Source organism: Micropterus salmoides, unplaced genomic scaffold, assembly GCF_014851395.1.
Source record: "Micropterus salmoides isolate LMB-PRFRI ecotype aquatic unplaced genomic scaffold, ASM1485139v1 Ms_hic_scaffold_12, whole genome shotgun sequence".
In the NCBI taxonomy this organism is placed as follows: Eukaryota; Metazoa; Chordata; class Actinopteri; order Centrarchiformes; family Centrarchidae; genus Micropterus; species Micropterus salmoides.
The window spans coordinates 12,898,925-12,956,845 of record NW_024040263.1 but is presented as its reverse complement, the minus strand read 5'-3'; the positions used below and the strand labels follow the sequence as shown (position 1 = coordinate 12,956,845).

The 57,921-nt window shown below is 39.7% G+C and overlaps 1 protein-coding gene and 2 long non-coding RNA genes across 3 annotated transcripts in view; 2 read left to right on the top strand and 1 right to left on the bottom strand.

The window, feature by feature from the left end:
* Window positions 1–10,035: 10,035 nt before the first annotated feature.
* On the top strand, window positions 10,036–35,947 carry gpr83 (G protein-coupled receptor 83). The gene is made up of 4 exons (XM_038713424.1): window positions 10,036–10,609; window positions 19,576–19,701; window positions 31,180–31,313; window positions 32,171–35,947. Exons 1-4 carry the CDS (start codon window positions 10,154–10,156, stop codon window positions 32,886–32,888), a joined length of 1,434 nt encoding a protein of 477 aa, XP_038569352.1. The 5' UTR covers window positions 10,036–10,153; the 3' UTR covers window positions 32,889–35,947.
* On the top strand, window positions 11,380–12,504 carry LOC119899043. Its single transcript, XR_005443694.1, has 2 exons — window positions 11,380–11,600; window positions 12,211–12,504. It is a non-coding gene; the product is annotated as an uncharacterized LOC119899043 (long non-coding RNA).
* A 19,293-nt stretch (window positions 35,948–55,240) lies between the features above and the next one.
* LOC119899040 overlaps window positions 55,241–57,921 on the bottom strand; it is a 6,530-nt gene continuing 3,849 nt past the window's right edge. Inside the window, exon 2 of the long non-coding RNA XR_005443692.1 lies at window positions 55,241–56,031. This is a non-coding gene — a long non-coding RNA (uncharacterized LOC119899040). The remainder of the gene's footprint in view (window positions 56,032–57,921) is intronic.

The following is a 57,921-nucleotide window of genomic DNA, read 5'->3' as shown; positions in this document are numbered from 1 at the left end:
TTAAAAGGTGATGAAACATAGTAACTGGACCATGATCAATTAAATAAAACAAATTCTGGTACTCTAAGATAAAAGACCCTAAAGACCCCCTCTGTGTCTGAGATATTGTATGTGATGGATAGACTTGCAGACTGGTTCAACAGACTATACCAACATGTGAATGTCTACCTAAGCAGCAAGTCAAAAAGTACTTGTAAATGACCACAGATTTGATATTGCAAAATATAAAAAATACTGAATTATTGATACGATTAGTGAACAACTGGTCCCATGTCCTCACACTTTCCACGCTTCCTTTTATCATTACTCATCACTTAAGCGTGAATCAAGATAATGAATATTTGTGTAAATGAATCACACACTACACTATCTTCATTGCTTTTATATTATTTTGACCACACAAATTATTACTTGTTCAGTTGACATGGTTTAATGTTGTGACTTAAGATGGTGATAAGAAAGTTTTATGAGTGATGAATCTGGGGCTCTTAAACAATTCTAAAAAAAAAAAAAAAAATTAAATTATCCACATCATATTCAGAGCAAAAATTTTTTTTTCATGTCTACTTAAAGCAGAATCCTTAGGTCTTTGACTTAGATAATCACCCTGCTTAATCATCATTATCAACAGATATGTCACTAGCACTCTCCAGATGTTACTGCTACCCACCAGATTATTAGTAGACGATTATTACTTCTGTCAGTACAAAAAGGTCAAATAAGCACTTAACAAGATGAATTTGACAACCCAAGTGCTAAGCTCAAGAGTACGGTGGCTCCCAGGGCTCAGTGAGGAATATTTTTTGAGGACGACAATTTTTTTTTTAAGGACTACTTTGCGTTCCCTCGCAATTCTTTTCTTCTTCCAGTTCATTTGAGCCATATGTCTTTCATCTCAGTCAGCTACTTCCAGTGCCATACACCAGGACGGTATGGACCAGCTAACATTAATTGAATTTTACTTCGAACTGGGCATTACCTACACTGACATTGTTATACTACTCAGTAGGCATGGTTATGTAATTAGTAAAAGTACACTTAAACGGACTCTTAGATCAAGAGGCCTCTCCAGAAGAAAGCAGTACGGTAATCTGCAGGATACTGTCGGTTTCATTCGTCAACAGTTGCTGTACTCAGGACAATTGCACGGATACAGATGGATGCATTATAAATGTAGAGAGCATGGCCTAAGAGTGAGAAAAGAGGACGTCCGCTTGATTATTAAAGAGTTGGATTCCAGAGGGGTTTCACTAAGGAAAAGGAGACGTCTTCAGAGGCGGAATTACTTCTCTAAGGGTCCAAATTTCATTTGGCATATCGACTCATATGATAAACTCAAACCTTTTGGCATTTGTGTTAATGGCTGCATTGATGGCTTTTCTAGAAAAATCATCTGGCTCAACGCCTACACCACAAACAGTGATCCAAAGGTAATTGGAGGGTATTATGTTGAAGCAGTCGAGCGCCTTAAAGGATGTCCACAAGTTGTGAGAGGAGACCTTGGCACGGAAATTGGACATGTGCGGGACTTTCAGCGTCTTCTGCGTTCCAACCACCCTCAAATAATTGACAGTTATTTGGAGGGAGCAAGCACAGCTAACCAAAGAATAGAATCCTGGTGGGGATCTCTACGAAAGCAGTGTGCTGAGTTCTGGATAGCCCTACTGACAGACCTCAAAGATAACGGAATATTTGATGGAGGCTTTCTGGACAAAAGCCTTGTGCAGTTTTCCTGCATGGGGCTAATTCAGGTGAGATGATGTGATACGCTGATACATGTCTTATCTTTTTAAGCTACTGTATGTAACTACTTTTTTACTGACACCCCTTATCCAAAAATATATATTTACAAAATGTTGTCTTCCTGTTTACACTATTCTTTATTTCCATTGCCCCTCAATTGCCATAAAAGCATAGGAGATGGCTAAACGTGCAATTTAAATGTACGTTTTTATAAATGGATTGGTTATACATTAATTGCCAGTGTGAATGAAGTAGATCATTTACCTATAAGAAAGACAAAGGCTATTTAAAGTACAAGAACTACAAAACCCGTATTGCAGAATGACTGTTTTCAGAATGACAGCCTAACTATAGCCTAGACTACTAGATTATTACTGATGCATAGACCTGTATAAGCGTTTGAAAATAAATGGAGTATCCTACCATTGGGAGGTTTATTCTGTAACACTGTATCATATTCTTTAAGACAATCATAGGTATATAGCCTATGTAGTGGAGTAAAAAGTACAATATTTCACTATAAATGTAGTGTCAAGTAACCTATAGCATGGAAAATAGAAGCACTTGAGAACAATTACAATGAAATACTCACATGAGGATACATGTTAGTTCCTTAGCAAATGTTACATTGTTTTTAATTTACTTTGTAATTTTGAGGCATAACTTGCTAACTGAAAGAAGGCTAAAAATCTTTATGACTTGGATGAGACAGCAGAGGTGTGGTCTTCACACATGATCAGGCCATCAAAAAAACACCAATGTGCCAAGTGGCCCAAGCCCGGCATCATGTACGCACTGCCAGAGCTCTATGGAACCAGGGACTACCTCTCTATTGTGGATGATGGAGATCTGCAAATGTGCAGACCTGCATGCACTTTTCGTCAAAGTGTTCCATGCGATCAAGACGTGTATGACATATGCAACATCATCATGGCAGAATCACACCTGGTTTATCCAAGAGACCCATATGAGGCCATAGACTTATACATACATTTGAGAGATGTTATTCTTGCTTCTCTGTGATCAACTTGCCTTTCACTATAAAAGCCCAAACCTGCTATCATTAGATGATGGAACACACTACAACAGAGACCTGTATACCAGGATGTAATATTTACACCCTGCCCTCAGTTTTATGATCTATGTAATTTTTTATTATGTTATAGTTAACATAAAAGTCTTGTGAATTGTCATTAAATAAGTACTGCCCATTTAAATAAAACATAGCGAAAATATCATTTTGTTATAATATTACCATCTGTCCATCTTTTTATTTCATTGTTTTTCTCATACACAGTGTTGCATTAATGTGTAGGGGTCTTTTTTGGTTGTTTGCTGGAATGTCCTGGTTTAGAGGTGGACATTGGATGTTTATTTTGAGGCTTACCTTATTTTACAAAATTATGTTGTGATGTCTGTTGGCCTACTTATGCAGAAATCAATAGGATTATTGTCTTTGTGCAAGCTGTACCAAACAATGTTGGGTTTGTCTTTAGATACAAAGTCCTTCATCAGATTTAAGACACCCATATTTACTAATGTAGAATACATTATTTATTTATTAAGCATAAAAAATGGTGTTGCAAGTAATGCTATTGTATACTATATCATAATGGTTAAATGTTAATGGATTACGCACGTAAATGCCTCATGATCTACAAATCCTACTACAATAAATTTAGGTATTTGTCCCAAGAATACATTTTCTTGATTACAAACACGAGTGCCCACTGGGACGCAAAAATCTTTAAGACAGACTCTGTCTATGGGATATTTAACATTGCCATGCGTTAATACCTTAGCATACGCCAGCTGAACAGCCGGAGATACGGTGACTTTCTTTTCAAACAGGCTTGCTGACATAATGTTAACCCGAAAGTCGTCTACAGTGTTGCGCATTAAGCAAAATTAGTTTTTAGCTCTTATGAATTTTATCTTATGGTCGACGCCATTTATCATTAACTTGTCTTGAAAAAACAAGTCAGAATGTAAAGGGAATGTTAGCTCCACTACACGGCTGCCTTGTGTGTACTCCATTCTTTTAACTAGTCCCTCAGCCATTGCGTCGTCCATATGACCTGCTGTAATCATGCAAAATAGTCTGGATCCAAACTGTGTCTGCAGAGGGTCCTTTCCATAGTTTAAAAGGCACTCTATTATACCCCTGTAAGGATATAGAGCCTTTCCCGATCTTATTTGACTTTATTTTATCCCTTTTATTTTATTGTATTTTACTAATTTTATATTAATTTTTCATGCTCTTATCTTTTTTTTTTTTTGTATTATTCTTTACACTTGTTAAAGCACTTTGTAACTTGTTTTTGAAAAGTGCTCTACAAATAAGGATTATTATTATTATTATATGTGTTTGATGATTGCGTTATGAGTCGGTCCCCCAACGATATGTCGACCTGTGAAAATATTGTACATCCAGGGTTGTTGATAAAGCCCACTTCGTCTGCTTGATCCAGGTTTCCGCCATTAGCTTTGGTGATTTTTACGCGCGTGTACAGAAACATATTGTTTAGATCCAGGTAGTCCTCTGTACTAGCTGGAATGAAAAATTCTAGGGGTGCAGAGTCTGATATCGCTGCTAGAGGAGGGAATTCGACGTAGATGCATTTCTCAATACTTGTTTGTGTTAACGGCACCATAAACAGGGCTAGCTCCGACTTGACGCACTCTTGTGACAGGCTATGTACCAACGACATTCTCGTTAGAAAATCTGTCTTGTCTTCTGACATTTTGTCGACTTGCTTCTCCTTGCTTGTTTATTTTTTCTAGTCTTAGTATGGGTCTTCTTATTTGTTGTTCGTCTACGCCTCTTTGGCGGTGAACTCCCTCTTTTCCCAGGAGGTCGTTTTATTGGTCGGGGGGCCACGTCCACTCTACCCATGTAAATAACCCAGTATATGTTTAGCTCTACAGAAGAAATATTATTGTTGAACAGTCATTTCAGTAGGCTTTGTTAGGTATTTTACCTTGTTTAAGCCCTAGTGTCTTACTTCCTGTTCTGACTAGAGGTGCTTTTATTTTGAAAACCACCCGCGGGCACCGCAACTAGTTTTCCTGCTACTTGCGACAGAGAGAGTGTAATATGTAATATAATACTGGGCTTGTGAGTTAGTGCTAAACTATGCTAATGCTCTGAAACTATATGGTAAGGTAGCTAATGCGGTTGTTGTTTGTGTTGTTTATTTTTGTGACCAGCTCTTACGTTGGTTTTGGGATTTCCAATAAATCTAAAATCATCAGTTCAAGTGTCAGACCATCTTTCGGAGGGATGTGCTACAACCCGACTCCTCTTGACGTCTGTTCATGACGTTAGTAATGACATCCGTAGCTATATTTTAGCGGCTGTCTTTAAATGAGGGGCAACAAATGTAAATCCTTTCTTGAATAAGGGGAATGCTAATCTAAACAGACCCCTAAAGATACCCCCTAATTCTGCACCATACTGAGCACCGAGCCCACTGTATCCTGGTAAATCACCACCCGCTTGGGCTGTATAATATGCAACGTACTTATCCGCATTGTGAGCATATGGATGGTACATGTTTGCTCCTTGTCTAATACTGATATTTTACGGGTCTAAAGTGTAGCTTTATTATCACTTTGCCGTACGTAAAAGGGATATGTTGATTCTGATCTGTCTTGAGAGAAATCTCGATACTATCAATTTGTGTTTTGCAGAGCCTCAGATAGTGTGGTCTGTCATAAGTATTTGTGATCATATGATTGTTTGGCCCCGATATATGTACTATTCTTAAAAGAGGGACCGTTTGATGATCAACAACATCGGTATAAACAAATATGTGGCTGAGATCTAAATGTTGCAATTCCCTCGTGAGTTTTAAAAGCCGCTCCGGGGATAAATCCCAACATTTGTGCTAGTTTTTCTTGAAACTTTAATTCTACGTCTCTCGTTGGTTAAATGCTTACTCTGTTGGTAATGTTGTTGTAATCAAGCTCAATGTGACCCATGTCGTTTTCAGATAAACAATAGTTAAGCTATTATCTGTGACATTGTTGTATAGAACCCCTGTGTCGCTGATAGAACTACAGTCTTGTTGGATTTTTTATCAAACACAACAAATTTTGAGTCTTCTGATGAAAAAGATTTCCATGTTTCTGGATATTGTATTTCTATCTTAACCTGTAAACGGGTGGGTCCCTCAACACACATTCCTTTACAGTGAAATATTCATAAGTATAATTTTGCTCATAACCTTTTTAAAAGGGTCACGTAGTTTTGAAATTCTTACAGTATATGAGTTACACCTCATATTTAAAATGAATTACTCTTTTATCTTTTGTTTTACACAAGTTGTTAAATAAGATGTCTTCATTGTCTTTTGTTACATCAATCGGTTTAATTTTAATACTACGATGATAACTATGATTGTAGGAGGTGACTAAATCCTGCAATATATCTACGTATCGTTTAGAATTATTGGCTGTTAAATAACGCCACGTTTTAGATTTCAGAGTCCTGTTAAAGCGCGTAAAGTGTACGATACTATTAATTTTCATTAACTCATCGAAATCTTTGTTTAAGAACTCTTTTCCCTCGTCTGTTTGAATTTTATGTGGTATTCTACCTTCAGCTAAGATATCTTTAAAGGATTCTGTGACGCATTTACCACTCTTATTTTTTAAACAACGCACCCATGCGTATTTTGAAAACAAATCTATACACGTTAATAAATAGCGTACTCCATCATTTTCAGTAGAATAAGCGGACATGTCGATTAGATCTAGCTGGAATCGCCAGTCTATTGAATTCACTAAAACCTTGTTTCAGTATAGGCATCTTGCTTCATGAGCCAGTTTTTTACGTCTGAATCTGCGTACCGAACTCCAGTAGTGTCAAATATGGCCTTTTTAAGTTTTTGCTTGCCTCCGTAAGCCCCTGCATTTTCTGTCGCATAGTAGGGGAGAGCCGGGACAATTGAAACGTGGGACAAATGAAACACAGCGATTTTCTCGGAGCCCATTTAAGTCTGATATGCCAAACTACCTCAGCACATACAGTCCACAGTACTTAAGAGAACAAGGAACAATCAGGTGGATACGTCACACTTTCACGGAGTTATATGAAAGAAGCTGTTTTCAATCACGGAAAGTAAATTCACTTAAGCAATCTTTTTTTTTGAATGACGAGTTGTGTTTATTGTTCCATGTGCCATGGTCGTGATCACATAAAAGATTAGTTAGTACTTTAACACATCCTGAAGTTTTAAATGTCAACGTTTTACAGTTTAGAAGCTAGTGAAGTTTAAACGTCAAGAGTCACTGTCGGGACGATTGAAACAGGTGTTTCATTCGTCCCGACACGCAGCCATTCTACCTTATTTAGATACGGCGGGAGGGGGGCAGAGTCCACTAGGCTGCAGGCTGGACCACCAGGATGCTCACAGCCAAATAACAGGATCTTCACAGTAGACCAGGAAAACAGGCTGCAGATGTACATAAAAAGGGCAGCCGATATCTGATCCAAATGTGCATTAGCTGTTAGATTTACTAGTTAGCTACCTAAGTTGTATTTACACTATTTTTTGTTAAGAAAAAGGACATAATGAGTTTGCAATTACGTATTAAGAAGGGCAGTCTCAAGCTTTCTATATAAAAACAAGAATAACTTAAACTATTTAAATGTATGTCGTTGTGTTTCATTCATCCCATCCGTGTTTCACTACCCGTTTAAGCGAAGCAATGAGAAAAGGGTTCCTCAGCCAAATCTGTAGAGCAGCTGCTGCAATGTCTCGAATACTGCATTCACATGTTGGCACCAACCCAAGACCACGTAGGACGTACTTTTGAGCATCAGCGAAGTTTTTGTTAAAAAGCTTCTGCATAATTTCTCTCTTATGTCCTTTGATATAAAAGATGGGTAATGTGTCAGTGCATGTGTGAGGTTGTTTTCTGCTCCATTTGTCTGTATATGCACAATACACACGTTTGTATAGCTTTTTGCTGCAGTATATCGTATAAGTAATAAGCTACGGTTACCTGTATAATACTGCTAGTAGAAGTGTTAGGAGATGCGTTCTTGTCACAACAGTCTAGAGCGTCCAAACAGGCACCCTTAAATGGCTTGACCCTGCTCTTGTCCTCTTCTGCTTTTTCTTCAGGAACGAGAAATGTTAAATTTCTTTTCCCCTGTTTTTTGCCATAGTCATCCACCCATGAGTTATCATCATCCTGTAGTAATGGAAAATATTTAGGGCTGCTCGATAGATCCTCACCCGCTGCACATGTCCTCATACCTGCACAAAACATTTTAATTAGAACAATGTCACTGTCAGCCCCGTCGTGGAGGTCTTTGAGGTTGTCTGCGGTGTTGTTTGTTGTTCATCTTGCTTGTCCTCAGGACCAAAAAGTTTTCTTTTGATCCCTACATAGCTAACATAAGGTTTATACCATCTGAATAATTTATCAATGTGTGAGAAGATTTCAAGGGTTCTATCCCATTGGACCACAAAGCCGGTGCTGAACCACGTCTCCCCCTCTTTAGACTTGATGGGGTAGCCTTTTTGTTGCTCTGGGGTTCCCATCCTTGCCTTTTGACTGATAGAATCGTTCTTGCACGATCTAAAAAAGATGTAGGATTCTGGGTCGTAGACTTCAAGGTCTGTCTCTACACGGTAGAGCTCTCCAGGCACAGACCCGCACCATTGTGTGTCATTTACAGACTTTGTTTCTGAAGTAATTCCAGTGTTTGGCTGAAAAACTAATGTGCAGTGTGCTTTCACAAAGAAAAATTTCATCAAGCTCTCTTGTATAAAGGTGAACTGATCCGTGCTCAAACAAGAATCCCGACATTCTAAAATCTTCCACCGCCCATTCAAACTGAGGCGCCCATGCCTTTCGGTCCAGAAAATCAGCCAATGTTGTTGGGGGAGTCTTCCCAATTGATTACCTGTGACGTACATGATTGTGATGCTGCAAAGATGGCGCTGTTGTTCTGCACGAAGATAGCTCTGTCCGATACGGATTCAACCAAAAAATCGTTCAGTCACACTGTTCCACGCTCTCGGTCAGATGTAAGTCAAAAAACTAGCCCGCTATATATACAACCGATTGCTAAAGCCACTCTCAAACATCCGCTTTTAGAGGATAACACCGGACATCCCATATACACAAACCCCCCTTTTCACACCCATCTTCACCTTTTGGTGATCGACCCCCACCCCCGCTAATAGAGGATAAGGCCGGACGGATACACACACCCGTTTTCACACCCCCATGTCTTTGTTGTTCAACCTTGCTATGACCCCAATCTTTTTTTTAAAATTCATTTTTATATAATTTTTAATTAATTTTTGATTAATTAGCTTTAGATTAATACATTTTTTTATTAATCAAAAATGTATTCACGTGCACAGCTGTTACGCGCATCATGCTTGTGCACGTTCACATGAACGCGCTTTGCTGGCCTTTATTTACTACCCTGGACCCTGGTACAAAAATGAAGAGTGATCCCTACCCACCCAATTTCTGCATGAAATTATTATCTGGTTGACCAGAAATTGAATCTACTGTACACCATGTAGGCTACACACAACATAAAGTGAAATTATTATGGCCCCTAAAACTAGACTTTATCTCAGGGTCCTCTACAAGAAGAAGCCCTGAGTATGGACAATCCTTACATTAGCCTCTAAACTGGATGTATACTGCATTTACATAATAAAATGCCTGAGGGTTAATGAATCCTTGCCTTGGGCGGCTATGAATCAAGACAGAGACATGTACAACCAAGACTGGAGGGAAACGTGGAAAAAAATCTGTCTGTCTGAGCTCTCACAAGTAGGCTACATCCAAACACAAATGCCTGCGTGTTTTGTTCTGAACAAATAGGCTATGCCAGTCAAGGAAGTCATTTGGTTTGTTTGACTACAAAACCAGCCAGCGGCTCAATCTAACGCACTGTCGCAGATTCTCATGGGATGGAGGTGTATCTGACTTTTAAAACAGCCACTTCACAGGCAAACATCAAAGCCTGGCAGACAGAGCTGGATTAAGTTTTAGGAGCGCGAGTCAATAATGTGTGTGTGTGTGAGAGAGAGAGAGAGAGAGAGAGAGAGAGAGAGAGAGAGAGAGAGAGAGAGAGAGAGAGAGAGAGAGAGAGAGAGAGAGAGAGAGAGAGAATTTCTATTTGAGAATTTTATGGCTTCAATTAGTCATGGGGTTACTTACAACCGATCTTCAGGCTACTACCATAATTGGATCTCTCTCTCTTTCAGTCTATCACACGCACAGACACGCACGTCACGCAACTTGTTGCTCATGCTTCAGCATCTCAACATCACTTCAGTGACAGGAGGGACGGAGCAGGTGTCCATCTGAAAGTCGCGCAGATTCTCCAAAGAGAATTGGAAAAGGAAAAAAAGAAAACACTGCCACAATGAGAGCTGTGTGTGTTTGTTTATCTGTGGTGCTGTGGGTGTGCAGCCCTGACAGGGCAGCAGCAGCTGCAGCTTCAGCGGGACACCGAGTCAACGACTCTTCACTTCTGGAAGAGAGAATATTTTCTTACACGGAGCATTTACTTAACGTTTCGGGGCAGCTGGATAACCGGACTTCTGGCTTTTTCCTCCTGGACCTTGACGAGGGGATGCTGGAGGACTGGCGCTCTCTGGCCAGTAAGAAGCGCCAGGGTGGGGAGTCGCAGGACGGGAGCGTGAAGGCGCTGCTGGTGGCCGCATACTCTTTAATCATCGTGATCTCCCTGTTCGGGAACACCCTGGTGTGCCATGTGGTGGTGAAAAACAAGCGCACCCAGTCCGCCACCAGCTTGTTTATTATGAACCTCGCCGTGGCTGATATCTTCATCACAGTCCTCAATACGCCCTTCACCCTGGTAAGACCCCCTTTGGAACATTGGCAGATCTGCATGACCCTCTTTGTGTATGTGTGTGTGTGTGTGCGCGCGCCCCTACTCATAGGACTCCAAACCAGTCAGGCTCTTCTCTAAACACTTTTAAGAAACTAAGTGGGATAGGAAAGTGGATTTAGGTTGGCTGGTGAAATATTTAAATAGGCCCAATTGTGTCTTAAAACACCTTTCACAATAATTTGTGGGGGGGAAATCTTTTATTAATTTTTTTTTCCCCGCTAGGCCTACCGCTTCAGAAATCCCAACAAAACGCTGCATTTACGCCTCCACTCCTCAAAGAAACCTTAGGGTTTCAAGCTGGGACATGAACAACTACCAACTAGAATGTCGGGTGTCTGTCTGCTACTGCTCCTCTCTTTTCCACCATTGTTTGCAAACCAATAAATCACAATAGCACACATGTCTCGCCGCTGTCCGCCTGAGATCAATCATCGGTCATCAGTCAGGAAGTTTCTACAAGGAGACGAAGTCGGTCTCCTGCTCTCCAAAACAAGCGGACCAGCTGATTACTATGGAGGGATTATTTGGTCAGAACTAAAACTGAAAGTCAAAATCCAAAACTAAAAGTTGAAGTCGAAAATGAATTTGGTCATTTAGTCATTTAGGATTGGGGATTTGGTATTTAGGATTGGGGATTTAGTCATTTAGCTATATAGGATTGGGGATTGAGAATTGAGTCGTGTATGCAAATGAGGAGGCGTGGCCCAAAGGCTGCAGGGAGGGTTTGGAAGGGCTGAGGCGCAGAGGCACTTTATGGACTGCAGGGGGAGCTCTGACTGCCAGCACACTGCCATGAAAGCAAGCAGAGGAAGTGAGCAGGGCTGGAGAGAGGACTATGATTTATAATACCATAACTAAAAGTGTACAGCATTTCTGTCCATGTGGCCTCACACACAAAGTCAACAGTGAAAGGAATGCTATCCATCTGACAAGAAAGCAGCGGACAGTACAGCAGGTAAGATATAATAACATTACCAAGTTAGCTATATTAGGCTAACTGTTACTGACATGCATGAGTTACGTTACTGTTGGTACATGCATGTTTTAAATGTGGCTATTAACCCTGAGTGTTGTGTGTATAAACTGTAAAGATAAGGTGTAGAAGCTGTGTTTCTGGGTAATAGCACCATGCTGGGCAGGTGACAGGTGTGTGTTTACAGTGTTTGTGTGCTCTGAAAAACATAACAGCGCAGCTATAAAGTCTCAGCCGGCAGACCTAGTATGGTATTATTACTCCACACATATGGATGTAACGTTGAGGCCTGATTGACATCCGCTAATCAGAAACAGAGGACACTTCCTGCATCACTGCCAATGTCATTTGACCAGGGAGTAAATGGTGATTAATGCGATTGTCATCAGTGTTTTCCTATAGTGTCTCCTTTTGTTCTTTCATTTCACTGTGTTTCGAGTGTTCCCGTCTGTCCCTGTGTTTGTTATTGCCCCATGCTCAGTCTCCTGGCTCCCGCTCAGCTGCTTATTAAGGCCTAAAGTCTACACTAGAGGTGTTTGAGGTTAACGCAAGCTCCACTGTTTTTCCCCACTGACTTGTCCTCCCCCTGCAGACAAAGATGTTTCACCTGGACATGAAGGACCACTTGGTGTCACAGCTTTGGATAAGCCATCTGTAGCAGAGTCCCAGTCCACTGGCTTACACCACAAGTTGGAAATTACAGCTACAGCTGATTCAGTAACCTCTGGATCCACTCAGTACATTTTCTCTCACTTAGACATAATTTACTCTTCATTGAAAGGCTTGTATTTTATCTTGCAAAGTTTCTATGTGATCTATAATTACCGTGTTTTATTTTGCTCATTATATTATGCATTAAATAGCACAGAGGTGCAGTCTGACGGGAGAAGCTGCTTGTCTTTTATTTTCACCATATATAATTGCTGCTGTTGCACCTGAATTTCCTTTAGTGCTGTCTTATTTTAACTAGTATACATGACAAAATCAGTATTCTTCAATTATGTATAGAAGCTTCCTACACCAGGTAATGACAGAAAGAGACAGCGATGTCACCTCACAAGGCCTGACCTGCACATGTTTATTTGACATCATTTTTTCATCCTAAAAACAAGTCTTTTAAAAACTATTTGTAAGATATGAATATTTACCTTCTGAGCCATGACACTCTAATTTCCAAGTTTTGCAGTTTAAGAAGCTGTCATGGGTTGGTTGAGTGCAGATTGGGGTGAGGACCCAGATGCAGACAAGCATAACTATCATGCAAGGAGAGAGGATGCAGTTTATGGTGATTTATTAATTCAAAAAACTAAACTGAAACAGGCTTACATGGAGCTCAAGACAAAGTCTAAACAAAGGTAATTCAGAACAGGGAAAACAGAGCACAAGGCAGAACACTCAACAAGACACACAGACGTGACCAAGACTGGAGATACAAGCAGGCATACATATACACAGGGACTAATGAGCGGGGCGGGAGCAACACAGGTGAGATACATCAGGTAATCAAACAAAGCTAGACAAGGACACCAGGTACAGAGGGTTACCAAAATAAAACAGGAAGTAAAGTTCACAGGAACACACAAGGACAGATCTACCAAAGTAAGACACCAAAACATGGAAAGTCAGCAAAATCAGGGCACGGACAGAGACAGGACCCAACAGGAGACAAGACTACACTAAAACATGGAAATATAAGACTAAGGACTAGGATACAGACCATTATGATAAAACACAGAAGTACACAGATCAGGAAAACACTTAAACATGAACTAAAGCACAGGACTAAGAACTAACTAAACAAGACTACACAGAGGAACACAGATCCAAAAACGGACTTAAAATGGAAACATGAACACAAAACCACATTCCTAATAGAAGCAACATTTTGTATTTAACACAGCCCTGTTCTTCCCCCATTTACATTGATCTGAACTGGCACTGTTGACAAAACCTGGACTCATCACATGGAGACAAAACTCAGGAACTTTATTCCATAGGGCAGGAAAGTTTGTAGTCTCCTTATGCTACATACACAGAACATAAAAGATAGTTAGATATACATTTGAATATGGTAACATACAACATGGCCTATACAGTTATTACTTTACAAATATACATACACATATACACCGAGGAAGTAATTGTCCAGTGCATTTTTAAAATTTGTGTCAGGGAGAATGTAAACAGCAGTAAGGTCATAATAGTAATATGGTTTTCTCCAACAGGATCTCAGCCTTTTTTTTTTACTGCAAAAAGTTTTTGATCATCCAGTACTTGATGTCACTGATACAGTTGTCAAGGCCATTAATATGGCTGAGGATATCATGTTAAAGTGAAATACAAACTGAGCCTTGTGGGACCTCAAAGAAAATGTCATAATTGCCAGTTTAAAATTTGTCAAGACACACAGAGAATGTCCTGCCAGTTAGATAGGAAGAGAGCCCCTTTAAGACACGGCCACATTGCCCAAATTAATTTTCTAGTTTACTGATTAAAATGCTTTGGTTGACAGTATCTAAGGATACTAGGATAGAAGGTTTGTTTGCAGTATTGTTGATCTTTTGATCACTGACTACTTCAAAGCTGTTTCAGTGCTGCGGTTGGTCCTGAAGCCAGATTGATTCACATCATATAGATTGTGGAGGGACAGGTAATTATGCAGTTGTTTGTAGACATCCTTTTCAAATATTTTACTAGGAAAAAGGATATTGGAGACTGGTCTGTAGTTGCTTATCACAGGTGGGTCTAAGGGGTTCTTTGAAAAAAAATTGTGGAGGTGCAGGTGGAGGAGTTTTGCTGCTTTATCACCTCTTTTGGATCATAGAGGTAGTAGGTGAAAAATGATGCATTGTGCCCAATGTATTGTGATGGTGTAGGGGCATTAGATGAACGAAAGATGACTAGGGTTGGAGATCTGAAGGCATCTGAAGGAACTTTGTGAATAATGTCAGACGAGATGATGTGGGCAGTGGCGAATGGGGGCTGTCCCGCAGAAGGCAAACGTGAGGCAGAGGAGCAGGCGGTGATCCTGAGGTACAAGAAACAAAAGGTTAGTCACAAAGAAAACACTAGGAAGCAAAGGAGAGATGATGAGGCAGGAGCTCTGAGTTGATTGAGCCTGAGATGTGAAACTGAGTTTTCAGTTCTTAAACAGCTGATCAAAACTAGTTCAATCAACCCTGAGTGTGTTCACTGAGATAGTACGTGGGGAATGAAAAAAACAATTCACCACGGCAATGAGTAAATAAAAAGCAAAGTCTCCAGTGGCGCTAGAAATATGAATTCATACTAACACAGTACACTATTACATTTGATTCAGTGAAGCACATCCATTGTTTAATAAATTGCTGATATCCTTCTGTATGTTGCATTGGATTTATTTAGCTCCAATCCAATCCACTTTATTTATATAGCACAATTAAAATAAAAAACAAGGTTACCAAAGTGCTTTACAGAGATGAAATAAAATATGCTCATGATAATTAAAAACAAAACAAATAACACCAACACTGACAACGACAATGAAGACCACAGCAGTTCTCACGGTGAATTAAAAGCCAGGGAATAAAAATATGTTTTTAAACGAGATTTAAAGGTGTGGAGGTTGGGCGCCACTTTAATGTGAGGAGGTAAGTCATTCCACAGTTTGGGGGCAACTGGTGAAAAAGAGCGATCGCCCCCAGAATGGGGGTAATGTGTTCGTGTTTCTGGGTTACTGTGATAAAAAAGACATGCAGCTGCATTCTGGACTAACTGCAGCTGTGAGAGGGAGGTTTGGTTCACACCGATGTAAAGTGCATTACAGTAGTCCAAACGGGTCGAGATAAAAGCACGAATCACATGCTCAAGAAGATCAAAAGATAAAACAGGTTTAATTTTAGATAAAAGCCTCAAATGACAGAACCTGGATTTAACCACAGTGTTTATCTGCTTGTCAAGTTTAAAATCACTGTCAATTTTGATGCCTAAATTGGTGACTACTGGCTTTACGTATTGCTGCAGGGAACCAAGGTTTACGGGAGTGGAGTCACAAATCCGGCTGGGTCCAAATACAAACCTCCGTTTTGTCTTCGAAATTATTAATCAAACAGATAAGACAGTTTACTCAAATACCTGTGAATGTAAAGTCCCAGTCCAACCCATTGATAAAGATTGTGGTGATTTGCAGTTGAAAATTTGTCTAGGTTCAAATTTACTCTATTTTGCATGCATTTTGAAGACTATCTGTAGATGTTCAAAGACTTTGGAACTCCATTTAGTCCATACCCAACGTTAACCATGGTGCATCCAATTTTGGTTACTGTTTTTGTTAAAATCTAACTAGCCGTTACTAAGCCTCTAGTGTCGAGCAGAGATGGGGACTCGAGTTAGAGACTCGGACTCAAGTGTGACTTAAGTCGCACACACAGTGACTTCAGACTCGACTTGAGACTCGTCCTCAAAAGACTTCAGACTTGACTCGGACTAGAGGTGCGGGACTCGTGAACAATGTTTATTTTTTAGGAAACTTCTGATGAGCGTGCTGTTATTCCCTCACTCCGTTACCTATAACCTATAAGGCAGCAAACTTCATACAACAAGACCCAAACAAAGAAGTTCTGAACGCAAATAGGTTAACCTGTGGTGAGTAAACATGTTTAGCTCAGAATTGGCCATCTAATGTTAGCTTGCTTCTTGCTTCAGCTACGACCTACGGGAGGTGTACTCCGACTGTCGTTCGTTATGAAAAGATGAATGAGCGTTTGTTTACTTTCCAAACTTGTGGTAGTCGATTAACGTATTTACATCCCGCTGGCTGCCATCACCCATACAGACTATGCCACCACCTTAATTAATTATTGCCGTTGGCTGGAAAGAGGTTACAGTTTTATTGTTGATCATGTTGACCATTTGACTTAACAGTTTTATTTAGTTAGCTTTAGACTGGGTTTGAAAATCAACAGGGTTTGTTGACTTACAGTAGTTTATAAGTTGTCATTAATTGTAGACGCATTGTAGGCTGCATTGTTGTGCTTTGTTAAGTTAAAAATAGACAGGTTTATTGTTGATTATGCAACGTCACAGTTTTATTTAGTTAACGTTACACTGGGTTTAAAAGTCTGGGGAGTGTGTTGACTTACAGTATTTAATAAACAGTCCATAATTGCATTGTACATTACATGGTTGTGCTCTGTAAGTTAAAAACAGGTTACAGCTTTATTGTTGACCGTGTAACTTTACAGTTTTATTTAGTTAATGTTACACTGGGTATAAGAGTCTGGGGAGTGTTTTGACTTACAGTATTTAATAAACCATCAATAATTGCATTGTACATTACATGGTTGTGCTCTGTAAATGAAAAGCAGGTTACAGTTACAGAATTCCTTATAGCCATGCAGTTTCATTAGCAACCTGGATTGAACGCAGGAGGTGATACAACATTCGTAATAACCACGAGAGACTTGAGACTTGACTTGGACTCTAGCTCAAAGACATGTGAGCATCTCTGGTGTCGAGTTTATGCCCTAACTTAGGGGAGAAGTAATTGTTGCACATCTTAATAAAAACTCAGTGTGGCTTTGAATATGTTTACTAAAATCTGCAGCATACATAAACAGATCAAAACATTGTTATCAGCATGGTCAGTTCAGACTCATGTTAAGTTACAGAAATGCACGCTATGTTGAGGCTTCTCACATAACTCACTAACAGTATACCAATAAAGGAAAACATTTGGCTTGTGGCTTGTGTACATGACACTGGAGCACAATACATAATTAAACAATACCAAAAAGTAAAAGTATCACAAAACAATACATGAAGAAACACACTGACACTCTAAACAATATGTAAGGGGGTGCCTGTGTTATGAACCTATGAACCCATTAACCTCACATAATACAGAGCTAGTGCAACCCAGTGCAGGTGTGTAGATGTAGCTGAGCATGGTGCAAAAACAAACAGTAGGAAAAAACTGATGACAATCGCATTAATCACCATTCACTCCCTGGTCAAATGACATCGGCAGTGATGCAGGAAGTGTCCTCTGTTTCTGATTAGCGGATGTCTATCAGGCCTTAACGTTACATCCATATGTGTGGAGTAATAATACCATACTAGGTCTGCCGGCTGAGACTTTATAGCTGCGCTGTTATGTTTTTCAGAGCACACAAACACTGTAAACACACACCTGTCACCTGCCCAGCATGGTGCTATTACCCAGAAACACAGCTTCTACACCTTATCTTTACAGTTTATACACACAGCACTCTGCAGGGTTAATAGCCACATTTAAAATGTGCATGTACCAACAGTAACGTAACTCATGCATGTCAGCAACAGTTATCCTAATATAGCTTTCTCGTCAGATGGATAGCATTCTTTTCACTGTTGACTTTGTGTGTGAGGCCACATGGACAGAAATGCTGTACACTTTAAGTTATGGTATTATAAATGATAGTCCGCCCTCCGGCCCTGCTCACTTCCTCTGCTTGCTTTCATGGCAGTGTGCTGGCAGTCAAAGCCCCCCTGCAGTCCATAAAGTGCCTCTGCGCCTCAGCCCTTCCAAACCCTCCCTGTAGCCTTTGGGCCACGCCTCCTTATTTGCATACACAAATCAATCCCCAAATCCCCAATCCTAAATCCCCAAATTCCCAATCCTAAATCCCCAAACCTAAATGGCTAAATGACTAAATCCCCAATCCTAAATACCAAATGCCCAATCCTAAATACCAAATTCATTTTCGACTTCAACTTTTAGTTTTTGATTTCGACTTTTGGTTTCGGATTTAGACGGCGGACACAGAGATGTGCTGATCCAGCTGATCTGCAGCTCTTGTTGGCTGGAAATGTTGTAATAACCTTCCAAACTGTCGTGATTTTATTTTTGTGCTGCTTTCTCTGTGCTGGAGTTATTTTAAGAACTTTATGGTTTTATCCATTTTGTTATTAAATATGTAACGAACTTTATCGCGTGTCTCCTCATTATAGCTCCCACAAAAAAAAGCTGCTTTAATGGTCAAGCTAAGCCTATAGTTTTTCATTATATTCCAGTCAAATCTGATGTTCATTTATAAATGTTGCTCATGGATCGTGGTAACAAATAATGATGCCTGTGTATCGCTGTGTATAGCCAAGCCTACATCCTATGTCAGCTGGTTAATTTCTTCACAGGTGTTTAGACCACCATGGAAACGCACACAACAGTGGGGTGAAGGAACCTTTTAGTTCCTTGAAAAGAGATCTGGGGACTTAAAAGTCCCGGGTACTTTTGGTCGAAAAGTGCAGACAGCTAGATGTTATCCAACTGAAAAAATCCTACCCCATCTCAACAACCCTCCCCTCAAAGCTACGTTAGTTTTTACCCATTAGATTTTCGACAGATCTCATTTGAGCTTTGCGTCAAGCCTCCTCCTCTGCCTCTGACTGCATAACCCCAAGTTGTTGAAAATGGTGGGGGAAACAATAACGCTGGACAAGCAGGTAGAGCAGGCTGTGCTTTTTGCAGTCCTGCAACAGCCACAGATATAAGACTTCTTTCGCTGTGTCAGAACATTTGATTTATTGACTGCGATCAGAATGTAAAGAGAATTTCAACAAATAGGCCTATAACAAATTTGAAATTAAATAAACTGCCGACCCCAGCTGTAAGTAGGCCTATCCTATAATAACATAATGTAGTAATGACTGTTGACACCAAAGGACTGCTCCATTTGTACAAAGAGGGGGCAATCTCTCTCTCTCTCTCTCTCTCTCTCTCTCTTTCTTGGGCTTACTTTGAAACAAAAACCTTAAAAGCAAAGGTTAATAAGTTAGAGACACACATCTTCATGAGTGCTTGATCATTTGTTTTAATGCTCAGTCATCACATGCCTGAACAGGACATTGTCAGTTACTATCTTGTTTTGATGGATGGGTGAGGTTGGTAAAATGACAGGTGTACATAATGTACTGTGTGTGTTTGTCTGTGTTCCTTCAGGTCCGATTCGTGAACAGCACCTGGGTGTTTGGGAGGACAATGTGTCACATCAGTCGCTTTGTACAGTACTGCTCCCTGCACGTCTCGACACTCACACTCACTGCCATCGCACTGGACCGACAACAGGTTTGTCTACAGAAGACATGAAGCAGTGATGCTCTTCTGTGCTTGGAGAGTGCCATGTCTACATAGTTTGTTACCACTTAGCCTACTGTGTGAACAGTTTAATGTACTACAAGTCCCACTTAACAAAGTGGTTGAAACTAAGTACATTTACTAAAACACCGTACTTAAGTAAAAACTTGATCTACTTTTACTTTATTTCAGAGGAAAATATTTACTTTTTACACCACTACATTTACACATATACATATCCGACAGCTACACTCTTTATTAGGTACATCAATGCGGCATTCAGACCAAAAGCAAATTTAATCCACGCAACGCTTTACTTGCAGAAGTTTCATCGCTGGACAACTGCGTTGCAAGTGTTCCCACACAATGCGATAACGCGAATAAACACAACTCGCCATTACTACAGCTGTATGAACCCAAAGTAAACATTTTGCTGTGATTAAACAGCAATAAACAGATTAAACTGATGCAGAAGTAACTACAGTATGATGCAGATTTTTTAAACATATGAATTCATGCTTTGTCAGGTCTGTCAGCAAGACAGCAGGACAACAACTTCTAAAATGTACGCTTTCTGTATGGAGTTCGGATCGATCAGGGCTATGCTATGCTAACTTGGTCACAGTACAACACTGGAACTGGATGTGCATGGAAACTAGCTGCTGAGAAGCTTGAGTGAAGATAAATTTCAATCTCCCGCTCTGCCTGGCCCTCTCCACACAACTCTCTGAAGCCATCGAGGACGTACGGACAATCTCAACGTGAGCTGCGTAAGAGAGGTGGCAACTTTACTATGATCCCAGATAAAGTGGGTGTAAAAGTTGGCAAAACCTAAGAAACGTTGGAGTTGTTTGCACGTGCTGGGGACAGGCCACTCTGCGGCTGCTCTTATCTTAGCTGGGTCTTTCTTCATCAGCCCGCTTTCAAACACGAAACCCAGAAAATTTACAGACTCGGACAGAGTCTGGAACAAATAAACGATTAACAGGTCCATTACCTGGATCTGGTTGTGTCTCCGGGGGCTGTCTTGACGATGGACTTGATCTCCCAGGAGACGGCCACCACCACGCAGCTGGATGGAAGGATTGCTCCGGGGCTGGGGGTATCCTCCTGGGTGTGGCGCATGCGGGACAGAGCATCTGGTTTTGTGTTTTTGGAGCTGGGTCTGTAAGTAAGCACAAGTTAAAGCGTCCAAAAAACAGCGCCCAGCGGGCTTGACGGGAGTTAAGTCTCTTGGCTGCTTGAATGTAAGCCAAATTTTATGATCTGTCCACACAGTAAATGGCTGCTCGGATCCCTCCAGGCAATGACATTGGAGTTGGACGAGGGGAGTATTGAATGCTGTTTTCCACTCATCCCCTTCTTTTATCGAATCAGTTGATAAGCGTTGCGGAGGTCCAATTTAGTGAAGATTGTGGCATCCTTAAGGGGTTTTACCGCAGAATTAATCAGGGGAAGGTGGTAGCTGTTCTTCACAGTGATATGGTTGAGACCATGGAAATCCATACAGGGGCGTAATGTATTATCTTTCTTCTCTACAAAGAAAAACCCTGCCCCTACAGGAGAGGAGGGGGGGCGAATTAAGCCAGCTTTCAATGAGTCGGGACCCCTGCTGGAGGTCCAGCAGTCACCTAGCAGCATCCCCACAGTGATCAGAGTGGTCGAATACTTCTCTCAGTCTAACTTCAAGCTCAGGCAAGGTCAAAGCAGAGACTGGTTGGGTTGAATTAACTCCTTCAGCCCACTTCAACGCCCTCCCTCTCAAAACTCACAAAATGTATCGTACCTTAGATTGCTCAGAAGCGAAGGTTTGCAGGCGCTGCATGAACACCATGCAACAAAAATCCCCGGCACCTGGCAAAATCTCCGGAGAAGGGTTCTGGGTCCCGAACATAAGACTCAGTCTGTACCGGAGGCATGAGATGTGTGGCCGCTGGGATTGCCTGGGCTGGTGGAATCAAATGAGTCAGAGCAGTTACTTGTTCAGTCAATTGGGATATTTGTGCACTCATAGCTTGCCTGTCCTCCTTGACGGTCCGGATCTGTTGTTTGTGTTGTCTAAGGAGGACTCCTTATTTACCTTTATTTAACCAGAACGAAAAACTCATTGAGATTAAAAATCTCTTTTCCAAGAGTGTCCTGGCCGGGACAGGCAGCAGCACAATCAACAAGGTTGCAGACGTTAAAACATATAACATATAACATAAAAGTAAAACTTAACAATTTATGATGGGAATAAATAGTGAGTTACGGTCATAAAAGGTCATAAAATATAAAAATTTCATATATATTTAAGGTTCCTGGAGGATGATTGTCTCTGCACACAGTTCGGGTTGGGCGGGGCAGCTCCACAGCCTGAGCGGTTCCTAGGGTGAAGGCAAGAAAACACAAGTATTAAGCGAGGAATCAGAAAACAGATTATTTTAACTCTTCTAGTTCGGAACTAGTTGGCCGTAGCGCTTGTTACCACTGAGGTGAGCGGACGATCTGGAGGAGTTGATTATTGGAATCAGCTTCAGGTGTGAGCCGTTCCAGGGGGGAGAGGGAGAGACCGACGTTGCGCCCACACAAACACACACACACCAGACAAACTGACAGACAGGGACGGACGGGAGGGTAAACGGAGGGAAACACAAGGCTTGGGAATCCCATATTCAACAATGTTTTGTGTTTTGTAAAAGCACTGCCTACTTATAGCCTGCTTCTCTTATAAACGCATGTGCAAAACAGAAACCTTAGTTCAAAATGTTTCATAAAAATCATACTCATTGCTGCTGTTATGAATACGTGATTAGTTAAAATGTCAGGAGGGACCTGCTTTGTTTTTTATTATTTTTAAATAGCCTATATCCATAGCCTATATGATACAGCATCATCTGGTCTGAGAGGCTGCAGTGTTTTCAGTTCGGCTGGTTGTTGACTCCTCAGGTTAATTATTGTTCCAGTAAAGTGGATTCATTTCTAAAATGCGCTGCTGAACAGGTTAACCATCACTTTTATGGATGGGTTGCGGTGGTTGAAAGTAATTGTAACGTAACGAGTAATGTGACTATTTACTTTTAAATAGTAAAGTAGGCCTGATAACTTTTTAAATGAGTAATAAGTGAAAAAAAATCCAAAAAATGACTTGAATTATCTTGAGTTATTTACTTACATTATCCCACGTGTTTCCAGCAATTGTCAAACACAGAGAGGTCCATCCATCGTCAACTGCTTATCCTGCGTACAGGGTCGCGGGGACACAGAGAAGTCTGTAATTTTAATCAAGGTAACGGTGCGTTTTATTTGGTTGCTTGTCAGTGCTATCATATCCCCTTTACGCAGGCGTCAGCGTTGTTTGTTTTCCAGAATCTGTCGTAAATTGATGCTTTATCTTGTGTTAAGACACATTTTTACAATACACCTTTTAGATCTTGGTTTTTTTTAACTAGATATTTTAACAAGAAGAAGGATTTTAGTCATCGGACGCCTGGACAAGCTGAGCAAATGGCAGCTATGGATCATAGCGTCTGATGCTTTATTCAATGTTTCTGTCTTTAAGTCCTTCTGATTTGAAGAGGAGACCTCTGTAGATAATTTGGCTCAGAGTAGCTCACTGATTTTTAACGTGAAACTGCTTTATTCAGTGTTTTTAGATGTTTTATTTACCTGTTTCATTTGTTTTGGAGAGGAGGAGACCTCTGCGGATAATTCTGCTCCTGGTAAAAACCTCCTGAACGATGTACACTGAAGGAACCCTAGCTGACTGTAATGAAAGTGATGGTGTTGAAGACAGCAACTCCCATGCTACTTAACAATGTCATCAAACCACAACTTTTGTTATTGTTTTGATGTCAGAGACCCCTTCCGTTCTTTGGTCCCATATGAAGCAGTAGTTATTAATGTTTTACGGAAGCTCTTCTAAAAAAGACTGCAATCCAATAAATGGAGACTCCAGACACTACAAGTTATTTATTACATTTTTAATATACGTCTCCTGCTGCCTTCATAACACAGAACAATCTCTCACAAATTGCATGTGTAATTACTGCTTCTTATGCACAAACCACCTTACAAGCAAACCATTTAAAATGAGCCAATCTGAAGGTGTGTTTGTTTATTTTTAAGATCAGACCCAGATCCCTGTTCAACAGGAGCTGTGTGATAAGATAAATGGGACATGTTTTGTGTCTCAAAACTGTAATAATATTATAATAAATAGATTAAAGGAAGCAAAACAGTAACACCTCTTCACTGGGATGTAATATTAAGATAAAAATAATCCATCTAGGTTCGATGTGTCACAGGCGTCTGTCCGCATTCTAGACTGATAAATCTGTTCAATAATAACAAAAGACATAGCAGACGTGGGATGAACAGCCTCTTGAAAATGTCAGGCTACAGGGAAGTTCATATCTTGTTTTCTGATGGCACTAAGATGGCCAACACTTTTCAAGTTGCTTTGCCCATCTTGCAGTGTGTGTGGTGCGCTAGCTGAACTGGGTAAGACAAGCTGTCCTATAAAACGTGCTTCAGCAGTCACAGAAGTAAAGAAAGTTGTAGATTTAGTGACACTGCCACAAGAATCACAGGCATGACATGGAGAAAAGCATCACATGATGCAGATGAGTTCTTTGGAATGAATGTTTCGGCCTTGACAAGGAATTATCTAACATTTTCTTTTTTTATAGAAGCGCAAGAGTCTTTTTTCAGCTTCAACTTGAGTTCTCTTGTATTGAAGGTAACAATGAAATCGTGAGACTGACAGAATCAGAAATACTTTTTTACTCCCCCGCTCTTCTCCTCTCACTCTAGCTTAGGATATAGAAGGACAAGAAGCTATAGCCTTGTTATTTAAATTGAAGATACTTGAGGACACTGTGCAAGTTATAGACTGTAATTGTGTTTTATAGCTGTGTCTGAAATTGGTCTTGAATCGCCTTTTTCATTGAGGTTTCTTTACATGAATCAGAAGTACACACAGTGAAAGAATTAATTTATCACACATTTTCCGCATGATAAGCCCTGACAGGGTGCTCTAGTAAACATGGATTTCAGACTCTCATTAATCATTTTGTCTCTCTTCTGGAGTGTTGCTGACTGTGATTTATTATTTCCCTCAGGAGTAAAGCAATGCATTTTATTATTGTCAGTATCTCCATCAACCTGCATCTGGTTCTATTCATTTTTGCAACGCTTAACACTTTCACTTTTTTAATTAAATGCCATTGTTTACCTGAGCCAGTTTCTTACTCTGGATAGAGTGAACCACAGTCTATAGCAGATAGATACAATGAGACAAAATATAAATGCAAGCACATGCTGTGTGTCCCATTTCCATACTACTACAAATAGCAGCCAGTGAACCAAATCAAGCCCCTACAACAAAACTATTTCGCCGTTTTTCCATTACCAGCTCAACTCGCTTCGCCTCTACTTGTCCTCCATTTTCCATTGTACCCAGAAATTGCACCCCTAAATGTAGCTGGTCGTCATAGCAATGCCACACATAACTACCCTGACGTAATATTCAATGTAAAAAAAAAATATACACAAATATCTCACTACCCAAAACATGTATTTTTACAACCTGCTGAATAACAACTGAATAATTTATCACTTAGGTGAAAAGGTGCCACATTTAAAGAGGTTACTTCCCCTAACAAAGACACAGAAGAGGAGGGAAGACTAAATCATGACTCAGCAGGGATGATATTACATGAGAATAGTTGATCTACAGAAGAAACAGATCTAATAGCAACACAGAATCCCGAGAGCTGCACTGCATTATATTCTGTTACAGCTAGGCTATAGATTTTGAATTGTCACCTGCCACCTGAATTTTGTGTTTCTCTTTACATAAAATCATACCATCAACTGGTGCAAAATAAATCATCAGAATGCAGGAAATAAAGTGTTTAATACTGTAAACTTTCATATAATTCAGCATTAAAGATTTCTTTCAGTGTTAAAATTTTGTCTCGTCTCGATCTTGTGAAACCAATCTTGTCTCGTTTCGTGGGTCAAGTGTCCCGTCATACCCCTAGTGTCCACCAAAGCCCAGGCTTAAATAATCAAGGGTATTTTAGTGGTCATACATACTGAGATATTTTGTGTCAGTTCCCAGTGTGAACACACTACATATTCAATCATTATGTAATATGGATTTGGATTTCACAGCTACAGTGAGATCCTGCCAGTGCGAGATGATACTGCATTTGAAGCAGAGCTCCAGACTAACGTTTTTGACCTCCGTCCCAGAACCGTCCTGAAAAACAGTTTTAACTGTCCTGAAGTTAACATAAAGCGTCCCAAAATCACAATGTTGTTTCTTTACTTTATTACCGTCTATAGTTGTTTGTGACATAATAAATGATTATAAATTGATAAAATAAATATTTATTTTGCTTAATCCAAACAAACAGATTTACCTTTATTTAACTATAAATAAACAGACAATCCCTTTCGTCCTAGAGCCGTCCTACAGAATATTTCTCTCCGTCCCAAACACATTTTCTATCGTCCCCCAGGATGACAGGACGCCATTAGTCTCAAGTCCTGATTTGGAGGGAGGGATCATGCTGAGATGAAGAATAATGACTTCATGTAAAGGTTTTTTTCCAGGCGTCCCATGATAACAGAGATATGGGCATACCAGTGAGTGTCAATGCAATTAAGATTACATATAATCTTAAAAGCTTACATTTGCTAACATTGTCAGTTAAAGGACAAGGGACAAAGTTGTGACTGAAACATAGATATGTGTGTGTGCGTGTGTGTGTGTGTGTGTGTGTGTATAATGTGTAATGTGTTTCAGGTGAGTTTTAGGCTTGACAAGCTCATTGTGGATGTCACTGTGGCCACAACCACAGACAATATTGCAATTACAACGACAGGCCATCGATACCACTTGATGGCCTCAGGCAGCATCTGCAGATGCTGTGATGTTCTCCTCTAAAGGCTTTAATTACATTTCATGACATCTTTCATGTCCGTTGCCTCTATGTTTACCCGAGGGACCGGCAGATGTCCAACAGATGTACAGACCAAAGATGTCACTACATTCCTAAAGTTTGACTACTTTGCTAATTGCATTATTACTAATTGCCTTATACATGGGAGAAAAAAATGTCTTCTTCAGTGAGTGTGTGCTGGAATGGCTCCACATGCAGTATACACTGTATAATACCTCATTACCATCTAGGAAGCATGCTTCATAATACACAGTCATCCACCATTGTATGCAAATAACATGGTAGAATAGAGATGATCGTGCAAAGGAAAGGATTCATTTTATAAAAAGGGCTGTAAATGTAGGCCTCCATTTAGGCTGCTAATGCACGAAGGTCCAAAAAGCTTCTATTTTGAGACCTAACGAATTCACATACTCCTCATAATGGAGACATTTGACCGGTTTGTTGTGCAGATATCTGAGCAAAGAAGCACTCTGATTTACGTGCTTAAAATGAACAAATGGTTAGGCAGAATGTACGCAAATCAAATACTGTCTTACTTGTGTTTGGGTGTTTGTTAGTTGGCTTGGGTGTTTGTTAGTTGGCTTGTTAATAATTGACTTCCATGGTAAGTTCCAGCTCACGATGTACCAGCACATCTAATGTCTGTAGCCTCTGCTGCTGGTGGTAGTCACTTTAAACCATTTTTATTCTCAGATGATTAATCTTAAACAAGCCACCCCCGCTAGTGAATGTGTCCGCATAAATTACTCACTTTTCTCCCCCATAACAGTGAAGGCAGTATTTGATTTTCTTATTAATATGCCGTTTTCTTCTTAACCCTCAATAACAGGTACCAGCTGGGGAGCAAAAAATAATATGCTCCACTGCATACGTTTCATTATTTGCTAATCTACAACCATAAAGTGAGATAGGCTGTATTATGTGATTTAATAGAAAGTATTTGTTTTGTCAGCGGGATCCCTATTGTGGCAAGAGATTAATCTGCTGGTATCCAGTTTGTTCTGTGAGATGCTTGGATTCTGGACTGGTTAACCCACATTTGTGAAACAGAATCCCTGAGCTCAATTCAAGACAGTTGGATCTGATGCATGTCACATTATTCTGAGCTATTAAAAAAAAGAGATAAAAACTTTAGTGAGAGTCTAATAAAACCAGACTTTTCAGACAAGTGTAGAGAGATCTCTTCTGGTCTTCCCGAAAACACAAACCACATATGGGAAATCCTGCACTTCAAATTGTTACAAATCCTACTAGTGGCTGCCATCAGGTGTACTGGATTACAGTTGAATCCTGATAAACTCACACAAGATAATGATTCAAAAGCTATGGGAACTTTGTGAAATGGAGCAAATAACTTGAGCACTAAGGCTCAAAAAACCTAATTTATATGAGACTGAGATGAGAATATATATATATACACACATTACATTACAGAACTCCATATATGTATATATATATATATATGCCACGTTGCTGTAGCTTAGCTTGGGGGGTAGCTTCTGTGTAGTGAGGCTTCATTTAATGTAGAGTAGCTAGTAGCTTAGATCACTACATTTTCCAAGTAGCTTGCCCAACACTGCTAGTACTTTACTTCTGTTTCTATTTTCTGTCCCTTCTACTCCACTACAATTCAGAGTGGAATATTGTACTTTTTACCTCAACACCTGTAACAGCTTAAAATGAATAGTTATTTCTACAAAAAATAAATATATATATAAAATATGACTGTCACAGTGGATGGAAGCAGGGTAACAGGAACCAAATGCAGAGCAGATGCAGATTTTAATAACAAAATGAGATGCAAAGGCTTGCAGGAAGATAAAGCAGGCAGGCAAGGGCCAAAACCAGAGAGCAGTTCAACACAAGCAAACAAATCAGTACACAGCAGGCAGGAATCCAAAGTCTAACGAACAAACAAAAGGTCAAATAGGAATGCAGAAACAGGGAACCAAATCTCAAGGCGGTATGCAACATAACAAAACAATCTGGCAGCAAACAATGGAAGTTGTTCGCTACATTTGGTGTGTGGCTGCTGAGGGAATGAGTTGCAGTTGGGAAGTGGATGGAGTAGGTCAAGTAACTGCAGGGCTGATGAGAGTTGGGTTGATAGCTGTGGCATAAACAGACGGGATTTTTTTTAGAGACCTACACGAAGTCGGAAAGTTTGTGGGAGAAAAACTCGGAGATGTGCGGTCGGTCATGATAACAAGAAGTGGAATGGTTATCATTGTGTGTCAAAGCGGCAGCGAGATAAGGCACTTAATGTGTATGAAGATCATAGCAGTTTGAATTGTTTCCCACTCGGGTCAGAAATAAAAAAGAATGGAGTGGTCAGTGGAGGGCAAGTAATTTCGGAAAACTGAAGGAGGAAAGTCACTCGGTGTGTCTGACCTTTGAGGGGGAATTGCCAGAAAGGCTATATTTGGATTATATATGTTACACGGTGAGGCCGTACGAGAGAGCGCCACTAAGATGTTTCTGCTGTCAGGAGTCAGAGAATGTGGGAGGTGTGGGAAGAACAACTGTGAAAGTGAGAAGTGTAAAGTATAGAAGGAGCAAGTAGTGTATACACTGTGCTGGAAATCACCATACGGGGTCAGCACAATATCTGGAGAGTATTAAGAAAAGAAGCAATTGACCATGATCAGAGCAGAAGTGGGTTTGTCATGAGAACAGAAAGAAAGGATGAATGAGTGGCAGTGCAAAAGGAACAGGAGCAGAAAAGAAATAGAGACAATCAGAATAGCTGCATGCACAAGAAACAATTTTTGGCATTTATTGCCATAGTAGTAAATTGTCTCGTTGAAATAAAGAGTAAATCAGAAATAATGAAGATGGTACTGGATGCTGCAAGCAGATTCTTGGACTTTGTGGACATATTGGGAGAAGAGATAGACGTTACACTGAGGGGAAGGATTTGCACCAACTGAGAGAACAGAGTCTGAGTTATAGAAGGGACAATGTTGTGAATGGGAATACTTTGGGTGAACACTGCAACTGGGAAATGTTTTAATCCAGTGGGTGGTGATAATGCAATACTTAAGAATTCCAAACGCAATAAAACACCATAGCAGAAGAAGAAGAAGAAAAAGCAGAAGGGCTGATGAGAGAAGTGGGAACAGGTGTGGAGATGGGTGAGGAAGTCTGGTTATGGAGAACAGAGGGAAAGTCAGAGGGCATGTGTTGGAGAGCTTGAGGATGGCAGGTCTGGGGAGTAGGAGAAAGTATATGGCCTGAAAGAAGTGAGCAGGGGCTGGAGACAGAATGAGAATTTTTTTTTAGAAAAAGGCAAACTTTTCTGCTAGAAATGTGACAGGAGCCAATCGCTTTCATTTAGACAGATATTTCATCTTATTGGTGTCGGTATTCAGCTTATTGTAACTAGACCACATTTTCTCATTGCACTAAAGGAACAGGAAGCTCCTTTTTCTCTTTGCTCAGTTGGATGATGCTCGAGGTTCTTTGAGTCTGTACAGAAGTCTGTACTTATTTTTTTATACTAATTTTAAATAACAAAATACAACACAAACAAAATGACTAAGAGGTTAATAAAAAATATTGTGTGCTCTTTTCTACTGGTCACAGCTTTGACTGTAAAAAATGCTTTCAGTTAATTACATGGCCTAACGTTAACACTTCACAAACACAATTGGCTTGACCTACAGTAATGTTCTTCCTTGACATTTATGGATTTATAATTGGATATGAGTAATTTTTAAGAAGGTATTATTGGCACAAAACAATTGAGCACCTTTGACAATGGAATGTGTTGTTGAAATTAATAGGAAGTTAATATTAAGGGTGTAAGTCAATGAGTAAAATGTTTTAGGAGTTGCAAACTTGTAGATTTTTTAACAGTGACACTTTCCTTAAATTCTTCATAGCAGGTGCAAAAATCCCCTTCAAATCACAAATAAAGAATCTCATACGCTCACATTTTGCTGTAGTGAATAACACATTAACATTCGAACATCCGCATTATCAGTAGGCTTATGTGAAATATTTTTCAAGTTCCTTGTGCGCTCACTTTTGCACCACATATCTCTGTGAAATATGGAGGTACAGGTGTCTACCTGTAGAACCTTGGCTTCAACAAACCGGGAGAAAAGCCAGCTTGCTGTTACCAGTTCTAACGAGGTAACTTAATCACTTTGTTACAGGCGGTTGTTGATAGGAAAGATGTGTTTACCATACTTCCAGACAGAGTTTGGTAAAAGTTTAATATACCAACTGGCCCTGCTGGTCATGTTTGATTGCTCTGAATGGTTGTAGGTCTATCCACTTGAATGAGTCTGCACCCATTGATAATGCTGAGAGGTGCACATCGGTCTGACAATATCAGGTTGTCATTTCAGAATAAAGAAAAGAGAGCTGATTTTAGACTTCAAACCCCAGATGAACACACAAATGTACGGATAATCTATTTTATGTATTAATCCTCTGTGTGTGTGTGTGTGTGTGTGTGTGTGTGTTTTTGTTGACTTTGGTCTGTGTGGTGATTTTTTTTCTCTAGGTGATTTTACATCCTCTGAGACCTCGCATGTCCCCGGCACAAGGTGGAGTTTGGGTCGCTGTTATCTGGATAATGGCCAGCTGCTTCTCCCTCCCACATGCGATTTACCAAAAACTCCTGACTTTTACATACAGGTAAAATGATGCACACTCAACACTCACTCTTCATTAAACATCTTCCCTGAATGTAGGCTCATATAAAGACAGGCGACTGGACAGGTTGGACTGAGTTGTCTGTGCTTAACAAAACTGTTACAAACTCTTTGGTGATCTTACACTGCTCTGGTGAAGGTTTGGTTAGCTTTAGGCACAAACCAAGGCTGACTGTCAGTGGACAAAATGTCCGACGTTTTGTTTACCCAGTGTCCACCAGACTTCCTCCTTTGATCAAAACGGACAAGAGTAATAACTACAATGGCCACTATGGGCTTTATCACTTCATCGTATTCATAATACGGTGACATCAGAATCAGAATAAATGTAAGGATTTCGACACTATATCGTAGATCAAGATGATTCATTGTCAGTCAGAACAACCTTTATCATCTTATTTCTTCTTGCCTCTTAAAACCCATTTCGTAATGTTTTATGTCTATATCTGAGTTGTTTCCCCCTCTTATGTCCTCTAGACCTAGAGCTGAAACGATTAGTCGATTAATGGACCATCAGGAAATCAATAAGCAACTATTTACAAAGAAAAAGATTCACTATTTGAGTCAGTTTTCAAGTACTAACTCTCTGGCTTCTGCTGCTCAGACGTGAGGATTTACTTGACTAACTATATATCTGTTTCTGGGCTCCTTGTGCTCTGTTATAATTTGCAATTTCACTATTTTCTGCCATTTGGTAATATAGACAAAATAATTTATCAAGAAAATGATCAGCAGAAAAATAACAATAAATCTCACCTCAAACTCACCTGTAACCCAATTCTCACCCCTCTCACAAATTTGTCTGTCCCTCTTCCTCTGTGCTGTAATTCTCCTCACCAGTAAGGAAAAGGAGCGCAGCCTGTGTGTCCCAGACTTCCCCGAGCCATCAGATGTCTACTGGCAGTATATTGACCTCCTGACCTTCATATTACTTTACATGCTGCCACTCCTCATCATCACTGCCTCCTACACCACGGTGGCCTGCCGGCTGTTGCGCCACAACGCCATTGGTGACACCACAACAGCTCAACACGCCACCCAGAGAAGAAAGCGGCGGCGGACGCTTGCCATGTTGCTCCTGGTGGTCGGGGTGTTTGCTGTCTGCTGGTTCCCGCTCAACTGTTACGTAGTGCTGCTGTCCAGCCAAGCTATCAACTCCTCTAACGCCCTTTACTTCTGCTTTCACTGGCTGGCTATGAGCTCCACCTGCTACAACCCTTTCATCTACTGCTGTCTGAATCCCACCTTCCGCCAGGAGCTGAGGCTCCTCTTTGACATATGCAGGAGGAAACGGAGAGCGGCTGTCGGGTTGGAGCCAGAGCTCCGCCCTGTAGTGGCCTGCGCTCCTTGTCAGAGGACTGCCTGGCCTGACAATCATGACTCCTCGGGGCCAAGTCATGCTTTGTCCCACCCGGGCCACGCCTCCTCACAGCAGAGTCATCCCTCTTCCAGTCAGTCCCACAACCTAAAAGATACACATGTGCTCTTCACAGCTAGGCAGGCCCTCACAGGAAGAACCGACATCCTCTCAGTGGAGCCCATCGTGGCTGTAAGCTGACTGGGAACAACTGCCACAATGTGATAGGATTTTGGTATTTGAGATTCTTAATCCCATTTGAGTGTTTCAGAGGAAATTTGAAAATCTCAGCAAAGTATGGCTGGGCCTACACAGGATTTTAGTAGCCGAGGGAGAGGAGATGGGTTTGGTGACAACTGTATATTGAAGAAACTGTCATCAAAAAAAGGATTTCCCAGTGGTTCTTAAGGAAGTAAGGATATCTTTCTTTGGTGCATTGTTTAAAAAAATTTAAAAACACACGACAAGGTCCATTTTCTGGAGGTTCGGATCGTATCACACGATCTTCCTTAGCAGATGGAGTTTGCCCTGTGTTAATGATTAAATTTCCATTTTTTCCCCCTGTGCACTTTAAGAACTTGTCCTCCATGTTGAAGTGACAGGCGAGATGAGTTCATTTTTGATCTTGGAGACAGCCGTTGACAAAACAATCTCACCGCAAGATCCATTTAGGAGTAGGGTTGGGAATCAAGAACCAAATTTCCAGGTACTGTCGATTAGTTAAGACTTGTGCATTTTGGTTACACTTATCGGTTCCTAACTCTCTGCATATTTCAGTCGCTTTTCTGATTGAACTGCAGTGAGTATTTTACAATCCAAAAAAGTGGCACTTATCTGCCAGGACCTGCTACGGGGACCTAACGTCATGTCATTTGTTACACAGTACGTCAACAAAGCATGCGAGAAGAGAATACTTCGGTTTACATTCCTGGACCATGGCGGACTGCAGCGAATGCTCAAAAGTTTGGCCTTCACTAAAAAAGACGACGACACAGCAAAATACAATGCCAGCAGTGAGGATATTTGGTGCAAGGGAGGAAGCACCTCCAAAAAGAAGAAGCATTTACTTCAACACGGCGGGAAACTGACAGAATGAAGCGTGTTCAATGTGTTGTGGTCTCCTAGCTTCCATGGCGCCCCAGATATAGCTAACAATTTCTCAAGCACAGGTACAAAACACATTTGAGCTGACATTCACCTTTTATATTTAAGGCAAACAAATGATTTGTACGAATTATTCCAATATATAGTTTACTTAGATACGAGTACCCTAGTACAAAAACTCTTTGTTACTTTAGACATGAAGGGGAAGATGAGTAAGGTGGATGAATGTCACCGAGCGCTGGCAAGATTTGTGGTGAAGGGATTAGATCCTTTTGCTACGGTTGAATCTCCATTTAGGAATGTAGAATGCATTATTGATATCTGCTTATTCACAGCAGTATACATGGACATTAGCCTTCTTTGATATTTTCATAGCAAATCAGAAACAGCTGGAAGATCACTGATCATTCCTTTTAAGAGTCATATTTATTTTTATAAATTAAGAGAAAAAGAAACCTTTGTGCCACAGTTGACAGTTTACTGATTATAGCTTAGAATATTGGAATCAGAACCAAGATCAAACCGGATTCGGTAAGTGGCATCGGAATCAATAAATTTTAAACAATACCCAACCCTTTTTAGTAGATGTTCTGGAGCGTTAGATACATTTTTAAAAAATGTCTTAATAGTGTTGCAGCACTGACACATTATATATAAAACAGAATGCTAATGTAATAGTCACAAGGATGTATTTTGATTCAAACTGGGCTCATTCGTCATGTTATGTAAAGTTAATTGAAGTTTCTTCATATCATATACTTGTGAGAAATACAATGTTCATCAGGCTACACATCAGAATCTGATGTAAATCTTTTGTCCAAAAAATCTTGCAAAATGTCGTGCATTGAAATTGATGTTCTGATGTATTGATGTACTGTTTGGTCTGTCTGTGTCTTTTCTTTCAGCCTTAATTTTGGTTCACTCTGTTAAAAGCTTGCAGGTGCATTACTGTGCATTTTGAGGCTGAACATCAGCTTCACCTCACTTCATTTAATTTAGCTTAAGTGGAGTTTGTTTTTTTCACTTCCTTAATTACACACATCCAAATAATCTAGAATATTATACTATTAAAAATATTGAAATTATACTCTAAGCATTTGATGGATGCAATGGAATTGGCAGAATGTGCATCCAGAATATTTTATTCTATACCTCAAATATCACATCAACAAGCCCTACCTACAGTCTCTGCATTGTTGTGTTCTGTGATGTAACAAGAATGAGTACACAGACAGCTACAATCTCTAAAACGTCCATTTAAAGACAGAATACAACTAAGCAAAAGATGCAATGAAAAAATAAAAAACCTTTTCATGTCTTCTCAGGCCTGATTCATGCTGGCACCTTTTGTATGGTGTGCATGTGGTTACTTTATTCTGCCAATGAAAGGAAGCAAACCATGTGCATGCAGTCAATGCACATGAAAATACATGTGTGTGTGTACCAGCTGGTCATTTATCTTTTTCTGAAAAACGTGGAGAAATTTAAATGGGAAAAATATTACTTTTGAAAGGCTGTCAGAAAGAAAATTCATGGTTCATTAATACTGCAACATGCTGCCCATTACGGGTCTGAAAAACATGAAGTCCGATGAAATTCTGATGGTGTAACCATAAATGTACAGCGGATAGTTTTCAAAGATTTGGTGTAATAACAGTACTTTGTTTCCACACAATCATTAAAATTTTATTAATTAAACATGTTACAGTGTCTCTATACACATAGTGTGAGTATTTTTTGCAGCAACAGCGACAACCTTAGATAGAAATGTGTGCGTTAATTAAATGTTAAAACCTTCGTCTTCACAACAATCAAAATTTTGTGGTTGAAAAATGCAGAAAAAGCATGATTGGCAATGGAAGATGAGTGTACAGTGTTTCTGGTGAACAATATATATTTTATGTCTAGAAAGTCAAAACAGTAAAATGTGTACATGCGCATGTGGGTGTACAAGACAAGACATTTTTCTCCCTGTAATTAATGAATAATTTGCTTTACTTTCAGTTTGTTGAGGAGCAATTGTCAATATGCCAAAATAATATCTTTGTCACAGTGGTCTCTTCTTAAAGTAGTTTCATTGTCCAGAAGTAATGGTTCTGGACTGTGTCTAACATTATCACTGTGTTTTTTAGTGTCTGTCTTTGTCTGTTGTTTGAAAAATGTTGCTGTATTTTGTATTTGAATATTCTGAATGTTAAATAATAATAATAAATATATTGAAAAAACAATTAAATTTGATTCTACACATTGGCACTGAACTCAGACTTTTTTCTTTGTTCTGGAACAATCAAGGCACTGATTTGACAATAACAACTGTTGCTGGGGAAAAAAAACTATATCATTGTGCATTCAAAAAGAATGGAGAATGGGCACATAATGATACACACATACAGACTCTCACAAAAGTGAGTACACTTCTCACATTTGTGTAAATATTTGATTATATCTTTTCATGTGACAACACTGAACAAATGACACTTTTCTACAATGTGAAGTAGTGAGTTTACAGCTCGTATAACAGTGTAAATTTGCTTTCCCCTCAAAATAACACATCACACAGCCATTAATGTCTAAACCACTGGCAACTAAACTGAGTACACCCCTAAGTGAAAATGTCCAAATTGGTCCCAAAGTGTCAATATTATGTGTGGCCACCATTATTTTCCAGCACCTTCCATTTGAGAATGCCCTACATATGCTAAATAGGGTTTAGGTCTGGAGACATGTTTGGCCAGTCTATCACCTTTACCCTCAGCTTCTTTAGAAAGGCAGTGGTTGTCTTGGAGGTGTGTTTGGGGTCGTTATCATGTTGGAATACTGCCTGCGGCCCAGTCTCCCAAGGGAGGGGTACATGCTCTGCTTCAGTGTGTCAGAGTACATGTTGGCATTCATGGTTCCCTCAATGAACTGTAGCTCATGCAGCCACAGACCATGACACTCCCACCACCATGCTTGACTGTAGGCGAGACACACTTGTCTTTGTACTCCTCACCTGGTTGCCACCACACACACTTGACACCATCTGAACCAAATAAGTTTATCTTGGTATCATCAGACCACAGGACATGGTTTCAGTAATCCATGTCCTTAGTCTGCTTTTTTTCAGCAAACTGTTTGCAGACTTTCTTGTGCATCATCATTAGAAGAGGCTTCCTTCTGGACCCATTTGATGCAGTGTGCGGCGTATGGTCTGAGCACTGACAGGCTGACCCCCCACCCCTTCAACCTCTGCACCAATGCTGGCAGCACTCATAAGTCTATTTCCCAAAGACAACTTCTGGATATGACGATGAGCATGTGCACTCAACTTCTTTGTTCGACCATGGCAAGGCCTGTTCTGATGGATCCTGTCCTGTTGAACCGCTGTATGGCAGCTCAGTTTCAGGGTCTTGGCAATCTTCTTATAGCCTAGGCTATAATCATCTTTATGTAGAGCAACAATTCTTTTTTCCAGATCCTCAGAGAGTTATTTGCCATGAGGTGCCATGTTGAACTTCCAGTGACCAGTATGAGGTAGTGTGAGAGCGTTAACACCAAATTTAACACACCTGCTCCAAATTCACACCTAAGAACTTGTAACACTAACAACTTATTGACACTGGGAAAATTGCTCATTGCCCAATTTGGACATTTTCACTTTGGGGTGTACTCACTTTTGTTGCCAGCGGTTTAGACATGAATGGCTGTGTGATGTGTTATTTTGAGGGGACAGCAAATTTACACTGTAATTCAAGCTGTACACTCACTACCTTACATTGTGTAATTTCTTTAGTGTTGTCACATGAAAAGATATAATGAAAGATTTACAAAAATGTGAGAGGTGTACTCACTTTTGTGAGATGCTGCATATATAATGAGATTTTATGAGACACAGTGCAGTTGCATACCTTTTGATAAAAAAAGCATAGCTAGAAACATTGGTGAGAGCCTTATATCTCTTCCTTTGTTCTTACAACGCCATTTCCCCACTTACATACAGTATAACAGCTTAAGGAGACCTGCTGTGTAGAAATGTAAAATAACAAAAGGCCTACTTTTCCATGGAAGGTTTTCATTTTTGTTCAGGGTCTGTAAGCCTGAGTGACAGCTCCAAGAAGTGTCCGATGGATTGAAGCAGCACAATGTGGGATGCACCGGAGTGACCATTATGAGCACGGGACCCCATACTTATATGGGGTGCCTTCCATAACAACTTGAATGTTTTTTGGTCTGTTGCCACTATAGTTAAGGTTATGGTTAAGTTTAGGCGACTGAAATACTTGGTTATAGTTGGGGAAAAGTTGTGGTCATTGTTGAAGGAAAAAAGTGTTAACATTACAGCTGCTATGATTCATATATTTATATTAACAATGGAGCACAGGACTACTACTACACTGCGCATTGACATTATGAAAAATTTTGCATTTCAACAAAAGGCCCCCAATATAGCTTAATAGCCAGCCAAACCCAGACTTTGCTCATCTTATCCCTGTTGTCTTCTGTCTTACAGCTTTGGCTGCAAAACCTCAACTAACAGCTGAAGTGTTATCGCTGGACTCAACAGGGCAGCTCTCTCTCCTCTCTGCGGCTGGTGCGTATAGGCTCACTAGGCTGAGACGACTGACCAAACGTTTGGCTGCACCAGCCTCAAGGGACCTCTTCTTGCTTAGCTTTTCAGCACCACCTTATGCTGTTTCTCTTTTTGTTTGTTCATCTTGCTCCACTTCCCTTTTAATCCATGTAATGTCACCACGTAACAGAGACGGAAAAGGAGTGAGGCCCAGGTAGGTTAGAATGGATTGGACCAAAAGTTATTGGCTGGGAGAGAAAGGCTGAATCCAGTCCAATTGGCAATTAAATCAATTAATAAAATTAAATCAATTAGTAAAATGCATCGACACAAAGAATTTGCGTCGATGCATGTCGTTTAATCCATATAACTATACAGCACACTGTTTTGCACGGACATTTATTACTGTTGCACATCGCACTTACGCTGTGAACACGACGTAATTATAATGCCGCTGTTTGCAAAGTGGAGGGTGAGAGAGTATGGGATTATTTCAAGCTAAAGAAAACAACAACTCTGTAATGTTACCGTCCATCCACTGTAAAATGAAATTTATGTCGCCTCTGCAACAGCACAACGGCACCTGATCAGAAAGCACCCGTTGTTCTGCCAGCAAACCACAGAAGAGAGAAAGTATACATGACCTTCCATCAAACTAATTTTGACAGGTACTTCTGACCCCCCATTTCCGACCCCCACCCCCCACCCCCACCCGGATGTCTATGTGTAACTGATAAAGGGGTGTCCACATCCTTCAGTTGTGTGTTTTTTGACTAATAATTGGAGGAGGTTTTTTCATTGATTTAAAGACTTTATTAAGTAATAAAACATGAAGGTGAATGAATTAGCTAGTAGGTGTTTATGGCAATACATTTAGCAGTAAAAAAAATAATATAGCTGTGAGTTATAAGTAAAGGAGGAATCTCCAGGGCCAGCAAAGGAGCAGTAGGAGGTTTCTTCATTGATTTGGAATCAAGGCAGTCTTTTTTATTAAACAAGTAAAGAATAAATTGAAATAATTACAGTAAAGCAGTAAAATAGTACAACAGTGAGTTAAAATTAAACAGCATTTTAAATTACCTTCAACAGCATGCAGCAAAATAAGAGAGTTCCAAAATTAAACTTTGTAAAATCTTTGCTAAAGCTTTGTCTCACAAACTTACCATCACTCTTGTGAAAAGCTGTAGCCTGCTCTTAAAACTTGTGAGTCTTTAAACCTTTTAGAGTCTGTGTCTCTTCTTCTCTGTCCTCTCTCTTTCTGGTGTAGCATAGGCTAAGTGTGCAGGGTGAATTGAGGAATGTGCTCCACCACTGCCCCTCCTTCCATCCCACTGTTTTCTCAGTGAGCCACATCAACTTGTGTGTTTTAACTATCATTAACATCTTCAGGTAATCTTGTAGACCAGTTATGGAATAGAGTTATATATAACCCTAGGCTCCGGTTGTTAAAAACACAATCTGGTTTTATCAGACAAAGTTCGTTTTCGAAACAGGAACCTATTTTTATCAGAGACAAGAGTTTGGAACTACAGACTTTATATAATAATCTGGTTGTACCAGCCAAACCACAAAAGTAAAGTTTCAAACCAGTTAGCAACCCCTTCCCAATTATCTCCCTCATGCAGACAATAAAGAGGATTGGGGGCAGAGTTAGCAATGATGGGAGTCTGTGAAAATAAAACGAGAACATTTTCTTCAAGAAATTGCCAAGAGGGCACTTGGATCCTTGAACAGTATCTACCTACCAAAGAGGGGACCTCCATGCGGTGGAACTGTCTTTCCCTGAATTTTTTTCAGCTAATGAGTGTTTGTATCTCTTAAAGACTTTTTGTTTCTTTCAAAAATGGAAACTTTTAACATCATTGTTAGTAATATTTAAACATTTCTCTGTGATACAAATATTACAAAAATATTCAGGGGCACTTTAATGAGAATTTACAGTTTTATCTGTTATTCAGAAATAACTTGAATGCATGCAGAAATATCAAGGACTGCAGTATTAGCAGCAAAGAGCATGGAGCGACACTCCAGCATGGATGAATAAAAGAATGGGATATTTCTATTAAGAGAATATTGTAATCTAAACTAAATATTTCATCTGTAATTACACTTACAAAATAAGGACAATTCTTATTTAGCAAAAAACACAAAACTACAAGTGTTAACAGATAACTCTAAATTTAGTCTTTCAATAATATATAGACTATGTCCCTCATTCTAAACTAAAGCCTTGCTCATAACTAAGTCACTAGTCACGCTAACAGGCCTCCTCTTTCCCCTCAGTAAAAAAAGCTAGAATTATAAAAAATTATAGTTTACAACTTTATCAACTGGAAACTTCAAGAGCTAAAGTTTGATCCTTCTACTGAGAACCAGCTGCCTTTTGCTAATTAGTATGCAACCCGCATTATCCCTGTGAATAAGACTATTACAGAGGACATTAAATCCAGAACCCTTCCCTTGGGGATGAAGTATTCAAATGCTAGTTAGCTGCTTTGTTGACATAACAGGACAGTATTTTTTCCTCTTGATGAAAATAAAACAGAAGGTTATAATAAATCTCCTATAGGTAAAAGAATAAAAATCAGCTTCTTTATTTTGGCTCAATCGCGATCGGTACTAATAACATTCATTGCACGTTCCAAAGCTCAACAGGAACCAGCAGCTTCAACAACAAAAGTCTGTAACAATATCTATCATATGACTTTTTATTTTTTTATGTTATGCGCCGATTTACCATGGGGTTCTTGACTAGCCAGAACAGGATGTTCAGCAGTCTTACACCGTTTCATTGAATGTCTTGCATTCAACCATTCAACCAGTGGCTAGTTTGCCCTTGACAATAAGGTTTTAGTAAAAAGTCTCATCACTGCTGCAACCTCTTTTCTGAGACCATGCTGTTTCTATTTTTTTCTAGGGTTCCCTTCCATTGCATTTTCCAGAGACACTACAAACGAGGAAAACAGATTGCCATTGATAACCCAAACTCTAGGGTTAACTCTTAATTTTCATTACATTTGTTATGTAGTAAATCTACAACTTCAAATCAATTTAAAGTAGGGATGAACCGACTCAACTTTTTGTCTCCTGGTTCTGTACTGGTCTGATATCCCAACTCACGGTACTGGTGGTGGATGAGACCATGTAGTGATCAAATGCCAATGCTCTCTCTCTCTTCCCCATATTTAAAATATGTAAAACTAATACCACAAAACTCATCTGGGTCAATCTTCTATGTGTAAGTTAACATGTAGCAAATTTTACCCTTGCTACTAAGAGTAGTCCTCACTTTCTGAGCTGCTTTTGTCAAGCTTTGTGAGACGCGAAAACATTTATTTCAGCCCCACAATGTTTCTACACCACTGAAAAGAGCATGTGAAAATCTAGTTTTGGGGAGAAGTCCATTTTGCTTGTGATAAGCTAGCCCCAAATCACGCCATCAAAACTTCTAGTTTCACATTTAAAAAATCCTGCCACCGCCTTCATACTATATACTTGTTTTGTGAAGCACATGCAGGAAGGGTTGAATTACAATCAGGAATGGTTTTACATGTCAACATTAGGTTATTGCAGTAAATGGACAGCAGAACAACAAAGAAGCCACCTGCTGTGAAGAAGCCATTTGAGTAACAGAATTACATATCATGACAAATACATTAGTATGTACCACCGGTTGTTGTGGCCCTAAAAACTGAGTTGATGACTCTGTACTGATAGTAAAACACATACTTTTATGTTTGTATTGTGTATTTACCATGGGGTTCATGCCCTTCCCTTCTCATGTTCGGCTGTTTGTCCCTCTCATCTGTGTTGTTGTTATACGATGCAAAAGAAAAATTCTTATCCATTTTAACCAAAACAATACATATGTATAAATATTTACAACTTCACTACAAGTGTTATGTCAGTTACAGGATTTTATAAATCTAAAATTTTGAAGCAATGTTAATTACATTTTCATTAGCTTCAGAGTTTTCTACAGTAACTGGCTAAGAGGTGTATTAAGTCATCTGGAAAGGGGGATCATGAAAGTGATGTCAATTTTTAGTGAAGTTATATGTAATGGGCACTTATCTGACCAAATACCAGTCTAAAGTAAAAAAGGGCAAGTGCTTGAGTGACAAAAACAATGCAAAGCAGGAGAGCAAGAGTCAGAGAGACCAAACTGACATAGGTTTATATGGTGACAAGCAGCGAGCGGTATCACGGCTTTCATATGAAGCTGTACTGTCCAACAAAATACTAATGAAGACACTAATTTTAAGTTAGGTGATGTTGACACTGACTAGCATTAAAATACCTTTAAAAGGGGCGTGCTAGTTAAACATTTCTATTTGGGCATACCTGTAGAGATGTGCCTTCCAGAGCGCTGTTAAATTTGTGGGTGGAAAATAAAAAATGTATTAAGAATATATTTAACTAATAATAATTGAATAGAAATACGGTAGCTTTGCTTAGCCTACATGCAATGAATGAATTGCCTGACTCTCTCCATCCCTGCAGAATGTACAGGCTAGTATACCACAATATAGTTGATCATGTGTTATACGCTAATTCCAATGTTTCTTTTCTTGATTCCCATGTGGAGAGACAAAACTTTTTAAATGACGTGTACATTTTGAGTGGTTTTCCACAAATGTAGCAGTAGGTTATATTACTTACTAAAGAGGATGTCTTTAAAGACTGGATGCACTGATCGTCAACAGTTTCAGCGCTATCCTTAACAGACGTGTCTTCAGTATTTCCATTAAGAGCCGAACTCCTGATACTTGTACTTGCTACATTTCCCTACAAGTATTTTCACTCTGTGTTGTGTTGACTGCAGTGTTAGTGTTGGACATTTTAAGTTCTTCTGAGGGTTGCAAATATTTTGAACGTCCTGCTGTGCTTTCCCATGAACTAGTCTGATTGACTGTAAGAATCAGGTACATATTCCTCCTCGGATAAATTCTATTCACTTGAACTTGGTTTTTTTTTAAAAAAAGCTGAAAAAGGGCTAAGTGAATACATAACTTTGAGAATAATTCCACAATGACACTTACGAGCCCTACTTATCTATTAACATACTGTATTTAAGCTTAAATATAGATTTTTGCTGTTGACAGTAAATAACAAAACTCATTGTATCAAGCATAATCTATACTAATAATCATTTAGATGCTTAATTTGGTTGTTTGTTTGTTTTGAAGCATGTGCAATTCATCGGTTTGGTTGATTTTTCACTTCACTTTAATTGAGGGGCCAATTGATGTTTGTGTGTCTATTTTTTATTTATAAAGAAAATTAGTACTAAAACTTTGCATAGAGGTACAAACATAAGATTCTAAAATGGGAGACTGTATAGTTTTTACATGGAAGCCAATTAGATTTTTTATATGGATGTATGCGTTTAAAGTAATTCAGATTGTTTGTGAAGAAAATGGTTGCCGCAAACTTGTTGGATTGCAGCCTGCAAGACTTAAGATAGTTGAATAGATAGTTGAAAGTGTTAAATATTTGTCTAGATACTGTTTGGTCCACACTGTCTTTTGTGTGCATTTTGGTGCCATCCATGTTGAGTTCATTGTTCATATGCACTTGAGTAGTTCTTCAAATTAGAATTGTAATTTGCTAATGAAAATGTAATTTCATAATCAATATTGTTGTCAACACAACTGTAAACATGAGATGGGCTCCTCAGCAGTACCAGCCTTGGAAAATGTGCCACATGAAGTGAACCCTTTTCCCCTCTTATGTGGCTTGGTGTGAGATGTAAAGGTGAGTATTTTGATAAATAAATGTTGCATTCATGAATGCTTAACTTTAAACATAATAAGTAATAGTCTTTTTCTTCTGTAAGAATGCTATTTCAGTGAAGGTGGTAGTTAAGTGCTTTAATTTAACTTTTTTAAATCTTTGGTTCACCAATATACAGTCTATTGGAACTTGATACGTGCAAAGCAGCAAATATTATATTTACAGAGGGCAAAAACTTCCTTGTGATGTTAATTAATTGTGATTCTTCATATGCATCACTTTACAAATTTCTACAATAATCCTCAAGGGTGGGTTCATACCTAAACCACTAAAAGGAAACTACCAATGAATATGTCATTTAAAATCCTACTTATTTATTATTATTGTAAATGTATTATTGTTGTTATTTATAATATTTCATATTTATACATTTTATTACAACACCAGGCAGACAGGCAGAATCGTGACACTTGCATTACCTGACAACCGGTTTCAAATTATTGTACCACTGATGGAAGTCTTTGAGTGGAAGTAGAAATACGGGTAATGCTAAATAGGAGACCTAAAAACTGCCGATAAAGGTCAACCTGACTTACAGTGTCAACATAATGGCACTTACAGAACATCACTATTTCAGGAGTTACATATTAAAGGAGGGATGATGGGACACATTGGCACATGTCGCCATCATCATGACTCAGCCGTCATTTGATTGTGCAAGTACTGACCTGCAGGACCTGTGGCCATTATGAAAATGCCATAACCAGGCTTTATATTTTTTTAATAATGAGAACCCTTTTACAAGAATTACGGAAGACTTGGAATAGCATACTAATGGAACACATTTTCTGCATTTTACCATTATGACATTTCCCTCTGCAAAGTGCTTACTCTCACTGGCATATACCTTTTCCGATTGCCATAGTCACCAGCGGGCCTCCTCAGCAACAAGGACATGATCCCTCACTGACTTCCCATTTGTGAACAAAGCCAGCTGCATTCAATTGAGCTTCCAGCAAAACACAACCAGCCAGGGATTGTTCAGGGTGAAGATGTGTTTGACACACACTGAAATTGACTGCCACTTTCAGTGCCACAAAATGTCACCATGCTGGCCAAAACCCCTTGACGTCACTTTTTAAACGCCCTGGGTGCACTTAGTCAGGGTACCCCCAGGATTCTCAAAGTTAAATTTAAGACTTTTTAAGACCTTTTTAAAACCACCTAGGATGAAATTTAATACCAACTTCACTGCCATTTAATGGAAAATCTGTATTAATTTTAAGCCCGAGAAAATTATTTACTAAGTTACATGAATTTAATAAAACATTCTATTATATACATTCATATTTAACACACTATAGCTTTTGGGGCGTGTTTGTATTTTGATAAGAAAAATTAATCAAGCACTCACTTGTGTTGAAAAGTGGTGGGGACATAAGGGTTCAAATTAGGGGTGTGATGATACACTTAGCTCACATTCACAATTCACAATATTGGGTTCATGAGAACAAGACAAGAAGATATTTTAACACTATTTGATGAAACATTCAATGCTGAAATATATTTAAATGTAGGTCCCCTAGAAAATTTTGAGCACTAAACACTTAATTTCCGGCATTCTGGAGACATTTTCTGCACCAATTTATGGTAGAATTGTCTTTATTTAAATTAAGTGATTCAGAATTTTTTAGCATAAACTCTTTTGAACAATGCACATTTGTTTCTTTTATCTTTAAATTGCATTGCATGTTTTCTTATTGTGCAAATAAACCTTTCTCAAAGTATTTTCATTTGTTTTTTTAACATTTCTTGTTGAGAGCCATTTTTCAGAACATATTTAACAAATGCTTTAAAAAAAGTGATGGAGACATGTCCCTAGTATCGCATGCCGATCAGCTTGTTGCTTGTGCGCCACTGCCCTCAGCCTTGTGCGCCAACAAGACACTTACGAAATGAATCCAATATTTGTGCACTAATAACTGTTAAGGGGTGAAATCAAAAATACAAACAAATTGTGTGGTATCAGATGTACTTGTTGCAATTAGTTACACCTTGGCTAGATAAGGTAAAGTAATATAATATGCCAATTGCTTCAGTGATTATTCATCCTGTTCGGTTTATGCATCTTAAGGCTTTTTGAAATGCAGTGTTATATAATATTGGCTTGAAAACAATGCATGGTCCTCGTGTCATACACACCTGTCTTTCCGTTGCTGTTGTATCATTCACTGACCAGTAACCTTCAGCGGGTCTTCCAGCTCTGCTGTTCCATCAGCGCTCGCCACAGTGTGACTGTGACTGGCTCGCACGCCGATCAGCTTATTGTGCTAACGTCAGCGCCACTGCCCTCAGCCTCGTCCGCCATCGTAAATCTGGCTTTCTGAATTTCAGACCCTTGCCCATTCTGAGTCGTAGAGCTAACGTTAGTAGCACTTCAGAGACGGTTTTTTTTCTAACAACTGACTGATTCGCGCAGAGCTGGATGCCAGAGCTGTTGCACCGCAAACACTTTACAGTTCAGAGCGTAAAGCTAAACACTGACATAAACAGTAACGTTACCTGTACTGCCCTATACCATCAGAGTCACACCAAACGGAGTAAGTCTCACACCCACAAAGTATTCATTTATGACGTTACGGCATTAATTAAATTGTACGAAAGGACAAGAAAAAATTTAAGACCTTGGTAAACGGACTGAGTTGACTTTTAAGGCCTTATTTTTGGAATATGAAATGTAAGACTTTTTGAAATGTAAGACTTTTTAAATAATTTTAAGACCCCGCGGGTACCCTGTTCGTGTAAAAGCTTTACATGTCCTGCGACAATACTATAGTAGAAATACTTTTTTTTTTTAAATTGCCTTTGAAGAGAGAACTTGGGTTTTCCACATTTAAGGCGGTTTCCCACCAGCTTCAACACTGATCAGTGGCAAGTTGTGTTGTTAGGGTCCATCTGCTCTCTGACTGCTCCTTCCAGCTTTCAGTTCGCAAACTTCATATCATGATTTCAATTAGTATGTTTTTCTGTTTTTGCTCCTCTTGTCTGCTTCAGGCAGACACAGATCTGAAAACCCAACATGGCCATGCTCTCCTTTTTGGTCTTGCTCATAAAGTATAACCTGTGTGTGTCGGTTTCTAACTGAAGTCACAGTTACATAATGCAAGTACATTGTGGGCGACAGGCAATCTTTCTTCCTGAACCTGATTGCACATTTTTGTATTCAGCCAAGCCATTGCTAGTTGGCAAGATGCTGCTGCTTTACCTCTTCTGCTTTCAGATTCCTGAAAACAAACAAAAAACGTTGAGTGGAGTGATTAACACAAATCATTTGTAATTGCTGTAGGCAATGTGTTACAGATGAATATTGATAAATTTGTGTTTTCATCAATGTTTCAGTCCTGCTTTCTTCATGGAACATGGATTTACATATACTGTATTTCTATTTGGGTCATTTTATGGTTTCATAAATATGCAAGAGGTAAGTGTTACTGAGGCAATTGCAAGAATAACAAAATTAAATGTCACAAGACAAGAGAGCACACACGATCCATGAAAATCACAAATGCAGTTTCTTCTCTGTTATTAAAAGGCGGTGTCAAGAAGTAATTATGCTTCTGTTCGCGGCTTGAGGTATTGAAGGTAGAGATAAAAGTGGAGACAAAAGGTACAATCTTACAAAATTTTCCTGTCAGGTGAACGTGTCAACAAGACTCGCCACTATAGTATGGGTAAATTATTGTAACAGGCAATGTGGTGACTGTCAACTGCACTGCGAGGCTGCAGAAAAAAACAAACACTTGAGTTTCTATTTGGCTTCTATTATTTAATTTATGAATTGCAGGATTGTTACTGATTGTAATCTCCTCTCCACTCCATACTAGTCCCTCTCTAGAACAACTCTATTGTAAGAGATGGGCGACAAAATCCACAGTTTGCATCCTGCGTGGCATGAGGGTGAGCTATGAAGCTTCAGCAGTGATTTTGAAAGAACATTCCCTCTGACTGTTTTTCTGAGCAGCTGTAGTGGAGGGATATTGATACAAAAAAGGAAACTTTGAATTAAAATGACGAGTGTCATAAATCTCAATTTACTGCTTAGTTTCCAGCAATTCCCAAACCTTTTTCATCATGGCAACCACTCCCACCTACACAACACTGATACTATTATACTGTACCGGTGCACCATTTTCAGCTAAAAGTGACACTCTGCATGTTCGGTAAGATTTTATTTTCACAATCCATTGTTTGGCTCGGAGTTGTTATTCCTGATTGTTGTGCACCTGGAAAAGCACTTTGTTTTGCAACATGACATCTGGCAACTGTGAGCTATCATGTCATCAATTATAGCTGCATATTAACAGGGTTTAAAATGTGGTGATTTCAGTGTTTGCTGCTTTCAACGCGTTAATTTAAATGACACGTAATGATGCCACCTGTTAAGGTGTGGTGTGGGGACAGAGTGGACCCAAACGCAACTCTGGGGATAAACAGGTTTATTTAGGGGAAAGAAGGGGTTCAGGGACTGGAGTTGAAGGGAGAGGTGGATGCCGGGGAGACGCAGGCACAGGGAACCGAGGAGACTGAGACCAGAGGGCTGGGGGGCACTCAGGGCCGAGGAAGAGAGGAGGCACGGAAGAACTGGGAGGACGGCGTGGGAGAAGTCCAAGGGGAGAGGGCATGTGAGCGAGCCCAGCCGACTTGACAGAGGACGAGTGAACCCGGGGAGAGACAGACAGACAAACAGGGTTAGTGGCTCCAGAAAAACCAAGAACAGTGAGACAGATCGTGCAGGTTATGCGATAGCTTGAGGGATCAAGTGGCACCGGAATAGGAGCAACAACGATCAAGCATTGACGGAGTGGAGAACCGGGGTAGAAGTACTGCTGGAGATGAGGCTGATTGCTGGCAGGTGTGGCAGGCAGAGGGGGTGGCTGACGAGGTGCAGGTGGGGGTCATTGGCTGGGCTCAGGAGCGGAGGGAGAGAGCGAGAGAGAGAGAGAGAGAGAGAGCACACTCACCGTCAGCCAGGCTGCCACCTGTCAATTATAGGCTATATATAATCGCATGGTTACATCAACTAATAAGTCATGACAGCGATAGTGAGCCAGCTTGTGTGAGTACCCTGAAAATGGAGCAGGCATTATTTATTTTATTATTAACACCTGTGCTTTTCCTACTGTGACACAAAATGTCTTCTTTGAGAAAGGCCTTCCTATCCTGTAAACCAGCCAGCATCCAATAGTATTATCAGCAACACTTCGCAATACGGTACACAAAACTAGTTGTAACTAAGTAACGAGTGAGAGACAAATCTGTAACAACCTGATAATTAATGAATCGTTGATTACTAGGTCTGAATAACTCTGAATAAAACTGAATGAAACGCTGAACCAGCCAATGAGCAGCAGAAAACTAGTTATAATTCATTAATTACTTTACTTTTGACTCTTTTCGTAGCAAAACTATAAAACTAACAAGTAGCTCCAGACTTTATACTGGAGAATTCAGCATTATTAGTTCCTTAATAACTTACTTAATAATTTACAATTCTTTCTTTCTTTCTTTCTTTCTTTATGTTGACCTTTGAACTAAACACAGACATGCTGAGTAAGAAAAGTCAGCAGTGTCTCTTTTTTCTGAGAAAGCATTGACATTGTTTTATAAATATTTTGAGACAGTTTTTCATGTATTTGCTGGTATGCTTCTCTCAGCCTGAAACAGGAAAAACACATTATCAATGGTAAATAAAGTTAGCAGCAAAATCATCAGTACTCGGCAGACAAAACTAACTGGGGTCTCACTTATAAAACTGTACGTAGAAAAGACTCCTAATGGTTGCGTACAAAACACAGGAAGTGCGTCGCACAAAAATATTCTGATTCATAAAAAAGTGGGTAAGCATGTCCCACGCCAATTTACCTTTATAAATCACAGTCAACTTGAAATGTGGCGCATGTGAGCAAGCTCCCTGTCCGACCCTTTGAACATTCAGTGTGTAAAATTTAGTGGCATCTAGTGGTGAGGGCTGTGAATTGCAACCAACTTTCAAGTCTACCACTGTCCCCTACCCTTTCAAAGAGCGTAGGACAGCTACTGTGGCTGAAACAGCACAAAAGGTGTCTCTTCTGAGACAGCAGAGAGTGGCCAGTCAAGAAATGAGGTATTTTTATTAAGAAATTATATTAAATTATTTAGAGAAACTATATGCTATTGTGACTTGGCCACTGACAGATAACATGGAAAATGTAAGCAAAGACTGTGAAACTGTTCACTGTTTCTGCACCTAAGTCCATTATTAACCACATAAGACTAAAAGTTTATACAAACATTGACAAGGGAAACGCATTAATTCTGTCTGTGATTTGTATTGGAGTTGAACTGAGCTTTTATTTGAAAATTCTGAACGACATTAAAAGAGTCTGCTGCCTGCTGACACACATCTGAAAGAGCCGTCAGAAAACGAGAACTGTCATCTGTCTGGAAATACTGGGGTATGTCAATGGAAGGTGATATTATGGCTTCTATTCTCATCCACCATCTAATGGTTGAAAATATTGCTCTGATGCAAAATGTTTTTGTCAACCCCTGCAGTACATTATTACTACTACTTCTTCTTCTAACATATATATTCAAGATAGGGATGAGTGTCTACACTGTCTGAATTCTACCAGAAGTAGAACAAGAAGATTGCAGTGACGAAATGCACTCTGTAGCGCTGTTTGTCCGTTTTCAGCTACTGTAGATACATGACAATGCAACGTAGTGATGTCCATGGAAAGGGGGACCTGCGGTTATGTAGATATATGTGGCTCACTCTGAGGTAATAAAAACATAATGGTTTATTTTATAAGGTCTCATACACCACTGAAAACATAGTAATGGATCTTATATTGATTTCTGTCACTAAATCCTCAGAAATATTACACACTGGACCTTTAAATGCCCATAGTTACCTATAAATGGTGAGTGAAACACCCCACATTAATATTAATACGTGCAGACTGCATGAAAATAAGGATGGCAAATTCTGACAGAAAAGATACAAAAAGAAATTTAACCCAGTGTGACACTGATATTCGTTTTGGTGATGCTTAAGCATGTTGTTTGCTGGATAAAACGTGCACATACACGCAATGCTTGTGCACCGGAGGAAAGCGGGCACCAGTGCTCCACCCCTTTATAACCAGTCTGCAGGAAGGGGCATCCCTCACGAGTAGGGACGGAGGTGGAGGGGGACACATACAAGAGTAAACCAAATGCTTCCTACTTTTGTTTGACGCTATATAAATAAAATCGAATAGCTTAAACATTTATTGAAGCTACACAAACACTCCACTCACTAAACAAGGCTGTCCTCAGTTGTGCTGACAGACGTTTACAGTTGCTGGATACTGTAACAAACTGTCCCCAACTCATCCTAAAATAAGCCTTAAACCTACCTTTATTAAAGAGGTGGTATTATACTTTTCCCCTCTCCTTTATTGAGTTATATACCTTTTTGTGCATGTAAAAGGTTTGGAAAGTGAAAAAGGCCAAAGGCAAGTCCAAAGGGAGTTCCCATCTCCCACAGAAAACTCGCTACTGCGTTTAACTGCCTGTAAACAGCTACTTTGTAGTCCAGCTGTTTCCCTTTCATCCCTGTGACGACAAAGGGATGAAAGCCAAATGCGCGTCATATAACGCTCTCCAAGCGGCTAGTCCGACACACCCACAAAAACAGAGGTGGAAATACACTGACCTGCAGCACACACCTCCCTCCCTTTCAAACACTAGTTACCCTCCAGGAAGTCAATGGACATAAAGTTGTTAAAGTGATTTATGGATGAAAGATACATTTGTTACAGATTAATAACTCACCACTGTGAAACTCTTGCTCCAATCTATGTTGCCAAGCTGGTCGGCAACATGTACAGCTGAACCGAAGCTGTTTACCGGCTTCTCACTGACCCGCAAAGCGCTTTCCGTCTGATCTATTTTTGTGTCTATGGTAGCATTTTCGCGATACAATTAATAAACAATGAAATGACATTATAAAAACTAAAGAAAAAGGAATAAAAACAAAAACACAATATAGGCCTATGTTACATTGAAATTATGTCTTGGTTTTGACAAAAAGTAGCATTTTTTAAAGGAACAATCATTAAAATAAACTATTAATGATAATAATGTGATAATTAAGTTACTTTATACAAACAACAATGGTTTTCCGTTTGTTAATAAATAAAATAATAATTGGTATCGAAAAAAGTATCGTTCAGGAAGCGGTATTGAAGTCAAGGTATCGGTATCGATATCGAAAATCTTTGAACGATACCCAGCTCTAACCAATCCAGTATTTTTTACCTGTTAAAATACCTTTAAATGTCCAATACAACTCATAAAATGCAGTATTTCACTTGCCAGAAAATGATTGAAGCCTTTTGTTACTGACTGAAAGGTTAATTCTGCCCTGAAATTAATTGATTTCATTCAGAAGAGTTATATTTGACAGATTATAGCTCACCAAGTACTTTTTGCCTCTTAAAATATCTTTAAATGGCCAGTAAAATGCAGTAGGCCATTTCACTTGTCAGAAAGTGATTGAAGAGACTGGGCAATACAGCTCCAGCAGACGGCAAGCAGACAAAGCAGCAAAGTGGGGAGCGGAAGCCCCGGTGGTAATGTTGCAGGTAAGCTAGTCCAAACAACAACACCGGATAATCAAATCATATGTGGCCAGATCAGGTTACAACTTTTCAAGAGTCAGTTAAAACAGCTTGAGATCAGGCCAGAGTGCATCAGTAAAAAAATCAACAACAAATAAAATTGACTAAAAAACAGTAAAAGGGGGAGAGTACCGGCAGCTAACCGCGCCAGCATTCACACTCACAGCCAGAAGTCGTGCTAATGTGTGCTTATTAAGTGGGCTAGTACTAATCGGTACGCAATAATGGCACTTTTACATTTAGTCTTTGGCGTACTGGGAATTTTTTGGCACGCACTGCCTTCTCTACCGACGGAGACTGAGTAGGGAAACGATTGGGGACCACATACATTTGAACAACATGTGAATGGGGAGTACTGGTCTCAGTGCTGACAAATGAATGCTGGCAACCCTGGAGTGCAGGCTAAGTGAGCTCGGAGACTGCATAGGGCACTCTGTAAAATATTAAAATCAAGAGAGTTGCTAGTTGTATGTATAGGATGGTTGTAACACTTTTTAAATAAGCCACCCCACCCCTGTCAGCCATTGTTTAGCTAGCTGTATTAGCATAGTGGTTTGAAATTAGCAGAGGTAAAATGCATCACATGTTGCGTTAGAAACTACATTTTAATCTGATATAAGTCATACAATTTTATCTACAATAGTATAGATACTAAACAAAATATAGTCTTGATTTAAAGAGGTAGTATTATGCTCATTTTCAGGTTCAAAATTTTAATTAGGGCTTGTACCAGAACAGGTTTACATGGTTTAATTTTCAAAAAACACCATATTTTTCTCATACTGCACATTGCTGCAGCTCCTCTTTTCACCCTATGTGTTGTACGCGCCGCTCTTGAGCTACAGAGTGATGCATCTTACTTGTACAAAATCTTTGTTGGGAATTGCACATGCTGCAGTTCCCAGGTAAGGACTACTAGCCAATCAGAAGCAGAGAAGGGTGGGTCGTAAGTAACAAGGTAGTGTGATCCAAATCAAAGCCGCTTCAGACTGCGACCGTAACCTAGCAGATGGTGTAAGTTATTACCAGTCCACAACCACACAACATCATTGTTCCACATCTTACCATTAGGACTGAACGTTGAACTGTTGCCAGTGTTCTGATGATCTATGCTGCCTTGCTGAAAAATGCTTCAATAACGCAAATCGAAAGACTCGACTCTACTCGGCCCTGCTCCGTTTTCCATTGCAGATAGTACCAAGGGGGTCAGCCAGAGATCGGACAGTGAAGCCGACCAAAGCCTGCATGGAGGGTTCCATGTAGGCCCAAAAATGACGTCAAAACCCTGTGACACCCCCTCGCACATGAGAGATGTAACTGTATTGCTTAGATTATAAACTCTCAGCAATCTAAAAAAAACTATTCGGCCATCAGTGACGCTGCGTTGGTGTTTCACAGGTGAGCCTCGTAAGTGGGCTGATTAATCAGCGATGATCCGAGTCAGACAAACACATGAAACTTTTTGTTGGTGCAGCTACCAGAATTACGGTGTTTTTGCCGCAGTAGACGCTGGTGCCAACAGGTAGTAGCCCTGTAGTAGTATTTTATTGGTCCAAAACTGGCTTCACTACTCTCCATTCAAATCAGCGGAGTGGCTTTGTCCAGTAATATACTGTCTATGGATAGTACCCAGAGATAGCGACGCCACACACAACTGCTGCGACGTAATGTTCAATGCGACACACACACCAGCGATCCACACAGCTCTTAAAATATATACGGTCTATGGTTAAAACGTTTCAATATTACCCAGAATGTAAAGACAGATAAGCGGTATGAAAACCTTCCAGCTGTGTTTTCCTCTGCCGTTGTTGCTGCAGCGGTCTGTGTGATGGCGGGAGCAGAGGACTCTGTGAGCGGGTGGCTGGCCTCACACGCTCCTCCCGCGGGTTGGCGCAGGCTTCCCCCGCAGCCACCGCAGAGGTGATACGAAAAAAAGTACCTGGAAGCAGGTACAGGTACAACATTTCTACAATGGAAACCCAAATCTAGGCGAGTGGAGCCAAAGGGCCTCTGCTCAGACTAGCTTGGTTTGAGGGCGTGCCTGACCCCGCTAGCTGCTTGGCAAGCTTTATGACGCGTTTTCATTGTGACGTTACAAGTAAAGGAAGTGAAAGGCTGGACTACAAACGAGCTGTTTTCAAGCGGTTCAGAGCAGAGCTTTCTGTGGGAGATGGGAACTCCCTTTGGGCTGGACTTTGGGCTTTTTCACTTTGCGAACCTGTTACATGCACAAAAAAGAGGCTATTTTTCATCAGTTGCCTACTGACGGATGAAAAGTCACTCTAAAAAGAGAATATAAGATTAAAATAACAAAGTTATTGAGATCATTTATAAGCATGCAAAACAATAAAAAAGAATAAAAAGACAATATTAATGTTACTAAAAAACATCACTTAGGACACCATTTCAAGACGTCCAGGTACTATTTAACAGACAAGACACACAAAGCAAAAAAAAAAAAAAGGGACATATTTAATAGAAACATGGACATAGACAACATTGTGCTGCATTACCCTACACTAACTGAAACATACAAAGCAGAAGCACAGACATGAAAGTCACATATTAAATACATATATTGCTCTGACACAATAAAAGCAAAGCCACAATAAAAGACTTGTAAGTGAGTAAGTAACAAAGCAATAAACTGTGTCCAGTCCTTTAATAGTTGATGTCATTGGGTTCCACTTTAGTGTAACTAACAGAGGCTGCAGATTGACTAAACATTTTTCTCAGTGGGATAATGAAATCCCCTCTTGCTGCACTTCTTATGAACTGATATGCAGTTGTTCTTATGTTGACAAACTGTCTGAGCGGAGTATATTGCCATATACTGTGTCATTTTTTTTCTCCGTGTTTGAAAAATGGTCTGTGCTACATTGGTTGTCTTGCAGTTTCTGAACCTTACTAGTTTGCTTCATTTTGTTTTTAACCAGCACTCAGTTTGCCATGCTGACCACTATGGTTTCCGTTATGTTTTCACTGGAGGATTCAGAGGCGGACACAAGTTAGATGTAAGACACACGATCCGATTTATTAATCCCCGTGTAGGAAAGGGAATGAATGACTTGGGAAAGCGAGGCTTTCCAGGCAGGGTGGGACTAGGTAATGGCGTTCCTTAGTCCAGTTCAGACTTCCAGGCAGAGGTAGTGGCGTCCTAGTTCAGTTCAGGGCGGAGTGGCTTGGCTGGCTGTCAGGCAGAGTTCAGGTAGACAGGCGGGCAGCGTCTCAGGCTCGGATGGTACTGAGGTGGACAAGGGAAACAGGACGTTAGGAGAGATTCACAAAAGCAACACTCAAAAATACAGAGAGGCAAAAGCATTTGGCCAGAGCAATTGCACCACAGGTGGTGAACTAGCGAAGAGTGTTCTTCTTCTTCTTCTTTAGAGTTTATCGGCAGCTTGCATCCATTATCGTTGCACTACCGCCATCTTCCGGCTTTATTTCCTGTCATGTCCAGTTACATCATATTCTTCTCATCATACCTATTCTTGATAAAAATAAGAAAATATTTCCTCTGCTTTGTTCATTCTACCCACTTTCCAGTATTTCCTTCATTCCTGTCCCTATTGTTCCAACTATTCCTAACTCTTCCATCATATTTTCCTCTGTTCTTCATATTGTCTGCAACTCAAAAACACATGCTCTATAGTTTCTGCAACCTGACCACAACCACAAAAACCAGTTGGGTGCTTCCCTATAATGTGTAATGTGCTATTCAAATTACTGTGACCTATCCTTAATCTGGTCATAACTATTTCTTCTTTTCTATTCCCTCCCGTATTCTTCACCGCCCCAACTTTACTTTGTATAGCATATAAATGTCTCCCTTTAGTTTCCATATCCTACTGATGTTGCCATTCTCTAATGGCTTCTTTCCATATTATACTCTTTCCTTCAGACTTTGACAACTTAATATTTTCTTCAATACTCTCTTTTTTAACAGCTTGTTTGGCTAACTTGTCCACTCTCTCATTACCCACAATGCCAATATGAGCAGGAATCCAAGTCAATTGAATCTCATAGCATTTTTCCCTTATTCTTGTGTATATTATCAATATTGAATACAGTAAATCCTGATGACTATTAGATATACCAGTCATGTGACTGTATAAAGCTGACACTGCATAGCATAGCATATAATTCAACTGCATACACACTCAGATCATTTGTGGTTCGTCTGCTTATCTCACCTCTTTGGTTGAAAATGTAAACTGCAGATCCAGTCTTTCCTGTTTCTGGATCCTTTGATCCGTCTGTATAAATCTGAATATACTCTTTATATTTAAAATCTATATGTCTATAAAATTCCGCTACCAGATCTGTACTATTACTTACTGTTTTAACTCAAAGTAATTTAAAATCAACTTCCATGGTTTCTAGCTTCCATACTGGTGTATCAGGCCATATTATAGTTGGGCAGAATTCCTTTTCATACACTCCCAATTCTCTAGCCGCCTCATCTCCGACCCACCCAAAACTGAACTTTTGTGCTCTCTCCCTTTCCCAATTATCTTTTAATATTATTTTAGTTGGATGACTATCTCCATGCCCTTTTAGATTTACCCAATAATTTACAAGCAATTGTTTACATCGGATGTTCAATGGCATTTCTCCTGCTTCCACCTGTAGAGCACACACTGGTGATGTTTTAACTGCCCCTAGACATAATCTCAGTGCTTTAGCCTGTATTACATCAAGCCTCCTAACTACAGATTTGGCTGCTGATCCATATGCCACACTTCCATAATCCATCCTTGATCTTATTAGACTTACATATACTGTATATATTTCAGTGATTTATAATCTGTTCCCCATTCTAGTCCTGTTAAACATCTCATTAAATTTATTACTTTTTTACATTTGTCTTCTACATTTCTAATATGTTCTACCCATGTTAACCTTGTGTCAAAGTATACTCCTAAAAAACAGAATGCTTTAACTCTCTCCAAGTTACTTCCATATAGTTTTATATTAATATTTTCCTTGATTTTCTTCCCTGTGAAAAACATTACTTTAGTTTTCTCTATAGAAAATTTTACACCCCACTTTATTCCCCACTTCTCAACATGCTGTATCCCTTCTTGTATTTTTTTAACTACATGTTCTATATATCTTCCTTTTTTCCATATTG

Coding starts and splice junctions, on each gene's coding strand:
- gpr83 (XM_038713424.1), top strand. CDS start 10,154: ATGAGAGCTGTGTGTGTTTGTTTATCTGTGGTGCTGTGGGTGTGCAGC. Junction 10,610..19,575: donor TCAATACGCCCTTCACCCTG/GTAAGACCCCCT, acceptor GTGTTCCTTCAG/GTCCGATTCGTGAACAGCAC. Junction 19,702..31,179: donor TCGCACTGGACCGACAACAG/GTTTGTCTACAG, acceptor TTTTTTCTCTAG/GTGATTTTACATCCTCTGAG.